Source organism: Chinchilla lanigera, unplaced genomic scaffold (assembly GCF_000276665.1).
Source record: "Chinchilla lanigera isolate Chin_1 unplaced genomic scaffold, ChiLan1.0 scaffold00063, whole genome shotgun sequence".
In the NCBI taxonomy this organism is placed as follows: Eukaryota; Metazoa; Chordata; class Mammalia; order Rodentia; family Chinchillidae; genus Chinchilla; species Chinchilla lanigera.
In genome coordinates, this window is record NW_004955464.1 from 7,043,170 (window position 1) to 7,115,258 (window position 72,089).

At 38.9% G+C, this 72,089-nt stretch overlaps 3 protein-coding genes across 5 annotated transcripts; 2 read left to right on the forward strand and 1 right to left on the reverse strand.

Annotated features, from left to right (window-relative positions):
• Nucleotides 1–1,464: 1,464 nt before the first annotated feature.
• Nucleotides 1,465–26,424, reverse strand: Btf3l4 (basic transcription factor 3-like 4). 3 transcript variants are annotated; one of them, XM_005398593.2, is made up of 6 exons: nucleotides 26,282–26,424; nucleotides 22,972–23,038; nucleotides 18,687–18,800; nucleotides 3,093–3,294; nucleotides 2,222–2,281; nucleotides 1,465–1,669 (listed from the first exon to the last, which is right to left on the reverse strand). In XM_005398593.2, exons 2-6 carry the CDS (start codon nucleotides 23,023–23,025, stop codon nucleotides 1,623–1,625), a joined length of 477 nt encoding a protein of 158 aa, XP_005398650.1. In that variant the 5' UTR covers nucleotides 23,026–23,038; nucleotides 26,282–26,424; the 3' UTR covers nucleotides 1,465–1,622. The 3 variants fall into 3 exon arrangements, with proteins under 3 accessions (XP_005398650.1, XP_005398651.1, XP_005398652.1); XM_005398594.2 differs by lacking the exon at nucleotides 26,282–26,424 and adding an exon at nucleotides 24,369–24,441; XM_005398595.2 differs by lacking the exon at nucleotides 22,972–23,038 and having other exon boundaries at nucleotides 26,282–26,423.
• Nucleotides 26,425–27,385: 961 nt separating this feature from the next.
• Nucleotides 27,386–51,822, forward strand: Txndc12 (thioredoxin domain containing 12 (endoplasmic reticulum)). The gene is made up of 7 exons (XM_005398592.2): nucleotides 27,386–27,633; nucleotides 38,445–38,505; nucleotides 44,925–44,977; nucleotides 45,843–45,916; nucleotides 48,063–48,132; nucleotides 48,788–48,871; nucleotides 50,978–51,822. The coding sequence occupies exons 1-7, from the start codon at nucleotides 27,546–27,548 to the stop codon at nucleotides 51,055–51,057; spliced, it is 510 nt and encodes a 169-aa protein (XP_005398649.1). The 5' UTR covers nucleotides 27,386–27,545; the 3' UTR covers nucleotides 51,058–51,822.
• On the forward strand, nucleotides 39,042–41,579 carry Kti12 (KTI12 chromatin associated homolog). Its single transcript, XM_005398591.2, has one exon. It carries the CDS (start codon nucleotides 40,002–40,004, stop codon nucleotides 41,073–41,075), a length of 1,074 nt encoding a protein of 357 aa, XP_005398648.1. The 5' UTR covers nucleotides 39,042–40,001; the 3' UTR covers nucleotides 41,076–41,579.
• Nucleotides 51,823–72,089: the final 20,267 nt, after the last annotated feature.

Consider the following 72,089-nt stretch of genomic DNA (forward strand, 5'->3'; position numbering starts at 1 on the left):
TCAACCTTGCTAAAAAACAGGCATTCTTGCACCTGCTACTAAGAACAGTTAGGACACAGGGTAGGGCTGACATAAAATTATTAACAAGCACATGCTAGCTATCCCTTGAAATCTACCAAACTGTAAAAGAGAGCAGAAATAAAAAGCTGAAGATGAACTGTTGTTCCTCAAGATAAGGAAACAAAATCTTACAATAAAGAGAGGTTAGGCACTCACTTAACTCTACAGAGAACACTTTTCTCAAGCTAGGTGAAAGATAAGGAACAATATTACCAAAAGCTGACTGGGACACTTACAGACCAAAAGGAGAGGGAAAGGAAGCATTTAGGAAGGAAGATGGTGAGGCTGGGGATATAGGTCAGTGGCAAAACACTTGCTTAGTGTGTGTGAGGACTTTGGCTTGATCCTCAACACTATAAAGGAAAAAAGGAGAAGGAAAAAAAAAAAGCAATAAACAAAGTAAAAGAAATTCTTCTGGGTCTGAGTAGGTAAGTGAATTTAAGGTAACTACACCAAAGATAACTGACCTATTACACCAGCATGAGGCTCTTGGCTAAAATATCTTAAGAAATCTTTTTTTATTTTATTGGTTTTTTGAGACTGGGTCTTGCTGTGTAGTGCAGGCTGGCCTTGAACTCCCACAATCCTCCTGCCTCAGCCTCTTAAGTGCTAGAATTACAGGCATGCATCACCATGCCTTGCTCCTTTGTTTGCTTTCCTGGTACCGGGGATCAAACTCGGGACCTTGTGCTTGCCAGGCAGGCACTTGTGCCGCTGAGCTATATCCCTGGACCCCAGGCCTGGCTCCTTAACCCCCCCTCCCGCGCCCCAGGATAGGATCTCACTACTCAGTTCAGGCTAGCCTGGACTCACTATGTAGCCCAGGCTGGCCTCGAACTCAGTGATCCTCCTGCCTCAGCCTCCCCAGTAATGGGATTACAGGTGTGTGCCACACCTGGCTTAAGACACTTTATCTACCCATCTATCTATTTGTCTCGGGAATCTAACTCAGGACCTTGTGCTTGCCAGGCAGGCACTGTGCAGCTAAGCTATGTCCCTGGTTTTCTTAAGACATTTTAAACCCAGAGAAAAGTATGAAAACTACAAGTTAACCAAATAAATTAAAACCAAACCTCCAACAGTAAAAATCTCTTTAGATTTGAAATCAAAGATACTCATTTTTCATTAATTCTGTGTATTAGTGGGGAAAAAAAGTAGCAAATGTAAAGATTTGTTTTATTTCTACTGGGGGAAGGAAGAGGATAAATAAAACTGTTTTCCAAATTGTTCTCCATTGTGTATACACACCCACACGCATACATATACATACATACACCCAAATCACCCCCCCCAAACAAAAAAACCCCCAAGAATCAAAACCCCTTCACCCTCAAGCTGCACCAATACTTCATATTTTGACCAAAAGAATAGATCCTGGTAGGAAGTGCAAAATGCAAAATCAAATGACCGAAAAATGCTGAACAAACAGCATTATTAATATACAAAATATTATATTACTGAACTAGTAACAGATGATGTTCTCTGTGTCGGTAAAACTTTGGAACCACATAGCTGATTTGTTAAATCTAGTCCATGCCAGCTTCCAAAAACCAGAAAAGATTTCAGTTAGCTTCATTCTTTGATGCTTCATCAAAATTTTCTACGAGATCTGGAAAAAAAGAAAAAAGCAAGTGAGTCCCCAAAAAGTAAAAAAAGAAAAAAAAAAAAAGAAAACAAAGTAAATGGAACACTGAATTTTAAATTCCAATTAAGACAACATTGCTGTAGCCAGAATTAGCCTGAGAGCATATAGAATATGTAGAAATAAACTGATGGCATTGCACTAATTATGATTCATTTATCTGTTTAAAACAATAGTCTGAAGGAAATTTTTTTTTTTGTCTATGCCAACTACTAAGTGAAAGATATTTTCTTATGTCAATTATAATTTCCATGGAAACATTATATAATAATAACTGCAAATTTATAATGACAGTGATTTCAATATAATAAATGTAGGTAGCAAAGTTTTGTGTAGAAATTTCTGATTCTACATTCTAATGAGGAAACTTTTTTTTTTTATTACATCCTATCCATATCATTGTGGATCAATTTAAATTCAGAGCTCACAATCAACAAAATCCTGAAAGTCACCTATTCAATTAGTGAAATGAGATAAATAGCATATTAAAAATCTTAAGACTAAAGCAATGTCACTTACCTGGAACATCATCATCTTCTTCATCAATGTCTTCTGGTTTTGGTGCTTTGCTATCCAACACTATGAAAAGTTTACCATTAGTCATTAAGAACAAAGACCTTCACAGAACACTTGTATGTTTACAGTATTATTTTTTCCCTCTCTAAATCTTACATAGTTGCTTAGAAAAAGCTAAATACTGTCAATCAGTCTAAAATCCTAAATCCTAATCAGTCTAAATTCATAGTTTTTCGCTTAAGCAACATTAAAATTAATGGGCTGAGGATACTGCTAAGGGGCACAAAGCGCCTGCCTGGCAAGCACAAGATCCTGAGTCTGATTCCCAGTACCAAAAAAAAAAAAAAAAATCAATATTAAAATAAAACTTTAACAGCTAGATATACACTAAATGTAGCTGGTGATTTCAGTGTGCCACAGATAAAATTTATATGCAAAATGGAATAATAGGTTTGAATAAAAATAAATGGGTTTAAATAAATATACATTATAATAAGTTACAGTAGCTATGTTCTCCAAGAACAATTAATATTAAAGCGTTTTCCATTTCTTTCAGAGGACCTAGCTATGCAGTATGTTTAGTACACTGAAATACAAGGCTCTTTGCTGTCGGGGCAATAACATCTGAAGTCACGACTATCTTGGAAATTGATAATTAATGTTACCGTATCTATAGTATGATAAAAAATATTGCATCTGAATATTTTATATCCCATATTATATTAGTTATTAGAAGAAACAAGCTCGAAATTTACCTCAGTATAATACTGAGGTAAAACCTCTCAGTTTAAGATGGGACACCTTTTAAATTATTAGGTTTCTTTTAACTAAGTGGAGAGCAGGAGAAGACGTACCAACAAACTGAAATACCTACCTTGCCTTGGGAACTGTTCAGCTAATTTTCTAAGACTTGTTAAGCTGTCGGCACCAAGCTGACTTAATATTCCGGGAAGCATTTCTGTGATTGGTTTGGCTTCTGCATGACCAGTAATTGCAAAGGTGTTAGCGGAGAGGGAAGCCTGGACTTTGGGATTGTTGAAATGAATTACTGTCCCATCATCTTTAATCATGTTCACCTGTATGATTACAGAAAAAATGCATTTCACATGTTATGTCCAATGAAAACAATACTTTTTAAAAAATGCTGCCTGGGGCAGAAGTGATGGTGCATGCCTATAATCTCAGCACTTGGGAAGCTGAGGCAGAAAGATCACTATGAGTTCAAGGCCAGCCTGGGCTACATAGTGAGTTCAGGACAAGCCTGGACTACACAGCAAGACCCTGTCTCAGAAAAAACAAAAAACAAAAAATCTCACAATGAAACAAAACCCAACCAACCAAACCAACAAAACAGCCATCGAGGGCCTAGCATGGTTGCTCATGCCTATAATCTGAGCATTCAGGAGGCTGAGGCAGGAGGATTGCCATGAGTTTAAGGTGTGCTTGGGCATAGTGTGTTCAAAGCCAGTCAGAACTGCATAGTAAGATGTTGTCTCACCAAAAAAAAAAAAAAAAAAAAAAAAGAAAAGAAAAAGAAAAAGCCAAGTAGCCACTTAAGAATTTTTATTTAGTAACTATGAAATTTCAAAGTAGTAATTAGGTAAGCAATGGATATAGGTAGAACAAGACCCTAGCAATAAAATACAACGGTGTGGGATGGCATAAATTAGGATGGTCAAGCAATAGTCATTTTATTAGAGAATCTAGATTTCAAATTCAGACTTTTATGAGAAGGAAGTTCAAGTCCACATTTTTTTTAAAAAAGGAATTATTAACCAATACTAGCTTTTTAACGGAATTACCCATTATTTTATTCAATTTACATTATCAAATGAAATCAGTGCAATTGCTACTTGATGAGGCAGCATCTTACTTAGGGAACCAAATATAGAGGAAACAGTATATGGTAAAAATAACCACTGAAAATCCACAAAGAACACTCAGAAATTTAACCAACCAGGTATTTCACTATTTTGAACACTTAATAAATTTACAAAAATTTCAATCTGCTCTGTCACTCTTAACAAGGGGTCTTGTCAGTTCCTCTAATTTTTTCTTTAAATTAGAGATGGCATCTTGCTATGTTGGACTCAAGCAATCCTCCTGCCTCAGCCATCCAAGTAGCTGGGACTATAGGCACATGGTACAGTGCCTGGCTAGTTCTTCCAATTCTTAAGCATAGCTTCTCAACAACCTTCAACAACCTCTGTAAATATCAAAGAAACTCTCCCACCCACCTGCCTATCTGAATATGTAACTGGAAAACCTTTAAAATCATCCCAACATTGTTTCTATAACTTTTACCAATATGAACAGATTATTTCAGATGTCATTTATTCCACTGCCCGGACTTGCTGAACATGTTCTATTTATTTATTTAATTTTATTTTATTTTTTACATGTTCTATTTAAACTGTTATTTTTGGGCCGGGGATATAGCTCAGAGACACAGCACCTCCCTGGAAAGTGCAAGGTCCCGAGTTTGATTCCCAGTACCCACAAACAACTAAATTGTTATTTTTTGCTGGGCATGGTGGTGCATGCTTGTAATCACATCTACTTGAGAGGCTGAGGCAGGAGGATTCCCAATTTGAGGCCAACGTAGGCAACTTAGCAAGACCTTATCTCAAAACAAAATAAAATGGGCTAGGATTATACCTCAGAGAGAGTACTTGCCTAGAACACATCTAGGCTCTAGGTTTGACCTCCAGTACTGAAAACAAAGTTGTTATTTTTCTCTCTCATTCATGTATTTTCTCTCTGCTTCTTTTGGTGGGGGAGGGTACAGCTCAATTTATACAAGTTAAATGTATAAATAATGTGATTTCACCATGATTCCACTGGTAAGTTACCTTTGTGGTAACATGCTTATAAATTAAAAAGGTTAGGAGAGTTAACTCTTGGCTACTTTAGAAGCACTTCATGATCCATCCAAAAACTGCCCTTGTCACAACCTAGCAGAGATGCTGAGTGTTCTCCATGGTCAGTGGGAATCGGGCTTTTCTTCCTCAGAGGTGATCACCACCACTGACAGCACCAGAAAGGAAGGGGAAGAAAGGGACTTCTAATTTCAGGCAAGACCTGGAACACAGAGAAAATAAAGACAAATCCCTGGAAAACTGTAACTAAACTCCACAAGTAATTTCCCAAATGTGCTCTTCCAAAAATCACTATTTTAATTCTCTATCTTTCCCTCTCTCAATACGGCACCTAAGGCTCTTTCCAGTGTTACCATATACAGTTAAGTATTCAATATTGCTGTTCTAAGTAAACGGAATCATGATCATGGCTTAATTTGTATTAACTTTAGAGAAGATAAACTATGTAATTCTGAAGATGGCTCCAGTGTCAGCAGAAGGGTCAAACGTTAGAGTGGCTAACAATGCCGGATGCCTGAGAAGGGCATACTAGTGATATGATATGAGATGTTGCCCTGAATTTATTCCAGAATCAAATAATCTCTGTATGGGAAACCAATAAATAAGAATAGGATAAGACCATATTTTCCAAATCCAGCCCAAATCACATGATTTAATAAAGGATTTCATACTTTCAGGTGTGAGATATCTCAAATATTAGAATTTCAGACACTTCTGATTTGCACACATTAAAGTCACAAGATTGAAATACACAGTACTGCTCCAAAATTCAACTCAACTTTAAAGTCTTCCAGTTCAAGGTCTTTATGTTAAAATCTGACAAGAGCTCTTAGTGAAGTACAAACTAAGTACTGAATGCAACCTACATTTATGCACTTACTGTTAAATTTCCTTCCTACAATATCACTCTTGTGCTTAAAATGTAATTTGCTTATGAAAATTCAACTGCAGCCAGGTGTGGTAAGGCATGCCCCCTATCTCAATTATTTAGAAGGCTGAGGCAGCAAGACTGAGGTTAAGACTAGTTTGGCCAATTTAGCGAGACCATTTTAAAAATTAAAACCGAATGTCGGGTGTGGTAGCCCATGTCTATAATCCTAGCGCTCAGAAGGCTGAGGTATGAGGATTACCAGGATTACCGAGAGTTCAAGGCAGACCTAGACGACATAGTGAGTTTACAGCCACCCTGAACTACATAGTGAGATTCTGTCCCCTCACCTCAAAACAAGTATTCATGCTGCCCATGGTGGCACATAGCTGTAATCTAAGCACTCTGGGAGTCCAATCCAGGAGGATCGCTAGCTAGATTGGGCCGAGCCTGGACAATTTAGCAACTTTGCATGATCCCGTCTCAAACAATAAAAGGGCCAGGTGTGGTGCAGCACTCCAGAGACTGGGGCAGCAGGATTGCCACGAGTTCAAAGTCCGCTTAAATTACATAGTGAGTTCAAGACCAGTTTGAATCACACAGCAATATCTTGTCTCAAAAAAATAAAAAACAAAAATAAAATAAATAGAAAGGGCTGGGGAAGAAGGACAAACTCAATGTTTTCTTAGGTAAATGAATGCAACTAGAGATCAATACTTATAAGTGAAACAGATCAGACTCACCTATGTAAACATCGTATTGTCTCCCTAGTGTAAGAAACTGAGAGAGCAAACAAGATCCAAAATGTACAACAGATATTGTGAAAGGGAAAGAAACTGCTCAAAAGGAAAGAACTGGAATGGGGGAAAGGAGAAAAGAAGGAAGGGAAAAGAAAAAAAAAAAAAAAATATATATATATATGTATACACATAAGATAGCAAAGATAATTATACTACTAATTTCTATTAGTTCATTGAAAAGAACAGGTTGTGCTTACGTTGTTTGATCAATTTTGCCTTACCTATATCTTGTAATCTGAGCAACTACTTTAAAGATAACAATGTGCAATACATTAACCATTGCTAATTTCCTACTATCTTATTTTGAAATTCTCCACCATTGTTTTTCTCTTTAAAATTAAAAAAAAAAAAAAAAAAAAAAACTAAGAAAAAAGGGCTGGGGATGTAGCTTAGGGTAAGGGCCATAGCTTAATCCCTACTACTGAAGAAAAAAAATTCATGACTGTTTTAAATGGGGTGGCTTAAAAGATGCAGCTTCAAGAATAAAGTGTTCAGAAAGGGATAGAGTTCATGTTAGAACACAGGGAATGAAACACAGTACTATAAATTTAAAAGGCCAGAATATTTTATTTCTAACATTTTTTCCTTCCTAATGAGCAAATGACATGGTTATATAACGTTCCTGGGCCCAATTTATAAGAAACCACCAAACCATGAATTGTTTGGATGAGCAAGAATAGCTAGACACCTCCCCCACCCTTCTAGGCAAAAGAAGGGATAAGGACCTTGTTAAACTCACCAAGTAAACTGTGTGCATTTCATAGGGAGACTTTACTTATTCCAGTGATGCTATGCTATTTAAGTAGGTCATACAATCTATATATAGAATAGGAACAAGGAGCAAAGAACAAGTAAGCAAAGGCTATCAAGCTAGCCACTATGCCAGTGTTTAGGCTCCCTTTTCAATTAAAAAAAAAAAAATCTCCTTTGTGTGAAAATAAGGTTTCTTCCCATTTAAAGGCAGCCAAAAGTAAAGGTTGCTATTTGTCATTCTGAGATCCCAATCCAAAAACAGGACATCTTCGCTCTCTTGTTTCTTGCTCTAACAATCCAAAATATCTTGTAGTTAACAAAAGCCATTTTATCTTCTCAAGCCTAGTACATTTGCATGTGCTGCTTTCATTGTGTAGAAGAATCATTTCCTGCTTCTCTACTTGTAAATTTCCATTTAGCCAAGGCTCAGGTCAGATGTTTCTTACTTTGTGAAAACTTAAAAGTGGTTTATGCACTTCTTGCACTTCATAGGTACTGCTGATATACAGAATTGTCTTCTGGTATAATTGTGTTTGCAAACCTTTGGCTCTACTAGGTGGACTTCTTGAGATCAGAGACCAAACCACACTAGACACAGGACTCTCTGAAGTGTCTAGTACATGACAATCGCTGTTACTTGCTCAATTGATACCTCCTACACAGTTTAACAGGATGCTGTCAGATTTCAACTCCCCAAACAGCATCAGCAGTGGCCTCAATGAAGATGCCTAGAACCTCTGGGTTGTAACTTTGGTGTGACTTTTCATGTAGCTCTGACTTTTCTGAATTAGTTCAATTTATCCTACAGAACTCAGAGCATTTTAAGTCATTCTAGGTAGTCCCATTATGCTGCTACAAATACCTTAACAATCCCTCCCTTTACTGGCCTGAGTAGAGCACGCGCATTAGTCACAGCAGCTTTGTATCTTCTATCTGGCAAATCTGATGGTCATTTTCTTTCTAACAGCAATAAATGTGTTTAGAGGATTATAGCATTGTACTTGACAATAACTATTAATAGCTGCTGTCTCAGTCTGAATTCTTTTATGTCATTTCTTTTTCCTGTAGCCAAGTTGCCACTTAGCCAGTTAGCTATAGTTCTGAGAATTAAGAGGTATCTTAAAATCAGATTTTACTGGCACTCTGTTCTGATCTTAAATATCTATCATGAAATTCACAGCCCCAACTGCTAAGATTGAACCCAGGGCCTTGGGCATTACTAGCTAAGTACTCTACTGCTGAGCTACATCCCCAGCCCCTCTTCCTGATCTTAATTAAGCAGAAGAATGGATTTTTAAAGAATAAGAGATGTAGTTGGGCATAGTGGCACATGTCTGTAATCCCAGCACTTGGAAGGCTAAGGCAGGAGGATCATTGTGAGTTCAAGGTCAACATGAGTTACATAGTAAGTTCAAAGCCAGCCCTGTCTCACAAAACAAAATGGCACTCAAGTGTCTGGGGTTTTGTGAGGCTGACAGATGTCAGATTTCGAAGAAAATAAGCTTTGTGCATATTTTTCTAAGTCAGTGTCCTTCATATTTTTTTTTCTTGTCTTTTTGAGACAGGGTCTTGCTATGCAGTTCAGGCTGGCCTTGAACTCAAAAACTATCCTCCTGCCTCAGCCTCCCGAGTGCTGGGATTACAGGCATGTACCACCACACCTGGCCTTCTGTGTCCTTCACATTTGATTGTTTCTAAAGGTTAGTGTGTGGGGCCAGGAATATAGCTCAGTGGTACAGTGCCTACCTGTAAGTGCAGGGTCCTGAGTTCAATGCCTGACACCAAAAACAAACAAACAAATAAATAAATAACAATCCATTAATGTGGATATGAGCTAAAGCTTACCACAGTCACCAGACTGTAATCTTATTCTGGAAGCACTTTATTTTATTCTCTGGTGGCAAAAGTCTGATGAGACAGGGACTCTAGAGGTACACTGAAGTTAGTGTGAACTGCCATAGTCTTGGAAAAAGTATTTTAACAATGTGGATAAAGAATTCTAAAGATATTCCTGCTTTTTCAGCTAGTAAACACATTTTCAAGAATCTATATGAAAGAATTCAGAGATGAAGACAAATACTTATACACAGAAAAGTTCAACACAGTTCTTTCATCGAAAATTATAATGTATAATAAAAATGTTAAATTATGGTATATCCATTTTTTAAATATATGTGGACACCTAGATTGACATTTGAGTTTTTTAATGAGATAAAGTAATTTTTATAGTATATTATTTATGAAAAAAGATTCCACACTGTACATCTAGTTGTTTTAAACATACATACATAAAAAGATGGCAAACAAATATAAGTCTAAAGGTAATTCTCTCAGGTGGTGCAATTACAGCTATATGTTATTATCTTCTGGATATTTTCCATATAGCCCTAACTTTCTACAGTAGCAAGTATATTTTTATATCGAGGAGAAGAAAGCTACTTTAAAAATAAAAGATGTCGGGGCTGGGGATTTAGCTCAGTGGCAAAAGTGTGTGCCTGGCAAGTGCAAGGTCGTGAGTTCGGTTCCCGGTACCAGAGAAAAAACAAAACCAAAAAAAATAAAAAAATAAAAAAAATAAATAAAAGATGTCCCCCAAAAGATAAATGGATAAAATGCAACATAGCTATACAACAGAATATTCTCTAGTTATAAAAAGAGTAAAGTTCTGACACATGCTACAATATAGACACTGGAAATATTTTAAGTGAAGTCAACCAGGTATGAAAGGACAAACATTGTATGGATCAACTTTATACAATATTTAAAATAGGGAATTCATAAAGTAGAAAGTAGATTGGGGCCACTACAGTCTGGGTTAGAAGAGAATAGGAAATTTAATTAGTAAGTATAGAATTTCAAATGGACAAGATGTAAAAATTCTGGAGCTGGATGGTAGTGATGGTGATTGTCAATGTAATTAATGTTGCTTAATCGTACATTTAAAAATGGTTAAAATGACTTGGACATTGTGGCACATGCCTGTAATTCTAGCTACTCAGCAGGCTTATGCAGGAGGACTGAAAGTTCCCAGCCCTGCCTGGGAAATTCAGTGTGACCCTGTCTCAAATAAATAAAGGAAAGAAGCAAGTAAGCAAGCAAACGAGGAAGCAGGGTATACTGGTACATGCCTATAATCCCCACAGTCTGGGAGGCTAAGGTAGGAGATCACCAAGTTTGAGTTCACCTTAGCACTTTAGCAATTCAGTTGAGACTCTGTTCTCAAAATAAAAAACGAAAGGCCTAGGGATGTAGCTTTGTGTGAAGGTCCTGGGTTCAATCCCCAAGCAGGGGTGGGCAGCTTAGTGGTAGTGTGATCCAAGTTTGATTTCACATGCTACTCCCCAAAAAAGTGAAAATAGCAAACTTTGTGTTATATATATTTCTGCATGATTATGTAAAAAAAGTAAAGATGGTATAGAATAAGGTGAATGGGATGGGATGGGCATAATACTTTCTTTCTACTCTCCTATATGAGGAACTGTCCATCTATCAGCAGAAGCTCTAGCTGGAGTGAGAAGTAAGTGTGAGAATCGTCAACCAGTAACATTTGGTTTTCCTCTGCACACTGGTTCAGGAAAAATAAGAACCAGGAAAAAGAAAGTATTAAATATTAAAACTTATGTGTACAATTATACAAGTTACATTGCCAGCCTTAAGTTTGCTCCTGAACCCTCAGCTCGTTATAGCTAACTGCTTGCACAGCAATTCCATCTTGAGTAATCAACATTTCTTATACCTAATATGCCCTACACAGACTCATCAAGGGAAATCAGTTTATTAGATGATAATGAATGAAATAAACAAGGAATAAACTCTATCCCTGCTGTCAAGACTCTTCAAATCTGAGACTATAGATGCAAAAATCCTGATTAAAATACTCACAAACCAAATTCAGCAACACTTTAAAAAGATCATATACCATGATCAATGTGGTTTCGTTGCAGGGAGGCAAGGATGGTTCAACGTGTGCAAATCAATAATCACATAAAATCAAGGATAAAAAAATCACACGATCATCATAACTGATGCAGAAAAAGCCTTAGACATGATAAAAGCCCTGAAGAAACTATCTCTCAAATAGTGAAGGTCACATATGACAAACCCACAGCCAATACCAATCTGGATGGGGAAAAACTGAAAGCACTTCTTCTAAATTAGGAATGGGGCAAGGATGTCTGCTTTCACCACTTCCATTTAGTATCTGAAATTTTAGCTACAGCAATTAGCCAAGAGAAAAGAAAAAAAGGGACAGAAATAGGAAGGAAGAAGTCAAATTATCATTGTTCACAGATAACATGATCCTATACTTCAAAGACCCTTAAAACTCTACCAAAAGACTTTAATGGCTAATAAATGAATTTGGCAAAGTATCAGGATTTAAAATCAGCATTTAAAAAACTGATAGCTTTTCTACATACCCAAAATGAACAGGATGAGAAAGAATTAGGGAAAAAAAAATCTCCATTCATGACAGTCTAACCAAGGAAAATTTTCAGTGAAATTCTAAAGTGAAAATTTCATGACACTGAAAAAAGAAACTGAAGATGACAGTGGAAGATGAAAAGACTTCCCACATTCATGTATGGGCAGAATCAATACTGTTACAGTGCCATATTACCAAAAGCAATTAGTAGATTCAATGAAATCCCTGTCCAAATACCAATGACATTCTTCATAGAACTAAAAAACACAGTAACTATAAAATTCACATGGAAATGTAGAAGACCCAGAATAGCCAGAGCAATCTTAAGCAAAAAGTGCAAGGCTGGAAGAATCATTATAACTAACTTCAAATTATAGTACAAAGCTACAGTAGCAAAAATAGCATGGTATTGGCACAAAAACAGACACAGACTAATAGAACATAATAGAGAATATAAAAACTAGATTCTATCTATCACCTTGTATAAAATTCAAAATGGATTAAAGACCTAAGCATAAGACTGGAAACTCTGAAATTGCTAAAACTAGGGGCAACATTTGAAGTCACAAACCCACTCTAGCATAGGAAATAATAGCAAGAATCAACAAATGGGATTCCATCAAATTAAAAAGTTTCTGCACAGCCTGGCATAGGGGCATGGTAGTACACACATGTAATCCCAGAACTCTGGAGGCTGAGGCAGAAGGATCACCATGAGGTCAAGGGCAGCATGGGCTCCATAGTGAGTTCAAAGCCAGCCTCAACTACATAGTGAGACTCTATCTCAGAAAACCAAAAAAAAATTTTTTACACAGTAAGGGGAAACTGAAGAGTGAAGAAGGAGCCTTTAGAATGGGAGGAAATCATTAGCAGCTACTCTTCTGATAGAGAATTAATATCTAGAACACATAAAGAACTCAAAAACACCAAAAAATCAAATAGCCCAATCAACAAACTGGCAAATGAACAGACACTTCTCAAAAGAAGTAGTAAAATGACCAATAAGTACAAGAAAAATGTTCAGCACCTTTTGCTATTAGGGAAATGCAAATCAAAACTACACTCAGATTCCATCTCACCCCAGTCAGAATGGCCATCATGAAGAATATAAAAGGCAATACATGCTGGTAAGGATGTGGGAAGAAAAAACCCTTTTACACTTGCTGAAATGTAAAGAGTATAGCCACTATGGAAATCAGTATGAAGGTTCCTCAAAAAAGTAAAAATAGAGCTACCATTTGATCCAGCTATACTACTCCTTAGAATACATCCTAAGGAATAAAAGTCAGAATACTATGGACACCTGCATACCTATGTTAACTGCAGCACAATTCACAATGGCCAAGATATGGAAATAGCCTAGGTACCCATCAACAGATGAACGGATAAAGAAAATGTAGTACATATGCACAATGGAGCATTACTCAGCAGAAAAGAACAAAATTTTGTCATCTGCAGGAAAATGGAATTGGAGATCATAATGTTGACTGAAATATGCCAGATTCAACAAATATTGCATGTTCTCCCTAATATGTGTATGTGTGTGTGGAGATGACATGAAATAGAAGGGAGAATATTATTAGACAAGAGGGAAGGGAATAGGGGGAGGAGCCTAAGGCAGAGAAATAACAGGGATTGATATAATCAAAATATATGAATTGAAACCCAGCACTCTGAAAAGAGAAGAAACTTGCCACTCTTGAAAAAAATAATTTTATTAAAGTGTTTTCTGTGCTTAGACCTTTGAAGCATCAAATGAGTAAAAGGTACTCAGTTGTGGGTGTGCAGGACTAAGAAATAAATCAGTGATGAGGTCCCAACTGCACTTTTGCCAAGTAAAGTTTTAAATCCTAATAGGGTATCAGTGTTAGTGATATGTATTTTTATTCCTTTCCAAAGTTTAATTTCTGTTCTCTTCAGAAATGAACAGGCTGAGAAAGAATTAGGGAAAAAAAACTCCTTCATGATAGTCTAACCAAGGAAAATTTACAGACACTGAAAAATTTTTTTTTGCATTTCAATAATTTTATTGAAAGGTGTATTTCTTAGTACCAAACATAATGATAGTTGGTTAGGTTACCTCTGCCAACTCAAAATTAAATACTGATGTTTTTGTAAAATTAATAAGCACTAACAATAAAAGGAAAAAGAAAAAAAAACCTTAATCTGAACCATTACTTAATAATGATAATTATTACTTAATAATTTCCTTATTAAGGAACATTCACTATATACCTTAATAAGGAACCATTCAATATATACCACAAGGGGCTGGGGATTTAGCTCAGCGGCAAAAGCGCCTGCCTGGCAAGCGCAAGGTCGTGAGTTCGGTTCCCGGTACCGGAGAAAAACCAAAAAAAAAAAAAATATATATATATATACACCACAATATGAGATAGTAATAACAAATGTATAACAGAGCAACTTAAGCTCAAGGCACTAGAACTACAGAAGAAGGGTTGATAGCTATGCCTACAAAGATTAAAGGTTTGCAAGAGGTAGAATTATACCCTGATTAAGACAGAAACTATCCTCTGAGCAACTACTTTGAAAACAACAACATGCAATGTATTATCCACTGCTACTTATTATCTTGTTTTGAAATTGTTTCATTTGTTTTTGTTTTTTCTCTTTAAAATAAAAAGAAACTGTCCTGTAAATATAATAATAAAACTATAAAGCAAGCTAAACAATTAAAGTATGTGAATCAGAGAATGCTTTTAGGGACTCTTTCCCAATAAATCTGATAAATTCCTGAGAAATGAAACAGATCCTAATGTTGACAGACTCATGTTATCAGGGGAAGAAAGCTAACAGCATGGTCGCTATATTCAACTAGATTGCTAAACAAGAAGCACATTAAAATGTTTTCATGTGTCAAAGAACATAACATTTTCAGAAATTTGCTTCTAGATTATACTCTGTAAATTTCCTAAGAATTCCTTCCTAGAACCTGGCCCTTAGTTTTTTTTTTTTTTGGTGGTACCAGGGATTGAACCAGGGCCTTTTGCATTGCTAGGCAAGCACTCTACTACTGAGCTACATCCCCAGCTCCAGGCCGTTAATTTTTGTCTCTGAACAGTCTTTGAACACTGTCCTGTCCCTTACTTTTTGATACCTTTGGGTTTGTACAATTATAACTTATTATATCAAATCAATAAATTAATGAAGGGCTGGGGATGTAGCTCAGTGGCACAGTGCCTGCCTGGCAAGTACAAGGTCCCGAGTTTGATTCTCAGTGCCCTCCCCCCCAAAAAAAGAAAAGAAGAAATTAATGAATACATGTAAGACTAGAACTACTTGTCTTAATCCAAACAATCCTTCAGTTTTAGAAGTTCTGAAGAGAACAGAAATTAAACTTTGGAAAGGAATAAAAATATGTATCTCTAACACTGATACCCCATAAAGATTTAAAATTTTATTTGGCAAAGGTGCACTTGGGACCTCATCACTGATTTATTTCCCTGTTCTCCACACCCTAACTGAACACCTTTTACTCGTTTGATGCTTCAAAGGTCTAAGCACAGAAAACACTAATAAATTTTTTTTTTCCAACAGTGGTAAGTTTCTTCTCTTTTTAAGTTTTTAATCTGATTCTTAAAAAAAAAAAAAAAGTGGTGGTACTGTGTATTGAATTCAGAAGCACTCTATACATCCCAAGCCCTCGTTATTTTTTTATTTTGAGACAAAGTCTTGCTAAGTTGTCCAGGCTGGTCTTAAACTTGTAATCCTCTTGCTTCAGCCTCCCAAGTACTGGGATTATTGGCATGAGTTCTTAAATTAACGAAAGCCAAAAAGATAGTATCTTCCTGAGTGCAGCAGTTTTAACAAGTTTAAAATATCCCAAAATAACAAATTTGTTATGAATAAACAGTATATTCTAAGTCACATACTATATGTATTTTTCATACCTTATCATTTCTGTAAATTATGTTTTCATGTATATATTTAATGTAGTATCTTCCCTCTCAAAAAGCTGTTTTTAATTCAAAAGTGTGTGAGCAAGGCAGGTTATATAAAGTATACTAGATGTCTCTAAAAAAGTATTTTAGATCTGCAAAAGATTATAGAAGGCACAAACATTTTGTTTCTCAATAAATCAATTTTAGAAGGAAAGAAAGAAGCAAAACTCTCTATCCTACATTCAACTATGCAGAAACTTTACAGTTGCTACCCTGTATTGTTAATTACTCAATGTGTATTTCCCCATCCATCTAATCAGTAAGGGCTAGAAGACAATGCACAAGGGGTGGGGTCAAGGGGATCTGGGAAGCAGCAAAAGTGTACGCATCCCTTTTATATCCTGGGACTGGGGATTTAGCTCAGTGTTGGGTACTTGCCTAGCACATACACGGTCCTGGATTCAATCCTCATCACCAAAGGGAAGAAAAAGATTACTACTTTTTTTCATTATAAAACATTTATAAAATTAGTGCTTCTCTTCCATTATAGCAATCACACAGCCTTCCAAATATGACCAAACCAAACATTCAGGGAAAGATGTCCTTGGAAATACTACATAGTTAAATCTACACTCCAAGGAAGAAGTACATATATTTTTCCTCTCTCCAGAGAAGTATTTTTCAACCAAGGGTGACTTTTGTCTCCAATGGACCATTTGAAAGATGGTACTTAGAGATATTTGGGATTCAATCTAGTGGGCAGAGGGCAAGGATGCTGCTGAACATCCTACAGGACACAGGAGAGCTGCTACAACAAAGAATTATCTGCTTCAAAATGTCGGAGCTGGGGATATAGCTCAGTGGGCACAAGTGCCTGCCTGGCCAGTGCAGAGTCCTGAGTTTGATTCTCAGTACAAAAAAAAAAAAAAAAAATTTCAAAAAAAATTTTTTCAATAAAAAAAGAAGAGTCGGATGTGGTGGCCCATGCCTGGAATCCCAGCACTTAGGAGGCTGAGGCAGGAGGATCACTGAGAGTTGGAGACCAGCCTGAGCTACAAAGTGAGCTCAAGGCCAGCCTGAACTGCATAGCAAGACCCTGTTTCAAAAAGACAAAAAAAAAAAAAGTCAGTACTGCTAAGGTTGAAGGGGCAGAGGCATTAAAAAAGTAGGAACATGGGCAAAAATACAAATTTACAATGGTTAGGCATAAGATTATCAGTGTTCCTACTGTTGCAATTTACTTCTTTTTACCAAGTTTTAGTTTGTTCTCTCTCTCTCTCTCTCTCTCTCTCCTTCTCTCTATCCATCCATCCATCTATCTATCTGCCTTTGGTTGCACTGGGAATTGAACCCTGAGCCTCACACATGCTAGGCAAGCCCTCTAACACTGAGTTACACTCCCAGCCCAAGTTCTGAATTTTTAAGGAGTTTAAAGGAACCTAGATTTGTCTTTTTTTTTTTTTTTTTTTTTCTAAAATAAATTCCAGACTGAGAATGATGTCTCTGAAATTTTAGGTCAACGAAAATACATAAAAGCTTCCAATAGCTCAGAAAAAAATTAAGGTATATAAAAATGCTTCTTAATTTCAAGAGTACAAATTCTAATCTTTACGAGAATGTAGTCACATCAGGTTAAAAAGAAACAAGATGCATACGGCTTGTACTTTGTACTGTTTTATTAGTACACTGGTTTTAAAAGTACAAATCAAGCCCAGGTGTAGGGGTACGTGCCTGTAACCCCAGCACTCAGCGGGCTGAGGTAGGAGGACTGCCATGAGCTTGAGGCCAGCCTGGGCTACGTAGTGAGACCCTGTCTCAAAAAAACAAAAAACAAAAAAACCTTACAAATCAAATTTAAATGCTACTAATTTTATTTATTCATATATGTATAATGGAGCATTTTGCCACTTGACTTGCTTTTCTTTGATACTATTATCTCTTTATCAGTGAGTCTTCACCTCATTATTTGTTTCATGTTACATATGACATACACACTAATAAACTATTAAAAGTTGTGCTGTGGTACCCACATAGTAATGACATAATTAAATCTAACATATGACAGTGAAAATGTACACACCAGTTTCTGTAAGAAATAAAATCACTAGGTAGAGGTAGATCAAAACGGATGGTAAGTAGTTGATGTTATACTTTTTCTTGACTATCTTTTAGAGTAATATTCGTCTTTGGCCTCATCTGAGATAAACAGTATCATTAAAACGTAATAAACTGGTGCACACCTGTAATCCCTGCACTTGGAAGGCTGAGGCAGGAGGACTGCTATAAATTCGAGGCCAGTGTGGCCCATAATAGTGAGTTCAAAGCTAGCCTGAACTTTATAGCAAGACCCTATCTCAAAAAAAAAAAAAAAGCAATAAACTGATTTTAAAATTTAATTTTTGAGAGAATCCTAATAAAATATAATCTAGTAAAGCTATTGCTTGAGGCTTTGGCTGAGGTAATAAAGAGGTTTTGTACAGTACAAAGGTGCCTCTAAGGTAAAATACATTCTACTATATTTGAAGAAATCTTAGTATTAATTTTCATATTATTAAAAAAACTTATTTTATATTAAAATTTAAAAGCAGTTCCATAAACTTGTCATATATGCAAAGACCTTGAGTCTGAAAAGTAGGATGAAAATCCTTAACTGTCCACTAAAATCGCTTGATTTCAACCAAAAAGCAAATTCAACAGCTGTAAGTCCCTCAAAGACATCTGAATGACAATAATGAAGATTCTTCTAAGCTAGTATTTTACATTCGGAATTGACAATTTACCCCACCAATTATCTGCACATGTCTTATTTGTCCATATAATTTAAGTTTTTAAAGTGGTCATACCTCTTCAATACCAGCTATATTATTCACTGCCAGTTTTTTCAGAGAACTCTGAAGCTTTTTGTCATCAGCTGTTGCTGTTCTGTGTACCACCTTCTTCTTTCTGCGAGCTGTACCCTGAAAAATAATCAGAAACGTTAGCATGCCTAGCAACTAGCAACAGCAATCACATCTTCCTATCACAACAAACTAAGACATAAAAAACTGAATAGTTATGATTACTAAGACTAGTCAAAAGTTGTAGGTGTCAGTCTAATCCAAATTTTTGAAGTTCAGTTCTAGATAGTTCTTACTCCCCCCCCCCCCATTTTTTATTAGTACATGTTTGCACCACATAATGATTATACTCCCTGCATGGGGTTAGTACATGTACATAACACATCTTAATTCTCCTACTCCTTTCCCCCATCACTTGGTCCCTTTTCCTTTTGCAAAAGATCTCCCTTTTGCTCTGTATTTATATTTTGGATTCTCATATAACAGACACCATGCTATATATATTTAAGCTTGTGTGTCTGATTTATTTCATTGAACATTTTGGTTTCAAGATGTATCCATTTTCCTATAAATGACTCAAGTGTATCCTTATTTATGGCAGAATAGTACTCTATTGTGTATAAATACCGTATTTTCTTTATCTGTTCATTTGTTGATAGGCATTTGGGCTGTTTCTAAGACTTAGCTATTACAAATTGTGCCACTGTAAACATGGGTGTGTATGTATCACTGTAATATGACATCTTTAAGTGTTTCAGGAAAATAACTAGAGGGTGAATAACCAGTTCTTATTCTTATCCAATACCTAGCCTTCATTATTTCAACACATTATGTTTCAAAACAGTTTGCTAATAAAACATACTTTATGACTTGAAGGCAACTTGGCATACTTATATAATAATTTTTAAACATTATACAAAATGCAGCCCTTACCAACCAGTACTATAAAGTCTAAAGATAGTAATAATTAATGTCTACCATGTGCATGTTCTAAGACTCTAGGAATGAAAAAGATCAAGTTCTTACAATAACAGCAATGTCAATACATGCATAAACAGATTAGGTTATTTCAAACAGGATAAAGGCTATTATGAAACCAAAACAAAATGAAAATAGGAATACAGTAATTAAGAGTGGGTAAGTACAAAGTACTACTTTCATAGAATGACCAGGGAAGGCTCCCCTGAAGAGGTAACATACATGTTGAGACCCACAACTACTGGAAAAGTGATCTAAGCAAAATGAAACAAGATTGAACTTGTCGGTTTTTAGAAAGAAAAGGCAGGCCAGTATGGTTAGAGCAGAATGAATAATGGGAAAGGAAGAGGAAAAGTGAAATCAGAAAGATAGGTAAGGGCCAGACCACCTAGCCTAATATTTCATGGACAGGAGTTAGATTTTATTCTAAATGTAATAGAAACCCTTTCAACAGTTTTAAGTATGGAGATGACTTGACCTATTTGCTCCTAACTAAGCTGCTGTGTGGAACTATGAGAACAATCAGGAGGCTCCTGCAGCAATCCTGGTGAGAGGTGAGGGCTGTGGCAGAGAAGATGCTAAGGGGTCAGTGTGTCACAAAAGATAACATGATTTCTGATGGATCAGATGTATGAGGGAAAGAAGAATCTAGAATGATGCTTAGGATTCTGACCTGGGCAACAGACGGAAAACTACACTATTTACTGAAATACAAAACAGTCACTTCTATGTCGATACTTTAAACCCTACATACATTTTTCCATTGGAAAACTATTTAAAATAATAGATTAAATTGGTGGGTGAATTTTTTAAAAAATATAACCTAAAGCAGAACTCAAACAGGACCAAAAATAACATTAAGTTTTGAGGATTAAAATTCCTGAAACTAGGTGGGCACATGTGGTAGCCCAGCATACAGGAGGCCAAGGCAGGAGGACTGCTGTGAGTTCAAGGCCACCTTGAACTACATAGTAAGCTCCTGTCTCAAAACCGCCCCCCCAAAAAAACTTCCTGAAACCAGGAATGAGAGGAAAAGAATGGGAATTTCAGTCTCTGGGTAGTTACAGCAGTAGTCCTCTTTGGGGAAAAAAAAGAGGGTTGGGCTTTAGTCTCAGTAAGTCCAATGCAAGAGCTCTGGCAGCAGAGGTTGTGAAGACAAGCAGTTGTGGGAAGGATCATTATTTACATAAATGGTCACGTATTTATGAAGCATTCCTGACGTGGATAGCTCAATTCCTTGCTATATACCTCAACTCAGATGATCCTCGGGTACTTCAAATGCAGTATGTCTAAAGGGTTATCAGTCCACCTATCTTTTATTTCTTAAATTGTGTATCTGATACACATATAAACCCAGTTTCTAAAAAACCAGAAGTCTGGGGGTTATCCCAAAATACTCTCTGCCCTTCATCACCCATACCCCACCAGTCATTAAGCCGTGTCAATTCCAATCCCTAGATTTGTGTTCCATACTGTATAGTAACAGCCAATTAATAGTCTCTATGGTAAACTTCTATTTCATTTTCTACACTTCTGGCAGTTACCATTCTAAAATGGCTATCATTTCCTTCTTAAAATTCTTTAATTATTGCTCACTGCCTACAGGATAGAATCCCAAGCTCCTTAGTATGGCATATAAAACTATGATGGAACCCCCAAACTATCTGGTCTTTTGATTTACTACTACTCTCTGTACATTATGTACTCTACACTCTAGCTCTACCAAACTAAAGTAAGCCATTCCACTAAGCATCAAGTTTATCTCAGTACCCTATGTGCTTTGCATGTGTGTGAATCCCTCTTTTATCTTATCTCCCATGAAGTCTTTCATCTGTTTAAAGATAAAACTCTTTATCCTTTAAATCTCAGCTGGCTTCCCCTAGACAAAAGCACTCTGTACTTCATTACAATACTATTCTTCATTACAGTTATGAGCATCTCTCTCTTCCAAACTTAATTGTGTCAAAAGCAGATCTTGTTTATCTACTATGGACTGGGTACATGGTAAGTGCTCAATAAACAGGAGACAAAGAACGAATGACCAACCACTGGTTTAGAATATATGGTAGTGATGCACTGCGTGAAGCCTTTCTAGGTGTAGTGTTCTTGAATATCTCTAGTTTTTGTATTGGTGTTATTACATCACACTCGAAGTTACAATGCGACTACTGTGGTTACATGAATGTGTTAACGTGATTCCAGACTCACCTACTCTATCACTATGAAATGTGAAAGTACTTGCCTCTTCTTCCCTTTCCCCTCTCCCATCTCCATTCCCAGGAGCTGTGCTTAACACCAATGTAAATGATGTAGTGTGGCCTGTTGTCCTCTATCTGCTACTTTTTCCCCAGGTCAGAGATAAATAATCTGTCCTCTCACTTTTAAAAAACTTTTTTTCCAGGTTTCTTGAGACAAGGCCTCACAGTATATAGCCCTGGCTGGCCTAAAACCAAAAGTAGTACCCCTACTTCCCAAGTGCTGGGATTACACGCATGCACCACCACACCCAGTTCCCTTTCACTTTTACAAACACCATATTGGACAAAGATAAGGGCAGAATATTCTCCTTCTCCTGAGTGTGGGGCCATACCTGGAGAGAAATAAAAGATTTTTGGTGGCCAGACAAGCACTTCCTTAGGCCTTAAAGTACACAGAATAAGAAAATCCATGTTCAAATTCACCAACATAGAATATGTACAAATTTGGAAGGCAAATCTTATAAAATACTAACCACCTAAAGCATCTCCAGTTAAACCTCTTGTGAACTTAACTATACCTGTGGTTCGTTCAGTAAAGGTGAGGAAACCCTAACAACTGGCATACCCTGCAGGTGAGTCTAACATAATAGCTGTCATTTATTTACTGAGCACCTACACCATGTTAGGTGTCTTGTAAGTGTTACTCTAATTACTGGAAGCATCCTTTAGGATTGTTTCTATTTTGCAGTTTAAAAAATGAAAGCTTAACAAGGTTGGGTAACTTGTTCTTGTTACGCGTTTCTTTTGGGGCGGCGGGGCGGAAATCTAATTCAGGACCTTGCATTTGCCAGGCAGGCATTTGTGCCGCTGAGCTATATCCCCAACCCTTTGTTTATGTTATAGAACTAGCAGTTAGGAGTCAAACAAAGGTGGCTATTTCCACTGCACACCATGAGAGGAAAAGTCTTCCAAGACAAATTATTTTCACATTGGAATGTGGTTTTTTATATTGATTTATGAAAGGATTTTAGATTTTCAATGACCACAAATCCAAAATAATAATACTATCTGGTAATCATACATTCTCCTATCAGTTTTTCTTATGCCACACTCACCTTGCCCCCTATCCGGACCTGAGCCTGAAGTTTGGCTAACTTTTCTTGATTCATGCTGTTGGTAAATCTAGGGGGGGAAAAATACATTTGTTAAAGTCACTGTGTTACCAAAATTAAAAAACTGTTTATGCAAACAGTACCTTCTGGTCCACTGAGCTTTCAGTATGCATTAACATCATGATCATATTAACTATCTACATTCTTAATAAATATTAATAACTTATTCGGCTTCATAAATCAGATATTTAAAAAAATCAAAATTGAAGTAACACCCCCAGGTAATCAAATATACAAACAGAAAATACAATGGGATTCTAAATCACTTATTAAATATTTCTCCTAAAAACATGATTCAATTCTTTGGCATTCAGTAAAATCTAACCAATTATGAAATCTCTGTAGGCAAGCCAGTTTTTTTCTCAAAAATTTTTACAGCAGAGAACTGTTACCAAATGTTATTAGCAAAACCTTCAAGTAGATCATCTCCTCCCAAATCATATTCTGCATTTCTCATAAACCACACAAATGACAAAAAGAAATAGGGTGGAAAAAGGAATTCAACAATAAGCTGTCAAGACGCGAGAATAGTCACATCCTCTATTCAAGGTCAGCTGAGATGCTAATAATGGGGAAACAGATTTCCAGACAGTGCCTCTGCAGCACTCCAGCATTCACCCAATACCTTGCAGTGACAAAGTATGTCACACTTACCAAAGCATAAAGGGCAAAATGCACCACTGCACAATCCAACAAAAGTATATCTCAACTGCATTAATTACTGAATCGGGGGGATGCTTAAAAATAAGCTTTTTACAGCTCTTGAAGATTCTAAGAACATTATAAAACCATAAATACTAGCCTCGTTAATGGTAGTTCCACTAAAGAAAACATTCCTAAGTTTATAATGAATCTTAACATTTTACATTATACAAACAAAAGCCAATTTAAACCAGGTATGATGGCAGATGTCTATAATTCCAGTCACTTGGGAGGCTGGGGCAGAGGACTACGAAAGTTCAAGGCCAGCACGGACAACTTAAGAGAGACCTTGTCTCAAAATAAAAAGTTAAAAAAAGGCTGGGGATGTTGCTCGGTGGTAAGAGTGCCCCTGGTTCTATTCTCAGCAGCACGACCACCAAAGTCAACAAAGAAGAAGCCAATTTAAAAGTCTATAAAAAAAATCTTGTTTGACTTGTTCTGTGGCTCAGTAGATCAATCCTGGAATATGAGGGAAGGAAAAAGGAGACAGGCCATTAAACGGTTTTTTGGCCAATTTTCTAACTTATGCATGAACATTTCAGATGAAAAAAGATACTGCTTTGAGAGATAAAAGAAAGAATATCAAAGATTATATAATTACTAACCATCCTGTATTGACACTGAACTTAGACACTAACCTGTATATATCTCTGCTTTAAGGCTAAAGTCCAGTTCCCAAGTAACAATTAGAATCTGCTTTCTCCTTGTTCAGCATTGTCTATCAATGCTCATGCAGCTGAAAACATTTTTATGAGATTGTTTAGTGTGCTAAACAAGTGTCAGGTGTGCACCAATCTTAGCTCTGCCACAGACTTAAATCTGATGATGTAAGTCACGATCTTTTTATTCAAATATCCACAGAAAAGAATCAATATTCACTTTTTTCAAAGGAATGTGTCCATAAAGGTGTAGTCAGCTAACAAAGAGCTTAAGGAATTTCTTGCAAAAAGGAGGCTAAGTGAAAATACTAGAACTAAACACAGCGTGAACCCTTTGGGACTCTTCTGCATTTTGAAGTAATAATCCCCAGAAGAAGAGATGGAGGTTGGGAAGACAAGACAAAGAGTCCTGACTTGTTTGAAACAAAAGCAAGAACGAAAGTATCTCTTTAAATCGATGTGTAGATGAAAGAACAGATTGTGTTCCAGGTGGTTAGGATAATAGAATTGAGCTATCGTCTTCCTAAGGAGTTTTTCCACAGAAAAGGCATCTTAGGGAGGACAGACGCTCAAGGCAGTAGAGGCAGCAGTGTGGTCCTTTGTCTATTAGCAAGTTGGTGTGTGTGGAATTCAAGTAGGAAAGAGGCTTGGACTCAGTCTGAAAGAAGAGAGGGCAAGCTCAGAATCTAGCAGTGGACCTCAAAGATCACCTGGTTTAATTCTCTATTCTTCAATCTTTATGGTACTTGTCATTTCTATCTTATATGTGAGGCCATCACAAATACCTGCTAGCAATAAAAGTTCATCTTCCCCAATTTAATAGAAAATGAGGTTCCTTTCCATGGTGAAAAAGAATAAGTAACTTCCGCAGCCACATGATTAATGAATGCTTCCTTGAGGATCTTTCAGCGTTTTCCTCATGGACTCAATCAAGAAAGAGCGTAATAAATGAGGGAAATACAAATTGAGTGCCTAAGTTCCAAGTGCTGCCATAGGCACTTTCACCCTACATCGTAGTTTACAGAGATAAAAATAATTTGAACGTTTAGTTGGACTTTTTCTGAGGTTTCTCTAAGATAAGCACAGGATGTGAAATCAGAAAGACCAAGACTACCATTTAAGGTTTCGCAAAGTTATTTTACTTCTTTGAACTTGAGATCCTCTTGCATTAGAAAAAGTGTATCACACATACTTCACAAGGTTGTTTTGAGCGTTAAAGGTTAGACTGTCAAGCACAGGGCACAGCTCTCAGAAGATATTCAATAACTAGTAATTACTGTTTACCTCTCGCGAGGGGACAGCTAAAACAGTGTAAAAACGTGGGAACGGAAGTTGAAACCACCATTCACTAGCTGTGTAATACTGTGGCTGTCCAGCAATCACCAGGCAGTATCTCAAAAAGGGAGGCACACTTTGTAAACAAATACTGCCATTACAAGGTGAGGAGCGCTGCAGCCGAGTGCGGTCCCACGAGCTCGCGGGCGGGGGTGCTAACCTCAGTTCCCTATCGGTAGACTGGGAGGATCAAGGGAGATGCCAGCAGAAAAGCTGTATAAAGCTCAGAGCTTATGACACTGTTGCTGTGAATAATGAGGCGTAACGGGGCGGGGGAGGGGGATCCACCCGCCTCCCGGGACGGCTGCGGGCGGCCACAGCGCCGGCCCGCCCGCCTCCACGGGGGGCGGTGGTGCTGGGGACCATCCCTCAGGTGCCGACCCCCAGCTGCGCCGCCCGCGACCGACAGGCCGAGCCAGCCGCCTCCGCCCCCACTCGCCGAGCCACGGCGGAAGTGGCAGCCCGAGCGGTTGGCGGGTGTGGGAAGAAGAGGGCGGGGGGAACACCGTGCGCAGCGGCCTATGGCCGTGGAATGGCGGGACCGCCGGGGGTCTCACCTGAAGCAGGGAGGGTCCTCCAACACCAGCACGCGGCAAGAACAAGATGGCTGCCTCAGCCCAGACAGAGAAAGACCGCGACGGCGGCGGCGGCGGCGGCAACGGGGGCGGCGGGAGCGGGACCACGTGACTCTGCCGGTCCCGCCTCCTCCGGGTGGCCAATCCCGCGAGCTCGCAGCCCAACTACAAAGCCCAGCCTGCTCCGCGCCTCCCAATATTTCTATTGGCTGCCGGAGCCGACAGACGAGCTACGTCCCGGAGCTTGCAGTCCCGTAAAGGGTTCCATTGTGTCCATTCTTAGAATTTGTCCGGACCCTGATGAAAAGACTGTGTATGGTTTTGTTTGGGTGTGTGCTTTGTTAGGATGTCTTTCACTGTGCATTAAATACGCACTATTGGATTCAAACCAGTACCAGAAGAAAGACGGGAGATTTTGACCTGCTTGTTGTAGAGCAAAGCGGGCAAAACTAGGAAGAAATACACCACCCACAGCAAAAATAAACATTTAACCGGAAGAACTTTTACACTTCAAGTGCCCGAACTGACTTATGCCCTGATTCCCTTGCTCCTAGTCAGTTGTTGCACTAAGTCTGACTATCAGTTCGTTGCATCATCCCCAAGAGGATGACTTGGTAGCAATGGTAAGGTCTAGCGCTATTCCAGCGGTAAAGTGCTTGCCTGCCAGGCACGAGATCCTGCACGGCAGAATGGATTTCGAAGCGACCTGAGGAGGCAATGAAATACGGTTGTCCAGTCTTTTATATTTCAGGAGGGAGAAGGGGAATTCAAGACCAATGGGTGAGCAGACCACTGTTGTAAGGGACTGACCTCAACAAACAATAATCTGCGTTTTGAATAGTAAATTCGGTGACTGTAAAGGGGCGGGGCTAGTCTGACTAGCGGATGCCCCCAACAACTATTCTGCGTAACCTCTCCCTGTCCGCACTACCTTGGTCCACCTTTTCCCTCTTTGCCCCGGGACCTGGAACTCAGCATCAAAGGAAACCAACTCGAGCTCGAAAGCAGCCACATGACCCTTCTACGTGATCTGCACCTTTAAACTTCCTTCATTTCTAGCCGGACCCCGGAGGCACCACCCACATCCGTCTAACATCACTTCCTTCAGAGTTTGGGGGAAAAAAAAAAAATCTAGGAACGTGAAGGTTTGGGCTGAGCCGCGCTTGGGGAGCCAGCGGACCTTCTACTGACCCTCCAGCCCTGTGCCCGTTCGGCCGGGTGGCCCCACGCGCCGACCACCGTCGAGATGTGGCCTCGTCTCGGGGCCACCTGTTTGCTGGGCTTCAGTTTCCTGCTTCTCGTCACCAGTGATGGATACATTGGTCTTGGAAAGGGTCAGACGGTGTTCTTATCTTAATCTTTTACTGATCCCGGGCCCTGCCCGAGTATAACCCTCTTTTTGTCCTAACAGCCCCCACCCCATCCATCCCGTAGGTCACGCCAGATTCTTTTTTATCTTCCCCAACCGCTCCTGAGAAGCTTGAGGATTGGTTGGGATAAGGAGTAGTGGGTCTGGGAAAGGTTAAGTAGGGGAAGTTACACTTGATGCCTCTCAAGTAGTTCATTCTCGGCTTGGGAGAAGAAATAGCCTTTAAATAAGGAAAGGAATGTTAGTGCTAGGCTTCTGGAAGGTCCTCAGAAATGGTCACCTTCCTTCCCGGAAGAAGAATGGTCGTGGGGGACCGGGACTCCCGAGCTGGGTCTGAAGACTCGGTTACTGTCTCCTCCTTGCCCTGGGGAGACAGCGTCTGGGTCCCAGGGAGGTGCACAAGAAAGGACCACATGAAGGACAGAAGATCTGCTGTTAGAAGGTCATCAACAGTTGTCTTGGTGTAGTTTCACCACTGAGTCTGAAGAGACTTTTTTTTTTGAGGGGATATCGTGGTTATGAGTTGAGATTAGGGGATGTGACCCCTACTGCATCCCATCAGCTACAGAAAATCTTCCATTTTGAGCTTGAACATCTTTCTCCTCATTAACTCTTAGTTGAGAATTGGGTTGAAATCTGTGAACTCAGGGTTTAAACTTGTCTAAGTGGGTGAGTTGTAGATGAATCCCAAACCCTCTTCCATTTTCTTGTACTGGCCTTACTATGTGAGATGATTCTGCTGCAAGTCTGATGTTTTTAATTGTGTTTTCTTATCCTCTATTTTCACATTTATTGGTGTAAGTAATGAGATAATGAGATTAGTTGGACTGTCAATGAGCCTGAATGTAATCATTCCTTTAGTAAGTAATTTTTTTTTGTTTTTGAGACAGGGTCTTGCTATGTAATTTAGGCCAGCCTTGAACTGGTAATGTATCCCAGGCTGGCTTTGAATTCATGGCAATCTTCCTGCCTCAGCCTCCCTCCTGCTGAGATTACAGATGCACACCACCATGTCCAGGTTTCAGTAAATAATTTTTGCTCCTTTCCTCTGCTGCAAAATGGGTATAATATCTATCTCAGGGGCCAGGGATATAGCTCAGTGGCGCAGCGCCTGCCTGGCAAGTGCAGGTTGTGAGTTTGATTCCCAGTACAAAACAAAACAAACAAATAAACACTACCAGACCAAAAAAGAAAATAGTTTACTCTGTTTCAATTACAGTATTGTGTTACTGTGTTTCTACAGTATTGTAGACAGTACCTTAAGGGTCATGCATTCAGTAGCTAGTCCTTGCTAGACAATAAGCTCTGAGTGGTTATAGTGGTTCTAGTTATTATTGTTGCATAATAAGCCACGCCAAAATTGAGTATTGTAAAGAAATCATTTTATTTTTATTGTTCTGTGGATCAGGATTTTGAATGAAAGGAAGGCTTTTTTCCCCCTCTTCCATAACGTATAGGGCCTCTACTTAGCTGGCTACCTCTCTCCATGTTGTCTTTTTATGTAGCCTAGTGGCTTCCTTACAGTATGGCAGCTGGATCCCATAAGTAGGTACCAGAGGTGAACAGGGTGGGGAATGTGTGGCATTTTTATATGCTCACATAGCATAGCATTATACACCCTTGCGACAGGTTCAAGAGGAAGGGACATTAACATCTCACCTCTAATGGGAGCTGTACTGAAGTCACATTTTAGAAGAGCCTGTGAGATAGGAGATACTGTTGCAACCATCTTTGGTAAATATTGTCTGCCACAATGAGCTGGGGCCATTTGTCTTGTTCCTGCTCAGGGATATTTGTTCAAAGAGAAATGAATGATAAACATGGTCATAGTGGCCTTGTCATTTTCCAGACAAGTAAGTAGGCAATTTCATGAGAGCATCGTATGTACTTTGAGCAGGAAAATAATAGATAACAGCAGCAGCGCACAGATGGGTTCAAGGCAGGGGAACTGGTTGTAAGGAAAAATATAAGATGCTTGATGAAAACTAAGTGAAAATGAAAAAAATAAAAGACACAATATTATGTCACATACTTAAAAAATACTTAGTAAATGTTAACTGGTTTTATTTTCTCCCATGGAAAATACTTAATTACTCTGGAAAGGAATTAATATTTTCATTTTTTGTTTTATGTATCTCTTGCATATGGATTCCTGGGACATAGATTATGCCCTATTCACTACCTCACTACTCACTACCTCCCTACAAAAAGTGCTACTTGAGGCAGTAAGTGGTTCCTGAAAAGCTTGATAAGTGAAAGTTCTTTCTAGATGTTTAAGTAGCTCCACCTGTTTGCGTAAGATGGCCTGGCAGTTTGCAGAAGGGGAGATTGAAGCTTTCCCACCTCTGCCGTTTAGCCAGCTCTGGTCTTCCCTGGTGGCCATTTGTTCATATGTTGGACTAGAAATGCTTCTGTAGGGCCCTTCAGCTCTAACATTCTAGAGTTCTAAAAAAATCATTCTGTGTGGGCTAAAAATGTGGAATGGATCGCCTCTGGGGAGAGGGGAATGACTAACATTTCCTGTCCACATACCATCTTCCCAGCTGATGATCCTTGCATTTTTCATGCATAGACTAGTTTAAGCCTCATAGAAAGATGCACTTTATTTTTTTTATCATCCTCTTCCTCATTTCACAGGTGAACCTAAAATGAGGTGCAGGAATCACGCCACCATTAAGTGGGCTAACTGGAACGCAGTCCCAGAGCAGCGTCCTCAACCAGTACACCACTCTCAGCGCACAGGGAGAAACTAGAAAGTTATCATGAGAGGCAGTTCATTTGCTCTCCAGTCTGAAACAGAGGCAGATGATGTTGTCAAGTCTTTAGAGTAAAACTGGGGCACTAACACTTGGGAAGTGTTTGCCTTCCACTGAATGTCTTATTCTCATTCACAAAAATCCAGCGAGAAGGACATGTTTGTTAGTCATGTTTTCCATTTGTGAAAACAGTAATCGACTGAACCAGGATCCCAACTCAGGCCTATTTGTCTGTAGGCAGACATTTAGCCTCAGTTAAGCTACCCCTCAGGTAAAGTATTGCCTGTTTCAGCAACGTAGTTGCCAGATCGGCCATTTGACCCTTTGTTGTTTAAGTTTTGTCAGCAGGTAGACATTGATAATTTTTTTTTGGATGTCTTTAGCTTATAATAATTTTTAGGGTAGAGAGTTTGGAAATTCTGATGTAAATGCTGTGTTTAAAAAGTTACTTTTCCTTTGTAAAAAATGTTTTAGGGAAAGAGCTGCTGATGTTGGAGACTGCTGTAGCTAATTTTGCAGATAACTGGCATAAATTAAATGGCTGTGCAGGTAACACTTTAGGAAATTGTGCTGTCTTCAGATGTTTCTTGCTGGCATGGGTGTGAGTTTGAGTGGTTCTGACAAGTGGATGACTTTAGCAACAAGGTAAACACTGCCTTTATTTAAATTCTGTTTGAAGGGGAAACGAAAGGTCCCAGATTTGCCCCATCTGAAGTCAGTACTCTCCTTCTGTCTGGGAGAGGTTGCATTCCTTCATTGGTTCGTTTACTTAATCTTTGTTAGAGGAGCAGTAAAGGGTAGTAAATGTTTATAAATACAGATTCTGGGATCCAACCATTTCTGTTAATCTTGTTCCCCGCTGTGCCATTTGCAGGCAGTGTAACTTGGAGGAAACTATTCAGCTTATTTCCTTATCAGTCATAAGGGGATAATTAGAGTTTATACCTCATATGGTTATTGTGAGGATTAAATAATACCTGTAAAAGCATTAAAAAATTATCAGATGGGTACTAAATGCCACATAAGAATAGTCATTAATAATTACCATTATAATATTATCATCATTAGTATTAAATAAACTAAGCATTCAATAAATGATGGTGGTGATTACTATTATGAAAAATTCCAGTATACTTTTTAATATGAATTCTCAAAGAAATTTTGCATATACAGTAGACTTTTGTTTTTGTTTTTCTTTGTGGTGCTAGTGATAGAACCCAGGGCATTCAACCACTGAGCTACATCCTTAGCTTTTTTTACTTTTTATTTTGAGACAGAGTTCTGTTAAATTGCCCAGCTTTGGCTTGAACTTGCAATCCTCCTGCCTCAGCCTCCCAAGTGACTGTGATTACAGGTGTATGCCACCACACCTGGCTAGACTATTTTCTGTTGCATCTTTTGACTTAATCTTTTGGAGTGCTGCTATAGATCAGCTTGGGAAATATTTGGATACTAGAAAAGCATGCTAATTAGGAACTAGAAGACCTAAATTTTGGTTATGGTTTCCCTTGGGATGTTTGATAGTTTCTGCCCTTTTCTAGGCCTCAGTAATAAGAGAGGGTTGAAGTAATTGATATTTCTAGGCATGTGACCCTTTAAGTTTATGAAAGTTAAATAACATAAAAAACTAAGATCCTCAGTTGATTTAGCCACATTTCGTGTGTTTAGGAGACACAAGTGACTGCTATATTGAACAGCACAGGTACAGAATACTCTGGGCAGCACAGTAATTTCTTCTGAACACTGCTGTTCTTGAGTATCCAGAAACAACTTATGGAGAAATTTAATTTAACGTGATATTAATTTAGCTTTCTTCCTTTTGATTGGCTGTTGCCTGTTATCTATTCCTTTATCATTTTATTTTCGACTTTTACTAGTCCTTCTGTTTTAGACATGCTTTTATAAACACCACAGAAGTACTTTAGTTTTCCTTTTAAGTTAAATCTGACAGTTTCATCTTTTAACTTCAATTAGTAAGTTTATCTCACCTATATTTTTTGTAACTATTGACAGAGCTGCTCTTTTCTTTCATCCAGTTTCCGTATCTACTACTGTTTTTTCTATGCTTTTTTTTCTCCCCTTTTTGGGCCTTGTCTTTACAGTTTAGGTATTTATATGTTCTGATTTCATTTCCTTTATTAGTTTTAAACTTGGTACTCTAGTTCTTTTAATGGCTATTTTTGAAAATTTATTTGCATTCTTAATAAAAAATAACATTAAGCTGGATATTGTAGGGGCTGGGATTTAGCTCAGCAGCACAGTGCCTGCCTGGCAAGCGCAGGGTCGTGAGTTTGATTCCCAGTACCAGAAAAAAAAAAAAAAAGCTGGATATGGTGGTGCACACCTGTAATCCCCACACTCTGGGAGGCTGAGGCAGGAGGATCGCAATAGTTCAAGCCCAACTTGAGCAATTTTGCACTTTTGTGAAACCCTGTCTCCAAATAAAATTTTAAAAAAGACTAAAAAGGTAGTTTGGTGCAAAGGCCCTGAGTTCAATCCTCAGTATTGGAAAAAACAAAAAACCCTTATACTGTCTTAAGTCGCAGTAGAAAGAGAGCCTGAGAATAATTTCAGTCACTTCCTTTATTTATAGGCAGTTGTTATCCAGTAATTTAATTGTTTTAAATGACAAATTGGGTAATACATATTTTTATTGATAGAATATTTAGATTTATGTACATATTCACCCATTTATCTGTTCACTGTTTCTTGTATCTAGGCTTCCTTTTGGGACCATGTATCCTTTAGCTGTCCTGGTAGTTTTCTTTGTCACCGAGGGGACTATTTGATTCTTCCTTCTATCTTCAAATCTCCGATACTTCCACAGTTGCTCTTGATGACCATGGCTATTGTTTAACAGAAGACAAAAGGAACCGGAAGGGGCCCTTGAAAAATTCTTACCATGATACTTTCCGATTTCCGGTTATGCTCTCTTTCCTGTTACTTGATAAACTGTCCATGTTCCTAACAAAGGCTGATCCCTCTACTCAAATACTAGAGTCTATCTCTTCTCACCTACTCAGTAACATCTTACCAGTCAGACTCCTTTGTTGTCCCATATCATCAACCTTTTCTGTCTTTATTATATAATTTTTTCACCTTTTAATATTTTCTGTCCTTGCTCCCACACCTTATATTCACACTAAAATCTTGTTAATTTTGCCTCAAGACCTACCTGGAATCCAACTGTGCCTTCCTCCTAGCTGGTTCAGCCCCTCATCCGCTCTTGCCTGGATTACTACAACAGCCTTTTTGCTAGTCTTGCTGTCCTGTATTTGCTTGCCAAGGCTGCAGTAACAAAGTGCACACACCAAGTGGCTTAGACACCAGAGATTTATTTTCTCACAGTTGTGGAGGCTGGAAGTCCAAAATCAAGATGTTGGCAGGGTTCTTCCTTCTGAAGATTGTGCAGGAAGGTTCTCTTCCAGGCATCTCTCTTTGGTTTATCGATGGTTCTATTCTCTCAGTGCGTATCTTTCCCAATTTTACCTTTTGTATAAGGACACGCCTCATACTGGCCTAGGCCCTCCCTGATAACCTCATTTTGATTACCACTGTAAAAGCCCTGTCTCCAAATAAGGTCACATTCTGAGATACTAGGTGATAGGACTATAACATATCATTTGGGGGAAGAAGCATACAGTTGAACTTATAACACTCCCTGTAGCATGCTTTCAGTGTAAAAGCCAAAGCAATCCCATTAAAACACAAATTACATCACACCAGTATTGTCACTGCTGGGAACTCCAACAACTCAGGTAAAAGCCAGTCTTTACAGTAGCCTGCAAGGCCCTGCATTGTCTGTTCTCTCCTTTGCCCCTTTGCCCTTATGTCCTTTTACGTTATCAGATCAACAGCATTTTTTTTTTTTGAAGCCCAGTTTCACTATGTAGCCCAGGCTGGCCTCGAACTTGCAGCCATGTTCCTGCCTCAGCCTCCTGAAGGGATGGGATTACAGTCATGCACCACCGTGCCTGGCTAGACAGTATTATATAGGGCTTAACAGCAAGTAGTTGGGATGGTAATGACCTAGGCTCAGATGACCCAGCTCTGTCATTTACTATACTATGTGACCTTGGCAAAGTTATTTGAACTTGGTGCTTCAGTTTTCACAGTTTTAATATGGTTGTCATGAGGATCAATATTTGTATGGTATTTAGCATAGTGCCTGACATTTTTTATTAGTAGTAAATACTTACAGCAATTCTCAAGTCCTGTTCTAAGTGTTAGCTTTCCTTCGTAGCTGAGGGAACATTTTACAGCTTGAACAAGTACTTCAATAGCCCAAAGTCACATAGCTACTAAGTGGGCAGAACCAGGATTCAAACCCAGGGAATCTAGGTCTAGAACCCATGCTTTTTACATGATCTCACTCAATATGCATTGGAATAATACATAATGAATTCCTGATGGGGAAGAGTCTCTCTATGTAAACATGTCTATTTTGTTATTTGTTTTATTTTATTTATTTCTTCAGTTTTTGCTGTGCTGTGGGTCTAAGCCAGGGCCTGTCCATGCCTTGGCAAGTGCTCTGCCACTGAGCTAATCCATAGTCCTGTCCTGGCTCTTGAAAGATAGTTTTGCTGGGTACATAGTTCTAGGTTTAGTTATTTTCTTTCAGCATTTCAGATATTATACTCTGCTGCCTTTTTTTTTTTTTTTTTTTCCCTACTACAGGATCTTGCTATGTAGTTCAGGGTCGCCTTGAACTCTCTGCAGCCCAGGCTGGTCTCAAACTCATGGCAATTCTCCTGCCTCAGCCTCCCAAGGACTGGGATTATAGGCGTGCACCAGCATGCCCAGTTTGTCTTTTGATTTCTAGTGTTGCTATCAAGTTTAATTCTTGATATTTTGAAGGAAATGTTATTTCTCTTTGACTTTTTTCTAAGGTACTGGGGACTATGACTCCAACATATGAATTTGAAGAGTGGTGATGTTCAATTTACGTCATAACAATATGTAGCTCACATTATAGTATCCTACGGAATAGTTTCAATTGCTGTAAAAATACCCTGTACTTCAGCTGTTCCTCTCTCTCTCTCTTCCATGATCACTGCTCTTTCTACTGCTATCTCCATAATTTTGTCTTTTCAGAGTGTCATAATTCAAACTGACTTCTTTCACTCAGCACTATATATATATATATAAAGTTCCCATGTCTTTTTGTACCTTGATAACTCATGGCTTTTTACACGGATTATCCATTCACTTGTATTTCAGCAATTATATTTGTAATTTCTTTAAGTTCTTTTCAGCACCCTCACAGATTTGCCTATTTATTTTGTGTGTTGTCTGCCTGTTTTTGTGATCCTGCGTGTTATTTAAACATTCCATACATAGTTGTTTTTTTTTTTTTTAATATTCTTTGGCCAATATCCTAACATGAAGTCTTAAGGGGGTCTAACCCTGTTGCTTGTGAGGACTTGTTCTCTTACATTTTTGACCATCTATGATTGTGAGCTCATAATGTTTTTTCTTCATTATTGACTTCCCTATAGGCCTGATGTAGGGAATGTTTCCCTGCAAAAAAACCCTCAGCGTTTGACTCATCTGAAAACCAGGCAGTACTACTGACCTGGGATCACCCTGCTGTGTTTTTGAGGGTTGGAGTCTTCAGATCTTGCCACATCATAATGGATGTTTGCTTTCAGGGCAACCTTACCTTTTGTTCGTTCTCATTGTTTGTCCTCTGAGGTTAGCTTGCTTTGTGTTTAGAGAGAGATTTCCATTATTACTGAAAGTCCAGTGGGTACATTCTGGAAGTCTATTTTATCTACGATTTCATTGCTTTGTAGGTGGATAGCTCTTTAAGCTGTTTAACTGGGCATTCTGCCAAAGCCAGACTCAGTTGTGTGAGTTTAGAGATTGTGTATGGGTGGTGGCGATCACAGTAGGCACATTCCAGTCCTCTTGGGCATCCTCCTGATATCACTCTCAGTTGTTCAGTCTTCAGGATCAAACTTTGGGCCCTAGAAAAATGACACTTTCTGTCTTGATAAACAGGCCGTACTGTGGGGAATAAAAAGGAATGACTATTTTGGGTGCTGCCTCCATGTGCTAATTGAGGTGAGATTTTATTTTCCTGGCGCAGCCCTGCTGATGGAAAATAGATTTGAATTTATTTCTGGAAAGAAAACTCTGGAAGACAGATGTAGTAATCACAAAGACACAAGATTGAATCCCAGCTTGGTCATTTAGCAGGAATGTGACCTGGTACAGCTCATGTGACTTTCCTGAGCCATAGAAATCTCAACTGTAAAGAACAGTAAAAGCTGCTACTTACTATTTGCTTACAAAATACTAAGCACTATATATTTTTTCTTACTTAATATTCAGTAATATCTTTATGGACTATCTCCCACCCTTTGTTTACTGGAGATTGAGCCCAGGGCCTTGTACATGTTAGGTAAGCACCATACTACTCGGCTACATCTCTACCCCTTTTTTACTTTATGTTAAGACAGGATTTCACTAAGTTGCCCAGTCTGGCCTGGATTTTTGAACCTCTCGGCTTAGTTCCTAGATAGCTGGAATTGTGAGTGTCTACTCCAACAACTAGCTACATTATGGTTATTATGGCTGGTTTTTTTTTAGGGGGATTGTTTTGTTTTTTGAGACAGGGTCTACTATGTAGTTCAGGCTGGCCTTCAACTCACTATGTAGCCCAGGCTGGCCTCAAACTCACAGCAGTCCTCCTGCCTCAGCCTCCTGAGTGCTAGGATTACAGGCATGAGCCACCACGCCTGGCTGTATTATGGCTGTTTTTGAGAAAATGGAAATGTAGAGAAGCAAAATAAAAATAGCTTCTTGTTATGGCCAAATTTAAATGAATTAGTACATGTAGAATGCTGGGCAAATACTATAAAATAGTTAATAAATAGCAGCTACTAATACTATGACTATGAACATTTTCTGGATCTATAATTAAGTCTTTTGTATGATTTGGCCTAAATAAATTCATTTACTTAAAAACTATTTTCTGGAGCACTTTGTTACAGCCATGTGTACTGCTAAATGTTAGGAAACCAGGGCAGAATAAGACAAACATGATCCTAGCATTTAGGGCACTCCCTTGGAGTAAGAGAGGTAGATACAGACATGTTTACACTTGAGCCTAGGAAGTACTATGATGGAGCAAGAAAAGGGTGGTTTGGCAGTGGGGATTTATGAGAAGAAATGACTTCTTGGTTTATACTAAAAACTGAGTTGGAGGTGAAGGTAAGGATTAAAGGCAGAGAAAACAATTATGAAGTCCCAAGGGTGAAAGACTACATGCTGAATTTAAACCTGTGAAAGTACATCTGTGTGTGAGGGTTTAGAAAAATTGTGGAGAGTGAGACTGGAGAGGTGGGCAGATAGAGGATTCTTAAAGTGTTTTGTAAGCCCCATTTTAAGAGTTGACCCTTTTATCTTTAGGGCATTGGAAAGCTTCTGAAAGGTTTCTTACCCAGCAATGATATGATTGAAAAGGTCACTCTGGCTAAGCTGTGGGAATAATAACAATAACTTAAATTGCATTACCCTATTTATCATTATATTGACACTCAGGAGTAGTAGGTATTCTCTTGATTTTACAGATGGAGAAATTGGGACTTAATTCACTCACAAAAATTTACTGTTAATGGGAAGTGGTGTCCGGGACCTATGTGTTTCTGACTTTAACCTGTATCACTGTGTCATTTTTAACTAGTTATGATTTGTCATAATCTATGTTGTATTTACTTTGTGGAAAATTCTCATTCTTATAGTATTTTGGAATACTCTGATAGTTTACAAAGTACTTCACATTATTATTTTCTTTAATATTAAAAAACTGTCAATTAGGTAGTGTTCCCTTCATGTTATAGGTCTGAAAATTGAGGGTTAGGGTATATACCGAGTAGTAGAGCTGGGTCTTGAACACCAGGTTCTCCACAGAAAAAACCTGCTTTGTGGGTATTTTATGAACATATCACACTTCTTTCTTGGATCTGTGCCCTTTGTTTTTTGTGTGGATGTTTATAAAGCTTTTTGTTTCCAGGTTTTGGAGACCATATTCATTGGAGGACACTAGAAGATGGGAAGAAAGAAGCAGCTGCCAGGTACAGAACATGATTTTAGGTCATTTATGATGGTTAAACTCTTTCTAGTCATCAACCTAGTAGTGAATTTTAGGTGAAGGGTTATGCCATGGCAGAGCAAGAGCTGAGTAATTGCCTGTCAACAACAACAATACTGGCTAACATTTCCCAAGTGCTTATTATGTACTAGGCATTAAATTGTATGAACTAACTCATTTATTTCTCATAGTAACTCTGTGTGGTGAGTTCTGTTGGTACCTTTTTAGGGATAAGAAGACAGGTACAGAGCAGTTAAGTAACTTGTCCAAGATTACAGTTAAGTAGCAGAGCCAAGATTCGGGTACAGGCACTCTGACTTAGGCACCTGCACTCTCAACTAGACTATCCTACTGCCTACTAGCCTCTAGTGAAATATATACATAATCTCCCAAGTAGGTTCAGTTTATGCACAGACAATTGATAGCATAAGGAGAAAAAGATTGGGGGGTGATTTATTTAATCTTCACAACAATCATTTTATAGAAAAGGAAATTGAAGAATAGATAAGTGAAATAACTTGCCAATAGTTAAACTACTAGTAAGTGGCAGAGCCAAAACTTGCATTTTCTTTACTAGATTGTACTGGAGAGATACAAAGACTTTTTCCACCCCAGTATATGTGTTGCTTCGTTGTACACACACACTTGCACAGACACGCACTTCTGGACCCACCAAACTAGTGCTTGCTGTTCCTAGAACAGAACCTACCGTTTCATGGTTCTGGGTCCAAACCTTCTGCAGTAGAGTTGTCGGATGTGTCCGACTTTTTAAAATTTTAAAAAGGATGTTCAGTTACATTTGAATTTTAGACAAACAACACATAATTATGTCCATGCAATGTGGGGACATACTTATATTAAAAGTTTATTGTTGTCTTCCTGAAAAATATCCGGTGATGTCTCTGGATAGTTTTTCTCTTCTGTTCTTTTATAGCCTTCCTACATCTGCCTGTTGTAGTATTTGTTATTCAAGTGGCTGTAGGTGCTTGATTTTTTTCCCATACAGACCCCTGACTTCCTATGAGGGAATCATTTTATATCGATATCTGAATCCTCAACCATAGGGACGTTAAGTGATCGAAATGGTTACTGAATAAACTTTTACTGAAAGCCATGAGGTAGGTGTAAGAGGAAGCATGAAGGAGGGCAAGCATTTATGAATTGACATTTTTATGCTAAATATAGTGCCAGTAGTTTTGCAGTATTTCATGTTCATTAAATTCTCTTTAATAAATGGATGGGTATAGTCCTTGAACCGCAGGGAGATCATATTGTCCTGAAACGTAAAACATTTGGCATAAATAACTGATGCCATTTTAGTCTCTGCGACTCCTTTTGGAGAAAACTGGACCTGGTCCTATTTAGCATAGGTGTCTCCATAGAAACAGGAGAGCCTGTAAGAGTCCAGAAAGCCCGGAAGTGCAATTTGCACTTCCGTTTTACCCCAGAGACCCGGAAGTTGGCATAGCGTGGTTGCATATGTCCGCTCCGTACAGGATGCCGCTTGTTGTGTTTTGCGGGCTGCCGTACAGCGGCAAGAGCAGGCGCGCGGAGCAGCTGCGCCAGGCGCTGGCTTCCGAGGGCCGCGCGGTGTACGTGGTGGATGACGCCTCGGTGTTGGGCGCGGAGGACGCGACAGTGTACTGCGACTCCGCCCGCGAGAAGGCGTTGCGTGGGGCCCTGCGAGCCTCGGTGGAGCGGCGCTTGAGTCGCCACGACGTAGTCATCCTAGACTCGCTTAATTACATCAAGGGCTTCCGCTACGAGCTCTACTGCCTAGCGCGGGCGGCGCGCACGCCGCTGTGTCTGCTGTACTGCGTACGGCCTGGGGGTCGGAGCCCGGGACCTCCGGGGGACGGAGCGGAGCAGCACCGGGGCCGGAACGTGAGTGTAAGCTGGACGCCACGACCGGAAAAGGGCGCAAAACCGCCGACGGCGGGCTCCGAGGAACCGCATGTTGTGGGCTGTGAAGTAAACGGGGAAGCCCGGGGCGACGTACCTGGGGAAGTGGAGCCAAAGGAGACCAGCACCTCAGATTCTCCAGCCCTAGTGACTCCGGAATCCGAGGAATCTGCAAAGCACGTGTCCGGCGCCTTTTACCCTCCCGAACTTCTGGAGGCTCTAACCCAGCGCTTTGAGGCTCCTGACTCTCGGAACCGCTGGGATCAGCCTTTATTTACTGTAGTAGGCTTAGAAGAGCCTTTGCCCCTGGCCGAGATCCGGGCCGCCTTGTTTGAGAACCGGGCTCCTCCACCGCATCAATCTACGCAGTCCCAGCCACTTGCCTCCGGCAGCTTTCTGCACCAGCTGGACCAGGTCACAAACCAAGTCTTGGTTGGACTGTTGGAGGCGCAGAAGAGCGCTGTCCCCGGAGACTTGCTCGCACTTCCTGGTACTACGGAGCACCTGCGCTTTACCCGGCCTTTGACCATGGCAGAACTGAGTCGCCTCCGTCGCCAGTTTATTTCCTACACTAAAATGCATCCCAACAACGAGAACCTGCCTCAGCTGGCCAACATGTTTCTTCAGTATCTGAGTCAGAGCTTGCACTAATCAGAGTCATGGTTCTTGTCTGACATCCATTGCACGGTATTTCTGTAGGAGTGATAGTTTGACGGTTTGCAGAGAGAGGTGATGTAGTGCTAGAGCTGCTGAGTTGGACTGATTAACCCAAACTTTCCTGGCAGCTTCTGTGCCAGGCTAGAGAATGAACAGGATGTTGGCAGATTTCTTCAGCAGAAAGAGCTCAGGAGGACAGAGAACGTATAGATTGGATTCTAGTTGGAATGTCACACAGTTGATTTTTCTCTGAGTTGTGAGTGAGAATTATTTTTAAAACAATTAGGAACAGAAACCGAACATGACACAATTCTGTATGTGCACTTCTTTTGTACAATAAGTATTTTTGAGTATTGTACCTACTTTTTTGCTGGCTTTTATCTTGGAGCAAGGTTCACAGGTAAATCCTTCGTTTTCTGTTCCTGGGAAGCCTTGACTTTTGTGGAAGTGAAGACAACCACTAGATTATTTTCTCTAATAAAATATTTTAAAAGTAGAGCCTGTTGGGGTCTCTTTCACTTAATGTAACTTAATGTTCTCCGTGCATCTTAATGTGACATTTTATATACACATTCGTTACTGGCTTGTTTTTGTTTTTGTTTTGTTTTGTTTTGAGACAGGGTCTCTAGGTTGACCTCAAACCATGAAACTCCTGCCTCAGCCTCCTGCGTCTGGGATTTATAGGGACAGACTGGCGCATCCAACTCATGTGTTATTGCTATACCTTTGGCTGAAATAGTATTTTGATAAAACTCAATGAAAGACTAGATTGGTCTCACCTAGAGTTACTATATTACGACAAGTTACATAACTTGTGGTTCATAATGTGTTTCACTGTGAGTTTGTCTTTTGTTGGTTTCATTGAACTGATAGTATAACTACTTTTATAAGTGCCTGTCCTGTGATTTTTTTTCAAATTAATTGCCTTTGAGAAGTGAAACACAAATGATTGAAGGATGTAAAAGACTGGGGTCAGAGGATGATGACAAAATTCTTGGGCGCCCATATGAGAAGACTAACTCGCTGCTGGAAGAAGGTGGTTTGGGGAATGCCTTACCAAGGAGTTAACATTTGAACCATCATTTTAGAGCAATGGTCCAGAAAGGGCCGAACTAAATATATTAGGCTTTGTGGATCTTGTTTTCTCTTGCTACATATACAATAAATAAATGAACGTGAATGTGTTCTAATATGGCAAAGCTATAGACACGTTGCTTCTTGACCTCTTGGCTAAGATCAAGTGTAGTATGTTCTTACCAGTTTAATATCTGATACATACTCTATGCCAGAACAGTGTATTACTTGGATTTTTGGTGTATATTAACTGGATTTTTGGAGATGGGAGGTAAAACAGCTTGCTCTTTCCACTACATGCAGCACCCTGGTACTGAAACACCTCCAAGAGTGGTACAACCTTCTCAGAATAAAAAAAAAAAAATACATAGAAACCGAAATGTGAATTACATTTAATTCAAACGTCACAAAATATTTTCCTTTAGATTTGCTTTTTAATTACTGAAAACTATGTTTAAAGGTTTATTTATTGTTGGCCCTATGGAAGCAAGAGGTGGGCTGGATTTGGCCTGCAGGCTTCAATTTTAATTCCTGTTCTATAACTGAGTAAAAGTACCAGGCAGAAAAGGGGAGGCAAGACATTCTGAAATGAGCATGCTTTGAAAGTGTGTGAGCTGTTAAAAATTGGAAGAGATAGGTTGCCATGGTTGATGATACATCGTTGGACCACCTTTTTCTGATACGTGAGAGGATTAATGCATGAAATGAAGGTTTGAACTAGGCAGCCTCAAAGACCTTTTCTAGTTTTCATTATCTGATTCGTAGCTAGGTGATTATTGGTTGAGATGACTTTAAACCTATGGATTCTGGATTGCCATTCTAAATGGAATTAGACTGTAAAAGAAGACCGATTTTAGAGTCGGACTTCTGAGTAAACGGCATAACCTAGATTTTTTGTTTGTTTGTTTTGGTTTGGTTTTTTTGTTTTTTTCCAGTACCTGGAATCAAACTCACGACCTTGCGCTTGCCAGGAAGGTGCTGTGCCACTGAGCTAAATCCCCAGCCCCTGTTTTGTATTTTGAGATAGGGTCATGCTGCACAGTTCAGGCTGGCCTTGAACTCCTGGTGTGCATACTGTCCTGCCTCAGCTTCCCAAGTGCTGGAATCACAGGCATGTGCCACCATGCCCAACAGAACCTAGATTTTATGTGGCTAAGTGTTTGTTTAATCTTTCGGGAGTCTTGAGTTTTCTCATTTATATTGTGAGACCATTAATGATATCTACCCTAGATTGTATTGAGGTCTTATATGAGAATACATAGAAGGCACGTAACACAGTGTCACATAATAAACATTAAGCACATTTTGACTATTTCAGTTATATCTACCCACCTGAACTTGCAATTGTCATGTATTTACAAGCACGTGCAAGTAGGAGAGGCACAAGTACATCCCAGATTTGTAGTCAGCTTGTGTATTTAAAACTGGTGGTGAGGGGCTGGGGATTTAGCTCAGCGGCAAAAGTGCCTGCCTGGCAAGCGCAAGGTCGTGAGTTCGGTTCCCGGTACCAGAGAAAAGCCAAAAAAAAAAAAAAAAAAAACTGGTGGTGAACCTAGTGCACGTGTGCCGCACTGGGCTGGTGTGTCATTGAAAGTGTTAAAAGGTTCACCATCACAGATTTAGAATATTATAGACATATAGTAAAGATAATATAAGTATTTGCTACCAGTAATATTGTATGTGCCAGACGGAGATGCAGAGACAGCTGAGAATTTCTTAGGAAGCTCCAAGTGTAACAGGGAGAGATGGATAAATAATAGATGTAAGGGGCTGTGGATTTAGCTCAGCGGCACAGTGCCTGCCTGGCAGGCGCAAGGTCATGAGTTCGATTCCTGGTACTGGAAAAAAAATACAAAAAAAAAAATTAATTCAATAATGCTAAGTGTAGTCGTGTATTACACTAGCATGTGGTGATACAGTGATACAGGAGGTTGTGTGATTAAGAAAACCAGTGATTGCCTACATAGGGCCCTCCTAGTTGATATGTGAGTTTTGAAAGCTTAAAAGCTTTATTTGACTACAGGTGGATTATGTTGCTCATTATTTAAAATTAAAAAGAAAAACTTTCCCTCCCTGATTATGAAAATTATATTTAATTTTGGAAAATACAGAAGTTATAGGGAAAAATTCACAGTCTCATCATCTATAGATAACTGATATTAGTTTTGGTACATTTCCTTTTAGGCCCTTTCCTTTGCATATTTGTATAATTAAAATCAGATTGTAGATGATTTTATATCCTGGATTTTTATTTAACAGCAATGAAAATTTTTCATTTATATTTTCAATGACTACATAATGTAATCATTTAAACCGGGTGTGGTGGTGCATGCCTGTAATCCCTGCACTCGGGAGGCTGAGGCAGGAAGATTGTTGCGAGTTCAAGACCAGCCTGGGCTACAAAATAAGCTCAAGGCCAGCCTGAACTGTATAGCTAGACCCTGTGTCAAAACAAAACAAAAACAAACAAAAAATAATGTAATCATTTAGAATACCATAACATTTTAAAATGTTGATTTGATGTTTTCTTGTGTCACACATCTTTCTTCTCTAGCTTTAAGGCACAAACTTGCAGAAATGTCAGAATTTACCAGTGATTTTGCTCTAATACATTGTTATTGAATATTTAGATTGTCTCATGATTTTCCAACTGAAGTCATAGTACAGTACATGACATCTTTGTACATTAATCTTTGCATAAACATTTTATTAGACTAGGTTTGAGGAAGTGGGATTACTAGCTTATAATTTGTTTGTTTTGTTTTTAAGCGGATTGCCTCTGATGGTGATTATTCATAAGTCTTGGTGTGGTGCTTGCAAAGGTAAGTTCAAGTACTCAACATCAGACTTCAAATGTGCTGTCAGAGGTCAACATATAATAAATGTTAGCACTGATTCTGCCCCACCACTGCTGGTTGCTTGAAGAAATACCAAAGAAATATAGGTTCCCTTCCTTCATGAAATGTGCATTTTTATTTGCAGGGGTGAGGATATTTGGGAGAATGAGGTAAATAAAATACAGTGCTATAGAGTATGGGGTTAAGTGCTAAAATGTGTCAAATCGACCATGAATATTAGAGGGAGATGAAATCATGTACTGAGAGACATGACAAGTAGTTAGGTAAGACTTTCCTGGAGGAGGTGGGAACCAAATCAGAACCTGAGGTGATTGACTGTGACATGCCTTCTTTCTCCTGTACTAACTACCCTGCACCTTCCCAGCCAGGTTTTATCTTTAATTTGGTGTGCTATACCTAATAACATCCCAGTTGGAGAAGGCATGTAAAATTAGTGTAAGTGATTGTATGTATGTATGTATACATATATTAGTGCCAGGATGCTATTCTATTTCTCCGTACAAGTTATTGAAATGTAACTGAAAAGCAAATAGTAATACTCCCCCGATTTGTATATTGTCCTTACTTCATCAATGAGATAAAAGTTTCAGAGAAAGTGAAATGTCATTCAAGGTTGCACAGCTGTGCAAATAACTAGCAGAAGAAGGGTTAGAATCTAGGAGTCCTGATTCTGGTTTTAAGTTGGAAAAAAAAAAAAAAAAGGCTTTTGCTTTATGCATCATTTTAGCAAATGTTTGAATTATCTGGGAGAATTAGTGATGCTCATGCTCTTTAGGGTTTGGATATGATGATGTTTTTTCTGTTCCAAAGTCTTTTCTTTTTCCTCTAGCTTTAAAGCCCAAATTTGCAGAATCTAAAGAAATTTCAGAACTTTCCCATAATTTTGTTATGGTAAATCTTGAGGTAAGATTGTTTCTCCTTTTTTTTAAAGACTTTATTATTTTAGATTTAGTGTTATTAGTAGTATGAAATCATACTGAACAGAGCCTGCTACTTGTGTATATTTGTTTTTCTCTTGACCTGTAACTTTTGTGTGTGTTATTTGTGTATTTTTAAAAATTTTTTGACCTCTAGTGTTAAGGCTTGCATTAGATGTGATAGAAAGCCGTTCAGCATGTACTTTGGGGAGGACGCAGGAGAGAAGAGCCTGAATAAGAGAACTAAACTTTAACGTTCTTTTATCCTTAGTTTTTAATATTTATTTATTTATTTATTTAGACTTTTGAAACATGGTCTCGCTGTATAGTTTGGGCTGGGCTGGAACTTACTGTGTAGCCCAGGCTAACCCCTAACTAGTGGTGATTCTTTTGCGTCACCGCTAGTGACTGGGACCACAGATGTGTGCCACCATATTTGGCTCATCTTTGGGTTTTATTGTTGTTGTTTGGTTTTTTGTTTTTGTTTTGTTTTTTTTTGGTGTTTTTGAGACAGGGTCTCACTATGCAGTTCAGGCTGGCCTTGAACTCACTTTGCAGCCCAGGCCAGCCTCAAACTCACAGCAATCCTCCTGCCTCAGCCTCCTGAGTGCTGGCATTACAGGCGGGCACCACCACATCCAGCCTTCATCCTTGGTTTTTGATTATGACAGTCTGCATTTTTTATAACTAAATATAATAATCAGACATGGAGGCTTCAGCTCCCTGCCAAATGAGGTTCAGTTGAACACCCCCTCTGTGCTGCTCTTATTATTTACAACCTCCCTGTTTTCTCATGAGACATTTTTCATATACTTGATATATATAGACTCAAGGTCTTGGAATCCTAAGTCATAGAATATCATAGAATATCATAGAATATCATAGAAAGTCATAGAATACCTTTGGATATGGAGAGATTTTTAGGCCATTGATACTGCCCCCAATTTAAAGAATATCTTAGGCCTGAAAGAGGTATTCAATTTGTTCAAAATCAGAGTGGTTAGAATAGGTAGTGTGACTTAACTATATTCCTATATTCTTCAAGTGTGAAATTCCTTGTGTGCTGTATGGTGACACTTGTAGCTGTAAGTTTCTGTGAAGCCAATATTTACTTAACCATAGAACTGAGATTCTTCTGAACACATTAATAGTTAACATTGGGTCATAAAGGTGTTGCTTAAATAGCTAGTGAATAGCATGAATGCTGGCATATCTTATTAAGGTAGTTAGATTACAGTTTGAAGAAATGGACCCATTTAACCACTGAAATGGGAACCGCATCATAAAATTACTGTTGATTTCCCATGCATATGAATTCTTCACCACTTTCTGGGGTAAAATATGGTCTCCATTATTCAGAGGAGACAGAGAAAATATCTTTTGTGAGCATTCCTTTAAGAAATTTCTTCAACACAGTAACAGTAAATAAAATTGCATGGTTATCTCCTGGGAAGACTATCACTCCACAATTGTAGCTAAAATACCAATTTCATTAATTCATGCATTCAAGAAATATTGTTTGTGAGGCAGTCATGTAGGCACTGGGAATACATCAGTGAACAAAAAGGACAACATTTCCTCTTTGAAATAATGTTCTCATTTGGAAAGACAAGGAAAATATGTCAGATGGTAATAAATGTTATAGCTCAAAATAAAGAGTAGCAGGGATGCAATTTTAGAAAGTGGTTAGAAAACGTGACATTTGAGCAAAAGTCTGAAGCAGAGAGCTGATAAGATAAAATATGTCTAGACAGGATAAGAGCAAGTTGGGCTGGGGATTTAGCTCAGCGGCAAAAGCGCCTGCCTGGCAAGCCCACGGTCGTGAGTTCGGTTCCCGGTACTGGAGAAAAACCAAAAAAAAAAAACAAAAAGAGCAAGTTCAAAAGCATGGCTTAGGCTCATATCTGGTTTATTGTATTTTATTTTTTATATCTGGTTTATTGAATGACAAGAATGAGCATAGTAATTGTCCATAGTAATTGTCCAATAGTAATTGTCATACTGAACAAGGTAAAGTATGAAGTTTGAGAAGTGCTCAAGGATCAGATCATGTAGGGCAAGAGAAGAACGCACTGAAAGGCTTTGGGAAGGAGAACACGATCTAATATAAAGGTTACTTTTAACCTTAACAGGATGAAGAAGAACCCAAAGATGAAGATTTTAGTCCTGATGGCGGTTATATTCCACGTATCCTTTTCCTGGGTAAGCCCAAACATCTTACTCTTGGGAGCCATGTCGTAGATAGAGAATGATGCAAGACACTGGCTGCAGCTAGTGAAACTCCACTGGGATACCCAAAAACAGAAGCCAGTTTAAGAGATGAGAGGAATTCTGAATATATGAGAACTGCTAGTTTGTATGAAAATTTTTTCCCGTTAGCAAACTGCTTTTATGAGCAGTGACAAGTTTGATCTTCTGGTTATTCATTCAGCACTCACCTGATCATCAGCCGCATGTGAAGTGCTGTGCTAGGCACTATAAGAAGAGACAGAAGCCACAGTTCCCACCCTGAGCCTATAGTGTAGCCGAGGCAACAGAATAATATAGCCACACAAAAGTCCACAAACAAGTTTATAAGAAATAGTTAATGACCACGTGAACTCCTTGATTCTGTGGGAGATATAAAAATGTATGACCCATCATCAAGCAGACAGCGAACATGCTTGCAAAAAGGGAATAGCTGTGGCAAGGCACAGGGAGGGGCTGGAAGGATTTGTATTCTAGGAATTGTAAGAAGTGCATGGTGTCTAAAGCTTGAAATGCAAGGGGTAGGGTAATGGGCTGCAAGGATGGGCAGGTATCATTTCCCAAAGGACGTACTTTTACTGCAATCCCTGTGCCATTTTGTCTACAACAGATCCCAGTGGCAAGGTGCATCCTGAAATCATCAATGAGAATGGAAACCCCAGCTACAAGTATTTCTATGTCAGTGCTGAGCAAGGTATAGTTCTGTTGAGTGAAAGGAGGGAGAATTGCTGTTAGATTTAACGGGGGTGAATGACAGGCAGGGTTTGTGATAGGAGCATAGTACAGCGAGCTAACTGAGGATCTCTTTCATGACTAGCTTTTGATTAGATCCTATATAAGATACAGGAGAGCTGGGTGTGGTGGTACACACCTGTAATCCCAGCACTTGGGAGGCTGAGGCAGGAGGATCATGGCTAGTTTGAGACCAGCCTGGGCTACAAAGTGAGCTCAAGGCCAGCCTGAACTGCATGGCAAGACCCTGTCTCAAAAAGACAAAAAATAGATACAGGGAAAAGATAAAACTGAGCGCTTCCCTAGCTACTTAAAAAAACAATGGATATGAGCCAAATTAAAACTCTCCTTTAAAAAAAAGAAATCCCATGGAACTGGTCATGGTAATACATGCCTGTAATCCTAGCATTTTGGGAGGCTGAGGCATGAAGATTGCAAATTCAAGCCCAACCTGGGCAACTTAGTGACTTAGCAAGACCATATCTCAAAAGATAAAAAGTGGCTGGGGAAGTAGCTCAGTGTGAAGGCCCTGAGTTCAATCCCCAGTCCTGCAGAATAAATAAAATCCAAAGGAAGAGCTAACTGACTCATGAAAAGCTAACGAACTAAGGCTGGGAGTAGTCACTTGCTCATGGTCTCACAATAAGTCACACAGTTGGTGTTTAAATCCAGAGCTATTTTTTTCCCATTGACAGATAAGAGGAGAACATTTGCAACTACAGAAACAAGGAGTGGGGAGGATGCAACCCGACATGGAGAGAGTGTGAGGCTTGCTGGGGACATTGTGCATGGATGGAGCCCTGGACAGTGAGACCTAGTCAGCATAAGAATGGGAAAAGCCTGTTTCAGGCCGAGAAAAATGGCATCAGCATAGATAGGTGAAGGAAGGCTGAAGTCCTGTCTCTGAATTCTGAAGCACAAGCACTTTAAAGGCCGAGCTTGGACTTCATGGCGTGTACTGTCACTGTCTTCCTTCCTTTTTACCCTGATCTATAAAAGGGAGTTGTTTGCCAAGTTGTCATGTGTTCCTTGTTGTCTAGCGGCCATGTCCTTGACCACTCTGAGTCCTTGGAACTTGTATTTTCAGAATAGCAAAGGGGAAGAGAGCTGGGGGTATTATCATCTCTTCTTCTGGGTGAGGAGAATGGCCTCTTCTTGACCAAATGCAGATCCCTGGAGATTGGTGTTAGATTTTCCACACACAGAAGGGCAACTGGGCTTTAGATCTCCAATTCTTGTCTCTCAGGATTCACCTTCTCTTTAGAATTTTACCCAAGTTAACCACCACCATCTCCACACTGACGTAGATCAAATATGAGCAAGACTGCTGTAGCTTCTTTGTGGCCATCTGACATGAAACGAACAAGTGACTGAAGACATAGGCAAAGCAGAAAGGAAATAGTGAACTATTTTGTCTGGTTCTCAGGAGCTAATGGGTTTGCTTCCCAAGATTCACAGACTCTGGCTTAACCTAGTTCCCAGCCTGCAGCTATACAGGGGTTCTACTGTAGAACCATCATGTCTCTACTGAGATAACTGCCCTGCTTAAAGTGTAGATCCATAAGAGGGTGCCCTGCTGTGTATAAGAAATTTCCTCTTCTCTCTGCTTAAGGCCCTCCTTCTAATTCTCATTCTCTCTCTCTCTCACCTGAAAACGACTTCTTTCATACATAGTTGAAAGTGGGGATGGCTACGCCCTTGAGTGGAGACCATTCTTCCCCCAGCATCCATGGGAATACATATGCACACAGTCACGCACATCAGTGTAACCTGAAACCTCTACAGGAAATGAAATAAATGCAGCATTCATCCAAAAGACATAATGGGGATGGAAGAAGGTGTTTTCATTTTTTTTTATAGTAAGCCTGCATGAAGTAGCATTATTTCATTTTGTAGACAAGGAAGCAAATTCAAAGAGATCAATGCCATGCCAGGACTAAAATCCACAACTAGCTCTTCAGTCCAGATCTTATGACTTCCCCAAGACAGTTAAAAGTCTACATTTATTGTCAAATATCAGATACTAAAGATCTGTTTCATAACTTTCCCCTCTACTCTGATTTTACAGTTGTTCAGGGAATGAAGGAAGCTCAAGAAAGGCTGACGGGTGATGCCTTCAGAGAGAAACATCTTGAAGATGAGTTGTAACACGAATGTGCCCCTTCTTTCATCAAAGTCAGTGTTCTAGAAGGAAAGCAGCAAGGAAAGGAATATTGAGGAGTCACCCAGAACAATTAAACCAACCAGGAAACCTTGCTTCTACCTACGCTGGAAGGAGCTCTCTCACTGTGGAAGAAGTCTGCTGACAAAAGCTGGTTGGCACATGTGTGGATCTAGCTGTATGGCAGACTTCCTTCTCCTGCTGTCACCTAAATGTCCATTTGTCTTTGAATGTAAAGAATGAAACCTTATGACACAAAACTTGAGCCACTTGGAGATTTACTCCTCACATTTCAGTATTTGAGTCTTTTCCCAGTTCCTCCTGCTTTATTCACCTTACTGGTGAAAGAAGACCAGTAGCACCTTTTCTACAATATTAACATTGCAGGACTAGCTTAAAATTTTTTGAAAAAATAGCAAGTCCTAAACAATCAATTGGTAATTTAATCCTTCATCAAGGAGACCAGTCTGTGTTTTTGTCCTGGGAATAATCTTGGAGCTCTTACTGAGTCGCCATGACCTTCCTCTGTGCTCAGCTTACCCTGTTGGCGCGCATGCGTGTGCAGGAGTGGCTGTGCTCGGACTCAGCCCCGCTGGAAGCATGCTTTCCTTCCTGACTATCGGAGAAACTGTAACCTTCAAGCCCTACATGGAGCCATTTTTGTCAGGTCATCAACTGTATTTTTGTACTGGGGTTAACAAAAAGATATATTCATTGTTCCATTAAACTTTAGTAAAACTTTAAAAGAAAAATGTGCTGTGATGATCTTTTTCTTATTGGAAAAGGGAGGGAGGGCAATCATTTCCAAAGAAAACTAACTGCGAGGGCCTGCTCTAGCAGTGCTAACCTGAGACTTCACTACCACATCCCGTATCCAAATGAACGCCAGGGCTCATCTATTTTACTTTTTTTAGAGGTAATATCTTGCTATATTGCCGGAGCTGGCCTTGAACCTCTGGATTTAAGTGGTCTGCAGGCCTCAGGCTCCTGAGTAGTTGGGTGACAGGTATATACCATATCTTTTACCTTTTAAATACCTAAATTCCCCTTGTCCTTGCTATCAGTGTAGGGCAGGACTTTTTCTTAGCCCCAAACTTGCCTACCTGTCTCATATTCTCTCCTATAAACCATGCTCCTTTGCTTTCCCCAGAGTGATTTTTTTTTTTTTTTTTTTTTTTTAAAGGCAACAGAGTAGAACTTACAGTAAATATCAACACAGCAAAATAAACATTTTTATTTTTTTTTTTTTTTTTTTAAAGACAGGATCTCACTGTGTACAGGCTAATCTTGAACTGACTAATAGTCCAGGCTGGCCTAGAACTCATGGAAGTCCTCCTCCTTTAGCCTCCCAAGTGCTGAGATTACAAGTGTGTACTACCACGCCCAGCTTCCCCAAAGTGATCTTTTCAAAACCTGAATGTAGCAATAGATTTCCTATCTTAAAACCTTTCCTGTTTCCTTTATTAAGATTATTACTGTCGGGAAATACATGGGCCTGCAGTATGTGCCAAGCAGTCTTCTAATTTCTCTGTGTGTGTTATTTCATTTAGTTTTCCTTTAGTTGCCCAGCAGCTCTGTGAGGAAAATACTATTGTAATCCTCATTTTACAGAGAATTTGAAACAGGAGAAAATTAAGGCACATAGTAAGGTCAAGATCTTCAGCATGGCCTTGCAGGAAGCTGCCCACCCTAACCTCCTTTGTACCCATTCACGTTTTGGATTTTGTGTTGCGGTGACATCAAGTTGCTTAGAGTTTTCCTGACAACATGCTGGTGTTTTTGCCTTTGTGTCTACTCACCTTGTGTCTTTAGCCTGCGTGCTTCCTACTCTTCTTCACTGCCCATTTTGAACCATGTCTCCCATAGTCTCTGACCTTTCTCATGAGGATAAAATGCTTGCCTCCAAGACACCTATGCTAGTCATGCGTCACTTTATATTGAAGTGACCTATTTGCTCATCCGGGGCTGTCATGAGGTGGCATTCTTCTTTAGGGCTGAGTCTATTCACCTGTCCTGCACCAAGATCTTAAGACAAAGTACTTTTAAGTGATTTAAATCCATTCTCTTTAAATGCTACCAATGGTCCTGTGGGGTAGGTGTTAGCTTCATTTGAGTTTGAATTTTTTTTCTTTTTCTTTTTCTTTTTTTTTTTTTTTGGTACTGGGAATTGAACTCAGGGCTGCATGCCTGCCAGGCAAGTACTGTGCCACTGCGCTATATCCCTGGCATTAACTTCTTTTGAAAGAAGAGGAAACTTCAGAGAAGGAAGTGACTTGCCTTCAGGTCCTAGACTAGATACTGGACTCACTGCTGTCTGACTCCAGACTCCTTTTCCCACTATATTACTTCCTTTCCATTCTAACATCTGACTCATTGGAAAAGGAGTTTTCAATCTGGGACGCAGAAACCTCAGTGAATTGATTTCCAGAGGTTTGTCTTAAAAGTAGTTTCCTAGGAGTTCTCAAAAAGTTAAATGTATAATTGCTGTATGATGCAGCAGTTCTACTTCTGGATGTATACTCAAAAGAATTAAAAACAGAACATTACACATATACCTGCACACCTATATGCATAGCGGCATTATTCACAGCAGCCCCAGAGTGGAAGAACCCAAGTCCACAGACGGAAGGGTGGGTGGATGGGAAAGGAAATTCTCAGTTGGACGTGATAGTACACACCTGTAATCCCAGCGCTCAAGAGGCTGAGGCAAGACAATTAGTGTGAGTTTGAGACCAGCCTGAGCTACACAGTGAGACCCTGTCTCAAAAAGAAAAAAAAAGAGAAATTCTGATATATGCTGTGGACATACATGGATGAACCTTGGAAATATGTTAAGTAGACACAAGAAGGCAAATTCACATGATTCCTCATATGTAACATACCTAAAATAGTCAAATTCATAGAGGCAGACAGTAGAATGGTGGTTTCCAGGAACTGAGGTGGAGGTGTGAATGGAGTGTTAGTATTTACTGGGCATGGAGCTTCAAATTGGGATGATAAGAAAGTTCTTTAGATGAATGAGGGTGATGACTACCACACAGTATGAGTGTATTTAAAGCACTATACCATATTTTAAAATGCTTAAAATTGTAAAATTCTTGTTTTGTTTCATTTTGTTTTGTTTTGAGACAGGGTCTTGCTATGTAATTTAGCCTGACCTTGAACCCACTGTGTAGCCCAGGCTGGCCTCAAACTCACAATAGTCCTCTTGGGTTAGCCTCCCAAGTGCTGGGATTTCAGGTGTGCACCACTGCACACTTGGCCCTATAAATTCTATGTATATTTTACCACAATAAAAAGTCCCAGGAAATATTAAAATAATTTATTCCCACCTTCCTTGTCACTGTTTACTTTTTCCCACTTTACAGAAAATAAAGACACTCATTCACCCTGAATTTTAATATGGTACCTTGCCTTATTATGTAAAGACCTCTGAGATGCCAAAGGATCTGAAATATTACTAAGCTTCTTTGATTAAAGGTTTTATTTTGGGCCCCAGAGATATACCTCAGTGGCACAGGACCAGCCTGGAAAGTGCAAGGTCCTGAGTTTGATTTCCGGTACCAAAAAAATAAGTACAAAAAAGTTTTGTCTTGTACATAGTTCTGTCCTAAGCATAATTCTGTGAAGAGAAAAACCTGGCATTAGAAATAGAAGTTTTCCCCATTTGGGGATATTTTGAATTAGAAAATTTTAGGATTAGAATTTAGAATTAAGACAATTGCCATAGAAATTCATGTTTACAGGTTTATTTGTATTGGAAAATAAAGTGAGTTATGACACCTCTGGGCAAAAAAATTTGAGCAGATACTTCCTAAAGAAGTTATATGACTAGTCAGTAAATTCAAGAAAATGTGTAATGTTAAACATCAGAGGAATGTAGATTAAAACTACAGTGATATGCCATTTCCCACTTACTAGAATTGCCAAAATTATTATTACTTTTTTGAAAAAACTGATGCTACCATATGAGAGATGATGTGGAGCATCTGGAACTATTGTATTTTGCTGGTGAGGATGTACAATGGTATCATCACTTTGTAAAACCCACTGAGCCACATCCCAGCCTGGGAAATATTTTAGAAAACTAAAATGTAAACCTAGAAATTGTAGAATTTTTTATTATAATGTATTAATTATATGAAACATAGATACACATGTGTGCACATACATGCTCTGTACAAGTATGTTCATGGCCCCCCCAAATGAATCAATCTAAATGTTTGTCAATAAATAAACAGATAAGTTGTGGGATACTCAAAGGAGTACTCAGAATAAAAAAGAAAAATACCAATGCATCAATATGGATGTACCTCTAGATGGATGAATCTCTAATCAAGGTGGATGACTCTCTAATACTATGCTGCATGAAGAGACAAGCAAAACAAAGCACATGTCTATGAAGTTTTGGAACAGGTGACACTTATCTACAGTATGAGAAAACAGATTGGTGGTTACTTGGCACTGGGGATGGGTGAAGACCAAACTGACCACAGAGGCACAGGAGGGAACTTTCTGTGGTGGTAGAAATGTTGACCATGAGAGTTACACAGGTACATTTGTCAAAACTAATCAAATTGTAACTAAACCTAAGCATTTGGTCATATGTAATTTATATCAATATATTTAACTTAAAAACACTCCAACTCTCCAAAATGAAGTCTTTCTATAAGAATGTCTGATTTAGCTGATCTAGTTTGCCATGAAGACTGGGTTGGCTAATTAGGTAGTGAGTGAGGCTTTCCAATAAATTGCCAAGTATTTTATTAAAACATGTCTTGGTTACTTTTTTCTTGTTGCTGAGACAACATACCCAACACCCAAAATTAAAGAAGGAAAGGTTTATTTAGCTTACAGTTTGTGGAGGTTTCAATCAGTAGTCAGCTGGCTCCAAGGCAGGGTGGCACATGGAACAGGGGCAACAGTTCAAGGTAGCAAAAGACAGCAAAAGCAATAAGAGCAAAAAGAGAGAGCAAGAGAGCAAGCCTTTTTCCCTCCCTTACATTGTATGTAGGCTGCCCACCCTAGGGTGGGTGTAGCACTCGCACCCATAATCCCAGCACTAGACAAATAATCAATCACAAACTGTAGAAGCCCACACCCAAGACTGCATGAGGTTTTGGAGTGGCATCTAGACACAAACCATAACAACATACTTAAAGCACATGATATGATAAATGCATTTTATCAAAACATACTTCATTGATAAAGATTTCAGTGGCATTTTCTTGGGAATCTGAGTTATGCAAGGTATTTTTAAGGCAAATGAAAAAGTCTGTACTTAAGTCTGTGATATACTTGCAAAAATTGAAAAAGGAAATGACTCTAGTGGACAGGTAACAGATTCTTTTGCAAATTAGATGCTTTCTCTGTCTTTTCTTACAATGTCATGGAAAGAGGACCTGATTTATCAAAGGATATATCTTTGAAATTTTTAAATTTTAGATCACTGATTTTTTTGGTATATATGATAGTGATTAAAAATACAGTGAATGTTTACTTACAATAAAAAACACATTGCCTTTAATCCTCCTTGAAATACTCCCCCTTACTTTGAACACACTTAACCCATTGTTCTTGCCACTTTTTGAACCAGTTCTGGAAACCTTTCACAAGTGTCTTTATGCAGTGTGATTTAAAAATATATATATATATGTATAATAAAGACAGGTTCATGAGAACATCAAGTATGTCCTTATCCACTTTATGCAGTGGATTTGGCACCATGTGACTTCTGGCTCTTCCCAGAAGTCAAAATAACCATGAAAAAGGAGCTAGAACATTCCTTTATTTTTCAACTAGTTGAAGCTCAGGTGCACATTAGTTGCTACAAAAAAAATGATGACAGAAACATTACCTAATATTTTGGTTTCTCATTTATTTGACTTCCTCATCACCCATCACCTTCGACATAATCAAAACCACCCACTCAAAGAGTCTTATCTTGTCACTCTAGCTGCTCTGTCTCTGAAATCTTGAATTTAGAAATCTATTCTTTGATCATAGCCACTATTTGTCCTTTCAACCTAGTTGATTACCATCTTCCATTATGCTCTGACCTTTTGCAATCAGTTGTAACTCCTTCACTTTTCCACCACCAAATATATAGACCTTTCTACATTTGTCCCATCTTTCCCTTTCCTCTTACTCTCCTGGAGGAGATGGCTCCTACTTAGTAGATACTTATCAGAGGTTCACCCTTCTATTGTGTTCTGGAACCATCCCCTCCTGTCCTTGGTTAAAATATATATAGAGAGAGATATAGATATATATTTATATATCTATCATCTATCTATCTATGTATCTATCTATCCCTTCTTATCAATCCACCTCTTCTAGGTCATTCTAAAGCAAGCAGTTATTTCTCATCTCAATTTGTAGGCTTTATCTGTCCATCCAGCCTGATCCATACTTTGAACGTTTTTTTTGTTTTTTGTTTTTTTTTTTGGTTTTTTGAGATAGGGTCTCACTAGGTAGTTCAGGCTGGCCTTGAACTCATGCAATCCTCCTGCCTCCAGCCTTCTAAGTGCTGGGATTACAGGCATGTGCCACTACACCCAGCCAGGCTGTCAACCTTTTCTCACCTCTTTATTCTTTCTTTATCCTTCTACTTGCTGCCCTTTGGCTTCTGCTTTCACAACTCTACCCAAATGGTTCCCGTTACAGTAATAGAAGGAGATGAAATATATAGGACTGGGAAATGAGTGAGGGAAATCTGGACGATAAAATCAGTTTTGAACATTCTCTTTCTAATTCAGATTTGCATGGATAGTGCTTGATCCAACCCCCAGGTATATCGGATACTATGTGCCAACAAATATCCTGGCATGTTCCAGCGTAAACCAATGTAATTTTGTACATTGCTTAAGAACCCCTAAGGGACACATGTGGTGAAAAAGAGGAAGTGGGTCCTGGTGGCCTTTCCTGCAATGTACCTCATCAAGTAAATATATAGCTCTACTCTCCATTATTTTACACGTCAGAAACCTGAGCTCTATCACTGATGTCATCTTGTGATCTCATCCTAATCACCAATTACTATTCATGTTCTCTCCTAAAAAGAAAAAAATTTTTCAAGACAAGGTCTATGTTGCCAAGGTTGGTCTCCAACTTAGGGCTCAAGTACCCACCTTGGTCTCCTAAATAGTTGGGCCTACAGGCATGTGACCACTACAAGTTGGCTAAATATGTTTTTAAAAATTCATCCATTCTTCTTTATGGCTAAATTCTGCCCTTTCCGCAGTTTGTATGTTAAAAGTCTAACCTTTATTAACTCAAAATGTGACTGTATTTTCTGGTGATAGCATCTTTAAAGAGATAAACACCCCAAATGTTTTTACAAGAAGAGAAGGTTGGGACACAAATATATACAAAAGAAGGACCTTTTGAAGACACAGAGAGAAGACTGCTATCTACAAGCCAAGGAGAGAGGCCTCAAAAGAAACCAGTCATGATCTCAGACTTCTAGTTTCCAGATTAAGAAAACAGTTTTCTGCACCACCCAGTCTGTGTACTTTGTTACAGCACTCCTAGCAAACTAATTCACTTCTTTTAAACCTCACCATCATCACCACCACTGGCATTTATTGTCTAGACGTTAGCAGTGTAAGATCCATCAGGACAGAGAGGTTTTTCTCAAATCTTTTATGGCTGCATCCTCAAAGCCTATTAAAGAACACACACACACACACACACACACACACACACACACACACACACAGAACATGGAAAAAACAAAGTAATAAAAGGCCCTCAAGCTCTCCCAACTCTCCCAAGGGAGAGCTAGGGGTCACCAGTGGAAAGGAAAGCAAACACCAGGTAGAAGATCATTATGAATTGATTAAAGAAGCGGTAAACCAGGCATGGTGGTGCACACCTGTAATGCCAGAACTTGGGAGGCTGAGGCAGGAGTATGTTTGTGAGTTTGAGACCAGCCTGGGCTACAAAGTGAGCTCAAGGCTAGCCTAAACTGCAAAACGATACCGTCTGAAAAAGACAAAAAAAAAAAAAAGAAAAAAAAGAAAAGAAAGAAAGAAGAGGTAAAGAAGCTTGGCAAGTTCAAAGAAGATATGACCCAAAAGTTTATGAAATTATCACACAAAATTACCAATGTAGATATGAGAGAAACAAATAAAAACTGGAAGAGATTACCAAAATCGTTCAACACATGAATAGCAACATTACCAAAGATATAGACTCCATTAGAAGGTATTAGAAATATCAGATATAAAAACTGCATAGAATTCATAAATTGCAGATATGAACAATGTGAAGACAAAGTTTCTGAAATCAAGGACAAAATGGTCAATTATGATGATAAGCCTTAAATTACACAGAGAAACCTTAAAAATGACAAGAGAATTAAAAAAAATTGCCCAAAAGCTACAAGATGGTGCTAAGAAGACAAACCTAAGCCTAACTGGAGTTAGGGAGAAGCTACAAGACATCACACATGAAATAAACATTGGTTTACAGAAAGCATCATAAAAAAACTTCACAAGTATGAAAAAAGAATTTGACATGCAGGTATGCAAGGCTTATGAAACACCAATCAACTACAATGATAAGAGAAGCTCCCCATGACAATTATTGTTAAAATTCTAGATGTAAAAACAAAACAAAACAAAACAAACCACCTTAAAAGCAGTCAAACAAAAGCAAAAAATCATATATAAAAGTAAATCCATTAGAATTACAGCATACTTCTCAACACAGGAGAGCCTGGAGTGAAACATTTCAAGCCTTAAAAACAAACAACTTCCAACCCACAGTAACATATCTTGGAAATCTTTTTTTCAAAATAGATGGAGAAATAAGGACATTTCACAAAAAAGAACAACTCAAGAGATACATGAACACCAAACCAGCACTCCAGAAAACACTCAAAATTATCTTCAGCAGGGGCTGGGGATTTAGCTCAGCGGCAAAGCACCTGCCTGGCAAGCGCAAGGTCGTGAGTTCGGTTCCTGGTACTGGAGAAAAAACCAAAACCAAAAAAAAAAAAAAAAAAAAATTATCTTCAACAGAGACAATGAAGACAAAATGTCAAAAATTCAGGTGAAATGAATATATCAAGCAAGGCAAACAAACAAACAAGCAAAAACAAAGGAGTCATCAATAGAAAACAGTGAAATGATAGGAAGAAATCAACTTTCAGTAATAACTTGCAATAATAATGGCCCAAACTGCCCAGTAAAAAGACACAGATTGGCAGACTGGATCAAAAAACAGAATCCAACAGTCTGTTGCATCCGCAAAACTCATCTAATCCAAAAGGATATTTATAAACTAAAAAACCAAAGGATGGAGAACAATATTTTATGCACCAGGATCCTGAAGAAGTAGGGCTAGCAATCTTGCTTTCAAATTTCAATCAAGCTAACACTGATCAGAAAAGACAAAGAGGGGGCTGGGGATTTAGCTCAGCGGCAAAAGCGCCTGCCTGGCAAGCGCAAGGTCATGAGTTCGGTTCCTGGTACCGGAGAAAAAACCAAAAAAGAAAAGACAAAGAGGGTCACTATATGTTATATAGTTAAGGGAATAATCCAACAGGAAGATATAATACTTGTAAATATATAGCAGCAAATATTGGTGCTCTTATTGTCATAGAACAAATACAGCTAGAAATAAAAGATCAAATAAACACTAATACAATCATAGTGGGTGACCTCAATATCCCACTTTCACAAAGAGACAGATCAACTAAACAAAAAACAAATATCAGAACTGAACTACAACCTTTAACTTAATAGATGTGTTCATAGTGTTTTTCCCTACTACAATGGGATACACGTTCTTAGCAGCATATGGAACTTTCTCCAAAATAGACCACCTACTAGTCTGCAAAGCCTGCTTAAATCAATATGAAAGAATAAAAAACAACCCCATGTCTACTTTCACACCATTGTGCAATGAAAGTAGAAATTAATCACAGAAGAAACCACAGAAAATTTATAAACACCTAGAAACTTAACAACACAATCCTGAACACCCAATAGATCACAAAAGAAATCAAGGAAGAAATTAAAGAATTTCTGGAAGCAAGCAACGATGCCAGTACAACACATCAGAATTTATGGGACACAATGAAAGCAATCCTAAGAGAGAAAATTACTGCAATCAATGCTCATAAAAGAAAAAATAGTGAGCATGAATAAATAATGTAATGATGAACCTCAAGATACTAAAAAAAAAAAATCCAACGCTAAAGTGAATTCAAGTAGGAAAATCATAAATGTCACAGTCAAAATAAAAGAAATTGAGACAAAAAAAAATACAAAGAATCAATGGGTCAAAGAGCTGGTTCTTTAAAGGAATAAATAAAATACATAAACTCTGAGCCAAATTTACCAAAAGAAACAGAGAAAAGATTCACATCTTGGAGAGTGAGCTACGGGGCTCAGAACTCACAGCATCTGCTAGCTCCCTCTAGCAGCTCCCAGCCCAAGGTGTGCTGATGGCTGCAGGCCAAATGAGTCTGGTCTCGGCCAGAAGGTGTAGACTCACTGAGATTATCCACTACACTGTCAAAAAGCTACTGCTGGCTTGTTGGGGTGTAGCTCAGCACAGATTGGGACTTTTTCTCCACATATGGTCTACCAGTGACAGCTGAGACAAACCTGGAAGTGAACTTTTATTTTTTTCTCCCTTGTTTGCTTTGTATTGTGGTGCATTTTTTTCCTCCTTTATTGTTTGATCTTGTTTTTATGTCTGTGAATATGGTTTCTAGCCTCTTTGTGGTTGTGGTTCTGTTAAACAGAGGGAAGGGAGAAAAAGAAGGGGAGCAAACAACAGGAAATTAACCTGACAAGGATAAGTCAATACATATCAGTTATAACCATCAATGTTAATGGTCTCAATTCACCAATCAAAAGACACAGACTGGCAGAGTTAATCAAGAAGCAAGGTCTAACAATATGCTACATACAAGAAAGACATTCAACTAAAAAAGAAATTCATAGATTGAAAGTCAAAGGATGGAAAACAATACTCCATGAAACCCAGAAAAAAGCAGGGATAGCTATGCTATTTGCAGACAAAGTGAATTTCAAGCCAAGACAAATTAAGAGGGATAAAGAAGGTCACTACATCCTTGTAAAGGGAACATCCAAGAGGAAGAGATAGCAATCATAAATATATATGCAACAAATACCAGTGCACCCAACTATATAAAACAAATATTAATGGACATGAAAATCAAATAAGCACTAACACAACTGTATTGGGGGATCACAATACCCCACCGTCACCAAAAGACAGATCAACCAGACAAAAAATCAACAAGAAATAATAGAACTGGACGAAACTTTTGAACACATGGACTTAGTTGATGTTTACACAGTGTTGCACCCCACAACATCAGAATACATATTCTTCTCAGTTGCACATGGGTTGTTCTCCAAAATACACCACATACTAGCTTGTAGAACATGCTTAAGTAAATGCATAGGAATTGAAATAATCCCATGCATATTATGAGACCATAGTGCAATGCAATTGGAAATCAGTGGCAAAAGAAACCACAAGAACTTCACAAACACATGGAAATTAAATAGCACCCTCCTGAACAACCAATGGGTCATGAAATTAAAGAAGAAATTAGACAGTCTACAATTAAATGATAATGACAGTACAACATGCTGGAATTTATGGGACACAATGAAAGCAGTCCTAAGAGGGAAATTTATAGCAGTGAATACCCATATCAGGAAAACAGAGCAAAGACAAACAAACAATTTAATGGTGAACCTCAAACTTCCAGAAAAAGAAGAGTAGGATAAGCCAAAACTCCTACGAAAGAGGAAATTATAAAGATCAAAGCAGAAATTAACACACTGCAGACAAAAAAAAACAATACAAAGAATCAATGAATTGAAGAGTTAGTTCTTTGAAAGATTAAATAAGTCAACAAACCCTTAGCCAACCTTATCAAAAAAAAAAAAAAAAAAGGAAAGAAAAGACTCAAATCCATGCAATTAGAAATGAAAAAGGTAAAATCGCAGTGGACCCTGCAGAAATCTAGAAGATCATCTGTACCTACTTTGGAAACTTGTATTGTAACAAGATGGAAAATGCAGAAGATATGGACAGATTCCTAGATAGATATGAATTACCAAAGGTGAATCAAGAAGATATAAAAATCCTGAATAAACCAATCTCAATCAATGAAATCAAAGATATAATTAAAAATCAACCAACAAAGAAAAACCCAGGCCTTGACAGATTCACTGATGAATTCTATAAGAAATTTAGAGAAGATGTAGCATCACTACTTCTCAAACTCTTTAATGAAATTGAAAAGGAAGCAGTGCTCCCAAATTCATTCCTGGAAGCAAGCATTACCCTGATACAAAAACTGGAGAAGGATCCAGCTAAGAAAGAGAGTTACAGGCCAATATCCCTGATGAACATAGATGCAAAAGTCCTCAATAAGATACTGGCAAACACAATGCAGCAAATCATCAAGAAGATTATACACCATGACCAAGTGGGATTCATCTTAGGGATGCAGGGATGGTTCAACATATATAAATCAATAAATGTAATATATCATATTAACAGAGCCAAGGTCAAAAATCATATAATCATCACAACAGATGCAGAAAAAGCATTTCACAAAGTCCAGCACCCATTCATAATAAAACCCTACAGAAATTTGGAATAGATGCTCTTTATCTCAATCTGAGAAATGCCATCTATGACAATCCAACAGCTAGCATTATATTAAATGGACAAAAACTGAGAGCTTAAACTGTAAAATCAGGAACCAGACAAGAATGTTCACTGTTTCCACTCTTATTCAACATAGCCCTGGAAACTTAGACAAGCAAAAGAAATAAAAGGAATAACAAGAGAAAAGGAAGAAGTTAAATTATCATTATCTGCAGATGACATGATACTCTACATAGAAGACCCCAAAAATTCCACTAAAAAACTGCTAGATTTAATAAATTCAGTAGTGTAGCTGGACACAAAGTCAACATTCAAAAAATCAAGAACTTTCTTGCACACAAATAACAAACTCACTGAGAGAGAAATTAGGAAAACAACACCTTTTACAATAGCATCCAAAAAAAGGAAGTACCTAGGAATCCATCTAGTGAAGGATGTAAAAGACCTCTGCATTGAAAACTACAGTACTCTGCAAAAGGAGATATCAGAAAATGGAAAGATATCTCTTGCTCTTGGGTAGGAAGAGCCAATATAGTGAAAATGGCCATACTTCCAGAACTGTTATACAGATTTAATGCAATTCCAATCAAAATTCCAATAGCATATCTCACAGAATTAGGGAAAACAATTCTAAAATTCATTGGGAACCAGAAGAGACCAAGAATAGCAAAGGCAATTCTAGGCAACAAAGGCAAGGCAGGAGGCATCACAATCCCTGACTTGAAATTATACCACAAAACTACAGTGATAAAAACAGCATGGTCCTGGCAAAAAAAGAAAGACCAGAAAATCAATGGAACAGATTAGAAGATTCAGAAACAACTCCAGAAATACTCAGCCACCTTTTCTTTGACAAAGTTGCCAAACACATTCACTGGAAGAAAGATAGCCTCTTTTTGTTTTTGTCTTTTTGAGACAAGGTTTTGCGTGATAGCCACTTTAATAAATGGAACTGGAAAAACTGGCTCTGAACATGCCGAAGATTAAAATTGGACCCATATCTTTCACCACGCACTAAACTAATTTTAAAATGGATCAAAGATCTAAACATTAAAACAGAAACATTAAATCTTCTGGAAGATGGCATAGGCAAAACTCTTGAAGACATGGTGTAGGCAAAGACTTTGTGGATAAGCCCCGATCGCACAGGAACTATCACAAAGAATCAACAAGTGGGATATCATCTTATTAAAATGCTTTTACACAGCAAGAGAAACCACCACCAGAATGAAGTGACAACCCACAAGGTGGGAAAAAATGTTTGCCAACTGTTCCTCAGACAAAGGATTACTATTGAGAATGTCTGCCAGGCAGGCCCTGTGCTGCTGAACTACATCCTCAGTGAAAATGTTTAAAGAACTTAAAAATGTCAGACCTCCCAAATTTAAAGACCCAATCCAAAAATGGGCATCTGACGTAATACACACTTCTCAGATGAAGAAATACAAACAACAAATAAATATATGAAAAAATGTTCAACATCGCTTGCTTTTGGGAGACTCAAATTAAAACAACACTGAGATTCTATCTCACCCTGGAAAGAAAGACTATTTTCAAGAAATCAACCCATAACAAATGCTGGAGGAGCTGTGGGGAAAAAGGAAGCCTTCTCCACTGTTGGTGGGAGTGTAGACTGGTGCAACTGCTGTGAAAACCAGTGTGGAGATTCTTCAATAAACTAGGATTGGAGGTCCCATTTGCCCCAGCTATTCTCCTGATGAGTATCTGCCCAGAAGAATTAAAAACAGTGTACCACAGCGATATATGTACACTCATGTTTATAGTAGCACAATCTGTAATAGCTAGATCTTGGAAATAACCCAAATGCCCGTCAACTGAGGAATGGAAAGAAAAGATGTGGTCTTTTTATACAATGCAGTACTAGTTAGCCATAAAGAAGGATAAACTGGAGACTTTCATGGGTAAATGGATGCAACTCAAGAACATACTCATAAGTAAAATAAACCAGATGCACATTTGCAAACATCGTATTGTCTCCTTAGTATGAGAAGCTAAAAGAGTAAATAAGATCCAAATGTACAATAGATATTGTAAAATGGGAAGAAACTGTTCAACAAGAAAGAGAAACTGGGGTGGGGGAAGGAGAAAAGAAGGAAGGGAAAAAATATATAGGAGATAGTTAAGATAGTTATACTAATTTTTCTTTGTTCTTTGAAAAGAAAGTTTTGTGCCTACATTGTTTGGACAATTAAACACCTATATCTTGTACTCTGAGTAACCCATTTAAAGATAACAATATGCAATGTTTTAACCAGTTACCCTCCTATTAACTTATTTTGAGATTTTATTTTTTCTCATTAAAACAAAAAAAGGTAAAACAGAAATGGTGAACCTATTGGAAAATAAAATAAGTTAAACTCATGAAACTACAGGCATAGGCAAGGACTTTCTGGACTGAACTCCAATTGAACGAGAAGTAATGTCAATAATCAACAAAGACATTAAATTAAAGATTGTCTGCACAATACGGGAAACAACAGAGTGAAGAAAAAAACTATAGAAAAGGAAAAATTTTGCCAGCTATTCCTCAGATAATAGGACTAATGTCGAGAATGTATAAATAATTTAAAAAATTAGTTCACTCAAAATAAAAGACCCAATCAAAAAATGAGTGAAATAAATAGACATTTATCACAAGAAGTACAAACAGTCAATAAAGATGAAAAAATGTTCTCTGGCCATTAGAGAAATGCAAATTAAAACAACACTAAGATTTCATCTTACACGGGAAAGAATGATAGCCAGGTGTGGTGGCACACACCTGTAATCCCAGCACTTGGGAGGCTGAGGCAGGAGGATCGTTGTGAGTTCGAGGCCAGCCTAGGCTACAAAGTGAGCTCAAGGCCAGTTTGAATTGCATAGCGAGACCCTGTCTCAAAAAAAAATGGTAAGAATGGTCATCACCAAGAAATCAAATAATAACAAATGCTGGCATGGCTGTGGTGAAAAAAGAACCCTTCTACGTTGTTGGTGGGAAGGAAGTCAGAATGGAGATTTCTCATAGAACTAAAAATAGAAATTCCATTTGACCCAGCTATTCCCCTTCTAGGCATCTTCCCAAAAGAGCCAAAGACATAATATTGCAGTGATACAGGCATACACATGTTTACAGGAGCACAACTCATAATAACTAAATCCTGGAAGCAGACAACATGTCCATCAACAGATGAATGGATAAAGAAAAGGTGGTATCTAGCATAATGGGATACTACTGGGCTATAAGGAAGATAAATTCAAGGCATTTGTAGGAAAATTCATACACCTGGAAAACATAATGTTAAGTGAAATCAATTAGGCACACAACCTTAAATTCCATACAGTTTCTCTCATTTGAGAAATGCAAAGTACAAATAGAGAGCAAAGTAGAAGACTGATAAAAGGAAACAAGGAGGTGGGTCTTTTGCAAATGGAATGGGGCCCAAGAGGCTGAGGGTGAGGGTGAGGGTGAGGGAGGAGGAGAAGGGAGCGTAAAAAGATTTAAGACGTGTCACGGACGTGAGCCAAATATCCACTTGCATGTGAATATTGTATTTCACAAACACGAGCTATAATTAACAATAGCAAAATAACGAAAGTGAGGAAAGGGGACTTAGAGAGGTGGAGGGAGGGATGTGGGTAGATAGGGGAAGACGAATCAAAAAGAACAGGTATGTCACTTACACATATCTACTCCCTAGGATGAGCATAAGCTTCATGTATTGTAAATGTACTAATAAAATAAAATTTTAAAAAAACGTTAGTTCCCTTCCATTCAGCTCTACACCTGGGCTGATTTCAGCACCACGGCTGCTGGTCAGTCCAGAGTGTACAGTTCCTATTTCCAACACATGAGGGCGAATGAGACCGAACCTTTGTAAAGGGTCCCAGACAGCATTATCAGCTTCTCTTAAACCCCCTGAGAAAGACTAAGTACGAGCCATTAATCCAAAATTAGGAAGGAATCCTGACTTATTTTATAAATTCTAAGACTCATAACTGTTTTTCAGTTATACGGGCATGTATCTGAAGGGTAAACCATTGACAAGCGTGATACATTTAGTTATAAGAGCTATCATATTCCTGAGTTCCTGTTTTATATACATTTGTGTGTGTGTGTGTGTGTGTGCGTGTGTGAGTGCGCGCGTGCATGCGCACGTGCTGAGAATCAAAGCCAGAGCATTACGCATGTTAGGCAAACACTCTACCACTGAGCTACACACCCACCGCCTACACTATCACTTTTAATTTAACTCTCTCAGAGAGTGCATGACATAAATCTCATCCCCATCTTATAGAGGGGCAACCTGTGACCTAAAGAAATTAATCACATAACCAGGTCAATGGTGAACTTTGATTTTGAACCCAGACCTGTCTCTTTCCAAACATTTATTATTACAGTATTTGTAATATCTATTTTAAGTCAATTCCTTCATTTACCAGAGGTGGTTCAGAAAAGGGGCTGACTGATCAGTGTGTCCTTAATAACTTACGAGACCAAGAGAGGACTTTGTGCTTGGGGTGGGCTCTGAGGACTGAGGACTCTGACCACAGGTGACAGCTGCACCCAGCCTCTGCTGGGATACACACTGCAAGAGCCAAGCACAGTGGTACATCTCAGGCTCTTCCCCACTGACCTGTCCCACAGAGAACAAGTGCCATGTCCCACCGAATACATTAACGTGGCTGACTAAAGTCTTGGCTTTTCTTTCAATATCTAAAAAAGTATGGATTACTTATTACTTGCTCATATCTAAGATGCATGATTCAGTACTCCACATGATTATTTGAAAATTAAATGAGAAGGTAGATACGAAAATTTTTTCTAAATATTTATAGACCCATTTTTTTCAGCAAATATCTTCTAAGCCACACTAAGAATGATAGAGGAGATGCTGTATTAGGTAATAGGTGATAGGGTGGCTTTGGCTTTTGTGGAGTTCAGATAAGTAGATTTTAAAGTCTACATTCTGTAGCACATTGAGTCAGGGACAACGCGCTCAAGAGCTATTTGCTGACTGGGCAGGTGAATGACTTAATGAATGAGTGAGTGGCTTTCTATAGAGAGAAAGAAACTCTTGTACATTCATGGCAATACTAGGGAGCAGGTCACATTTCAGAGAACCACAAGTAGCTTGGTATTGTTGGAGTTCAGGACCTGAGGGGTATGTGATGAGCAATGAGGCTGCAGGGTAGATGGGGCCAGACTCCCAGGGAACATGCGTTCGAGTTAAACAGCTGGGCTTTGGTGGAAGGCAGCGGGGGTTCTAAGCTGGATTTAGGAAGACTCTCGGCTGCAGTGTGAGTGTGGGTTAGAGGGAGAGGAAAGGCTTGTGCGAGGCGTCCAGCAAGGAGGCTTAGCTATGGAACGGAGAGGAAGGCACCGAATGGAGAGCTCCTGGGGGTAGAACAGGTTGGCTTTGGTGGAGAGTTGGCAGGGTGGGCATGGGAGAGGGAGGGCTTGTGAGTGACACCCATGTTCTGACCACTCGATCATTCACATGTTGAATGTTTCTCTTGCATGTCTCATGTTCTACCCCGTTGACAGCAGTGTTCCTGAGGATATTTGCTGAAAAAAATAGGTCTAGAAATATTTAGAAAAATTATTCATATCTACCATCTCATTTAATTTTCAAATAATCATGTGGAGTACTGAATCATACATCTTAGATATGAGCAAGTAATAAGTAATCCACACTTCCTTAGCTATTGAAATGAAAGGCAAAACTTCAGTCAGCCACGTTAATGTATTTGGTGGGACATGGCACTTTTTCTCTGTGGGCAGTACCCTTGGTGGACGTTTGAACTGGTTTCATTAGCAGATGCAGGTGGAGAGAATGAGCTTGTGTGTTCACTCATTGTTCAGATGAAGAAGGTGAAGCATAGAAAAGCAGGAAAAAGTGATCAGTGCATGAGGTGACCGGCCGAGATACTCAGCATTTTATTCTCAATACCCAATCCTGGGGTGCTCGACTGGCCAAAGGCCACAGACCTCTCCTTCTCTCTGTATCTGCACCTCTTTGTGCTTAGACTTTGCTCTTCTTCCCAGAGTCTGGGCTAGGTTGGGACTTGATTTGGTCAATAGAATGCAGTATAGACAAATTGCTATGTGATTTCTGAGGATTTGCTTTCAGAGATTTTATCTTCTGCCTTTATCCTTGGGACACTTGCCTTCACACTCTCATGTAAACTGGTCTGACTACTGTGGGGTGAAAGGGACATGGGAGAAAAACTGAGGTTCCCCACCACTGGCCAGCACTAACTGCCAGAAGCAGCAATGAGGACATCTTAGAGCCTCCTTCCTGTCCAGTTGGCTTCCAACTGAATGCAGCTCATGAGTGAGCAGGTGAAACTAGCAAAAGAGTTATTCAGCCACCCACAGAATTGTGAGGACTAATAACTTATTGCTGTTTGAAGCCAGCAAGTTTTGGGAAGAGACCCCTTAGGTGACAACAGATCACTGATGCAACCTCTGTGCTCCATGTATCAGTAAATGGCTTCACTGCAGAGCCGGTTGGTTAAGCCAGTGCTCTTTTCCTCATATGTCACATCAGGACTGTCACCAGTCCAGGGAATTTTACCTCCTACATATATTTCAAATCTTTCTAAGCTTTCAACCTTCCCTATTTTTTTGTTTTTGTTTTTGTTTTTTGGGTACCAGGAATCAAACTCAGAACCTTGCACTTGCCTGGCAGTTGCTGTACCTCTGAGCTAAATCCCCAGCCCTGTCTTCCCCACTTCTATGACTTAGCTCAAGTCCTCTTCATTTCTCCTCTGGATTAATACAGTAAGTTCTCAACTATTTCCCCTCTTTCCTGTCTCTCTGCTTTCAACTCTTTCAGTGCAATACTTTGAGTTCCCACTGCAGTCAGAGCAATCTTTCTTACATGAGTATGGAAACACGTTATTCCATTGCATAAAACCTTTTGGCTGGCAAGGTAAAGTCCCACATCATTAAGATGACTGATATGGCCCTGGATCATCTGCCCGCTGCCTTCTTCCCAGTCCCTCTTCTCCAACTCTTTTCAGTGAAGCCTCTGTTCCTGAACTGTTTCACAGGCTGTCTTCTAGCACAGGCTTCAGCTCTACCATTGTACAAGGCAACCTACTAAAGAGGCTGGATGACAACACCTGACCTGTTAACTTAGCCAAATCGGTAGGCTGGCCATAAAGAACGCAGACTGGGGTAAAGGTGCATCTTCTGAAGAGTTGGGCATTCCAAATGACACCCACTTATGCCGCTATCTTTTCTTTTTTTTTTTTTCCGGTACCTGAGACCGAACTCACGACCTTGCGCTTGCCAGGCAGGAGCTGTGCCGCTGAGCTAAATCCCCAGCCCCGCCACTATCTTTTCTAAACAACTGATTCTCCTTTGATGAGAAGCATCAATTTTATATTTCATGTAAAAATTAAGAGCTGGAAGCCGGGTGTGGTGGTGTACACCTGTAATCTCAGCACTCTGGAGGCTGAGGCAGAAGGATTGCAAGCTTGAGTCTTGCCTGGGTAAAGAAATAAGAGGGACTGGGGCTTTAGCTCAGTGTGAAGGTCCTGTATTCAGTCCCCAATACTTCAAAAAACCAAAACGAAAGCCAACCGCCCCACCAAAAAAACCCAAAAACTAACAGAAGGAGAAGGTAGATTTCTCTACCCTAGCAATTAGAAAAGACTTAAGGAAATATTGTGTATAATACTGCTAAACACAAAGGTGTTAACTGAATAACTGAAATACTGGGACCTAATAGGAAGAACACTGGCCCTGGAATCAGACAGGCCTGACACTCGATACTTCCATTTACCAAGTGCATGGTGTTAGGCAAATGACGCAAGCTCCTGACTTGGGTTTTCTTTTCTATAAGAGGCGGGCTGTGAAAATCCATATCTTACCTGATTATGTTGAGGATTAAATAAGATATAAAATGTGAATGCTCCTAGACTATTTTAAGGATACTAGTATATTGCAATTATAATTGTTAAACAATCTGCTCTAAGACAAAAGGTGGAATTTTGTCTTTCTTCCCCTTCTTCCTTGGATATTTGGATCTAGAAGTGAAGACAGTCCAATCTAATTTGGTTTGTTTGTTTTTTCCTGTGGTGGTCACCCGCTAGCAAACAGGGAGATCATTATTGGCAGCATATGTGATAAAACTCAAATGCCAGATATGGTCTTTATGCTCCTTGAACCTAAACTGTCACATTTAAAAACTCTTGTAGGTGCAAAGTTTACAAGATTTCTGAGAGGTTGTGCTCTTAAAGCTGTGTCTGCCTCTGATCTCGTTTTTTCAATTAAGATAGAACAAATCAGTGCTCAACTTCCTTGCTCATGTAGCCTCACAGCCCTCTCTCGGAAAGC

Bases quoted from the DNA above. Each gene is read 5' to 3' on its own strand.
- Btf3l4 (XM_005398593.2), bottom strand. From the start codon at position 23,025: ATGAATCAAGAAAAGTTAGCCAAACTTCAGGCTCAGGTCCGGATAGGG. The intron at 3,295-18,686 runs GTATGACCACTT...GTAATCATACAG, and splicing joins ATATAGCTGGTATTGAAGAG to GTGAACATGATTAAAGATGA. The intron at 1,670-2,221 runs GTAAGTGACATT...CTTTTTTTCCAG, and splicing joins AGAAGATGATGATGTTCCAG to ATCTCGTAGAAAATTTTGAT.
- Txndc12 (XM_005398592.2), top strand. From the start codon at position 27,546: ATGTGGCCTCGTCTCGGGGCCACCTGTTTGCTGGGCTTCAGTTTCCTG. The intron at 27,634-38,444 runs GTCAGACGGTGT...TTTTGTTTCCAG, and splicing joins ATACATTGGTCTTGGAAAGG to GTTTTGGAGACCATATTCAT. The intron at 44,978-45,842 runs GTAAGTTCAAGT...TTTTTCCTCTAG, and splicing joins TTGGTGTGGTGCTTGCAAAG to CTTTAAAGCCCAAATTTGCA.
- Kti12 (XM_005398591.2), top strand. From the start codon at position 40,002: ATGTCCGCTCCGTACAGGATGCCGCTTGTTGTGTTTTGCGGGCTGCCG.